Raw genomic sequence first — 72,089 nt, 5'->3', positions numbered from 1 at the left:
AGGGACAGGTCTGGTGTAATATAAACAGGGACAGGGTCTGGTGTAATATAAACAGGGACAGGGTCTGGTGTAATATAAACAGGGACAGGGTCCAGTGCAATATCAACAGAGACAAGGTCGAGTGTAATATAAACAGAGACAGGCTCCAGTGGAATATAAACAGGTTCAGGGTCTCGTGTAATTTAAACTGAGGCAGGGTCCAGTGTAATATAAACAGGGTCTGGTGTAATATAAACAGAGATAGGGTCCGCTGCAATATCAACAGAGACAAGGTCTAGTGTAATATAAACAGGGACAGGGTCTAGTGTAATATATACAGAGACAGTGTCGAGTGTAATATAAACAGAAACAGAGACCAGGTCTTGTGTAATATAAACAGAGACAGATTCTAGTATTAAATAAACAGCGACAGGGTCTAGTGTAATATAAACAGAGACAGGGACCGAATATAAACAGAGACAAGGCCTACTGTAATATAAACAGAGACAGGGTCTCGTTTAATATAAACAAAGAAAGGTTCCCGTGTAATATGAACAGAGACAGTGTCCAGGGTAATATGAACAGAGACAGGGCCTAGTGTAATATAAACAGATAAAGGGTCTCGTGTAATATAAAAAGAGACAGTGCACACTGTAATATAAACAGAGACAGTGTCGAGCGTAATATAAACAGAGAATGGTTCTCGTATAATATAAACAGAGAAAGGTTCTAGTGTAATATAAACAGAGACAGGGTACAGTGCAACATAAACAGAGACAGGTCTGGTGTAATATAAACAGAGACAGGGACCAGGTCTTGTGCAATATAAACAGAGACAGGGTCCAGTGTAATGTGAACAGAGACAAGGTCGAGTGTAATATAAACAGGGACAGGGTCTACTGTAATATAAACAGAGACATGGCCAAGTGTAATATAAACAGAGACAGGGTCTCGTGTAATATAAACAGAGAAAGGGTCCAGTGTAATATAAACAGAGACAGGGTCCGCTGCAATATAAACATAGACAGGGTCCAGGACTTGTGTAATATAAACAGAGGCAGGGTCTAGTGTAATATAAACAGTGACAGGGTCTAGTGTAATATAAACAGAGTCAGGGACCGGGTCTTGTGTCATATAAACAGAGACAGGGTCTAGTGTAATATAAACAGGGACAGGGTCTTGTGCAATATAAACAGAGAAAGGGTCCAGTGTAATATAAACAGAGATAGGGTCCAGTGCAACATAAACAGAGACAGGGTCTGGTGTAATATAAACAGAGACAGGGACCGGGTCTTGTGTAATATAAACAGAGACAGGGTCTAGTGTAATATAAACAGGGACAGGGTCTCGTGTAATATAAACAGAGAAAGGGTCCAGTGTAATATAAACATAAACAGGGTCCAGTGTAATATGAACAGAGACAAGGTCGAGTGTAATATAAACAGGGACAGGGTCTAGTGTAATATAAACAGAGACATGGCCTAGTGTAATATAAACAGAGACAGGGTCTCGTGTAATATAAACAGAGAAAGGGTCCAGTGTAATATAAACAGAGACAGGGTCCAGTGTAATATGAACAGAGAAAAGGCCTAATGTAATATAAACAGAGACAGGGTCTCGTGTAATATAAACAGAGAAAGGGTCCAGTGTAATATAAACAGAGACAGGGTCCAGTGTAATATAAACAGAGACAGGGTCGAGTGTAATTTCAACAGAGAAAGGTTCTAGTCTAATATAAACAGAGAAAGTTTCTAGTGTAATATAAACAGAGACAGGGGCCAGGTCTTGTGTAATATAAACAGAGACAGGGTCTGGTGTAATATAAACAGAGACAGCGTCTGGTGTAATATAAACAGAGACAGGGTCGAGTGTAATATAAACAGAGACAGGGTCTTGTGTAATATAAACAGGGACAGGGTCTAGTGTAATATAAACAGAGACAGGGTCGAGTGTAATATCAACAGTGACAAGGTCTAGTGTAATATAAACAGAGACAGGGTCTAGTGTAATATAAATAGAGACAGGGTCCAGTGTAATATAAACAGAGACAGGGACGAGTGTAATATAAACAGAGACAGGGTCGAGTGTAATATAAACAGTGACAACGTCTAGTGTAATATAAACAGAGACAGGGTCTAGTGTAATATAAACAGAGAGAGGGTTAAGTGTCATATAAACAGGAACAGGGTCTAGTGTAATATAAACAGAGACAGGGACCGGGTCTTTTGTAATATAAACAGAGACAGGGTCGAGTGTAATATAAACAGAGACAGGGTCTAGTGTGATATAAACAGGAACAGGGTCTGGTGTAATATAAACAGAGATAGGTTCTTGGGTAATATAAACAGAGAGAGGGTCTGGTGCAACATAAACAGGGACTGGGTCCAGTGTAATATAAACAGAGACAGGGACGAGTGTAATATAAACAGGGATAGGGTCTGGTGTAATATAAGCAGGGACTGTGTCCAGTGTAATATAAACAAAGACAGGGTCCAGTGCAATATAAACAGAGACAGCGTCTAGTGTAATATAAACAGAGACAGAGTCTAGTGTAATATAAACAGAGACAGGGTCCAGTGTAATATAAACAGAGACAGGGTCTAGTGTAATATAAAGAGAGACAGGGTTTTGTGTAATATAAACAGGGACAGGGTCTAGTGTAATATAAACAGAGACAGGGTCTGGTGTAATATAAACAGGAACTGGGTCTAGTGTAATATAAACAGAGACAGGGTCGAGTGTATTATAAACAGGGACAGGATCTAGTGTAACATAAACAGAGACAGGGACCGGGTCTTGTGTCATATAAACAGAGACAGGGTCGAGTGTAATATAAACAGAGACAGGAACTGGGTCTTGTGTAATCAAATAGAGACAGGGTCAAGTTTAATATAAACAGGAACAGGGTCTAGTGTAATATAAACAGAGACAAGGCTGAGTGTAATATAAACAGAGACAGGGTCTAGTGTAATATAAACAGGGACAGGGTCTAGTGCAATATAAACAGAGAAAGGGTCCAGTGTAATATAAACAGAGACAAGGTCTAGTGTAATATAAACAGGGACAGGGTCTCGTGTAATATAAACAGAGAAAGGGTCCAGTGTAATATAAACATAAACAGGGTCCAGTGTAATATGAACAGAGACAAGGTCGAGTGTAATATAAACAGGGACAGGGTCTAGTGTAATATAAACAGAGACATGGCCTAGTGTAATATAAACAGAGACAGGGTCTCGTGTAATATAAACAGAGAAAGGGTCCAGTGTCATATAAACAGAGACAGGGTCCAGTGTAATATGAACAGAGAAAAGGCCTAATGTAATATAAACAGAGACAGGGTCTCGTGTAATATAAACAGAGAAAGGGTCCAGTGTAATATAAACAGAGACAGGGTCCAGTGTAATATAAACAGAGACAGGGTCGAGTGTAATTTCAACAGAGAAAGGTTCTAGTCTAATATAAACAGAGAAAGTTTCTAGTGTAAAAGAAACAGAGACAGGGGCCAGATCTTGTGTAATATAAACAGAGACAGGGTCTGGTGTAATATAAACAGAGACAGCGTCTGGTGTAATATAAAGAGAGACAGGGTCGAGTGTAATATAAACAGAGACAGGGTCTTGTGTAATATAAACAGGGACAGGGTCTAGTGTAATATAAACAGAGACAGGGTCGAGTGTAATATCAACAGTGACAAGGTCTAGTGTAATATAAACAGAGACAGGGTCTAGTGTAATATAAATAGAGACAGGGTCCAGTGTAATATAAACAGAGACAGGGACGAGTGTAATATAAACAGAGACAGGGTCGAGTGTAATATAAACAGTGACAACGTCTAGTGTAATATAAACAGAGACAGGGTCTAGTGTAATATAAACAGAGAGAGGGTTAAGTGTCATATAAACAGGAACAGGGTCTAGTGTAATATAAACAGAGACAGGGACCGGGTCTTTTGTAATATAAACAGAGACAGGGTCTAGTGTAATATAAACAGAGACAGGGTCTAGTGTGATATAAACAGGAACAGGGTCTGGTGTAATATAAACAGAGATAGGTTCTTGGGTAATATAAACAGAGAGAGGGTCTGGTGCAACATAAACAGGGACTGGGTCCAGTATAATATAAACAGAGACAGGGACGAGTGTAATATAAACAGGGATAGGGTCTGGTGTAATATAAGCAGGGACTGTGTCCAGTGTAATATAAACAGAGACAGGGTCTAGTGTAATATAAAGAGAGACAGGGTTTTGTGTAATATAAACAGGGACAGGGTCTAGTGTAATATAAACAGAGACAGGGTCTGGTGTAATATAAACAGGAACTGGGTCTAGTGTAATATAAACAGAGACAGGGTCGAGTGTATTATAAACAGGGACAGGATCTAGTGTAACATAAACAGAGACAGGGACCGGGTCTTGTGTCATATAAACAGAGACAGGGTCGAGTGTAATATAAACAGAGACAGGAACTGGGTCTTGTGTAATCAAATAGAGACAGGGTCAAGTTTAATATAAACAGGAACAGGGTCTAGTGTAATATAAACAGAGACAAGGCTGAGTGTAATATAAACAGAGACAGGGTCTTGTGTAATATAAACAGAGAAAGGGTCCAGTGAAATATAAACAGCGACAGGGTCGAGTGTAATTTCAACAGAGAAAGGTTCTAGTCTAATATAAACAGAGAAAGTTTCTAGTGTAATATAAACAGAGACAGGGGCCAGGTCTTGTGTAATATAAACAGAGACAGGGTCTGGTGTAATATAAACAGAGACAGCGTCTGGTGTAATATAAACAGAGACAGGGTCGAGTGTAATATAAACAGAGACAGGATCTTGTGTAATATAAACAGGGACAGGGTCTAGTGTAATATAAACAGAGACAGGGTCGAGTGTAATATCAACAGTGACAAGGTCTAGTGTAATATAAACAGAGACAGGGTCTAGTGTAATATAAATAGAGACAGGGTCCAGTGTAATATAAACAGAGACAGGGACGAGTGTAATATAAACAGAGACAGGGTCGAGTGTAATATAAACAGTGACAACGTCTAGTGTAATATAAACAGAGACAGGGTCTAGTGTAATATAAACAGAGAGAGGGTTAAGTGTCATATAAACAGGAACAGGGTCTAGTGTAATATAAACAGAGACAGGGACCGGGTCTTTTGTAATATAAACAGAGACAGGGTCTAGTGTGATATAAACAGGAACAGGGTCTGGTGTAATATAAACAGAGATAGGTTCTTGGGTAATATAAACAGAGAGAGGGTCTGGTGCAACATAAACAGGGACTGGGTCCAGTGTAATATAAACAGAGACAGGGACGAGTGTAATATAAACAGGGATAGGGTCTGGTGTAATATAAGCAGGGACTGTGTCCAGTGTAATATAAACAAAGACAGGGTCCAGTGCAATATAAACAGAGACAGCGTCTAGTGTAATATAAACAGAGACAGAGTCTAGTGTAATATAAACAGAGACAGGGTCCAGTGTAATATAAACAGAGACAGGGTCTAGTGTAATATAAAGAGAGACAGGGTTTTGTGTAATATAAACAGGGACAGGGTCTAGTGTAATATAAACAGAGACAGGGTCTGGTGTAATATAAACAGGAACTGGGTCTAGTGTAATATAAACAGAGACAGGGTCGAGTGTATTATAAACAGGGACAGGATCTAGTGTAACATAAACAGAGACAGGGACCGGGTCTTGTGTCATATAAACAGAGACAGGGTTGAGTGTAATATAAACAGAGACAGGAACTGGGTCTTGTGTAATCAAATAGAGACAGGGTCAAGTTTAATATAAACAGGAACAGGGTCTAGTGTAATATAAACAGAGACAAGGCTGAGTGTAATATAAACAGAGACAGGGTCTTGTGTAATATAAACAGAGAAAGGGTCCAGTGAAATATAAACAGCGACAGGATCCAGTGTAATATAAATAGAGACAGGGTCTAGTGTAATATAAACTGAGACAGGGTCCAGTGTAATATAAACAGAGACAGGGTCCGGTGCAACATAAACAGAGACAGGGTCCAGTGTAACATAAACAGAGACAGGGTCTAGTGTAATATAAACAGAGACAGGATCTAGTGTAATATAAACAGAGACAAGGTCGAGTGTAATAGAAACAGGGACAGGGTCTAGTGTAATATAAACAGGGACAGGGTCTAGTGTAATATAAACAGAGAAAGGGTCAAGTGTAATATAAACAGAGATACGGTCTGGTGTAACATAAACAGAGACAGGGTCTGGTGTAATATAAACAGAGACAAGGTCTAGTGTAATATAAACAGAGACAGGGTCCAGTGGAATATAAACAGGGTCTGGTGTAATATAAACAGAGATAGGGTCTGGTGTAACATAAACAGAGACAGGGTCTGGTGTAATATAAACAGGGTCAGGGTATGGTGTAATGCAAACAGAGACTGGGTCTAGTGTAATATAAACAGAGACAGGGTCCAGTGTAATATAAACAGGGACAGGGTCTCGTGTAATATAAAGAGAGGCAGGGTCCAGTGTAATATAAACAGGGTCTGGTGTAATATAAACAGCAACAGAATCGAGTGTAATATAAACAGTGACAGGATCTAGTGTAATATAAACAGAGACAGTGTCTAGTGTAATATAAACTGGGACAGGATCTAGTGTAATATAAACAGAGACAGCGTCTTGTGCAATATAAACAGCAACAGAATCGAGTGTAATATAAACAGTGACAGGATCTAGTGTAATATAAACAGAGACAGTGTCTAGTGTAATATAAACTGGGACAGGATCTAGTGTAATATAAACAGAGACAGGGTCCGCTGTAATATAAACATAGACAGGGTCCAGTGTAATATAAACAGAGACAGGGTCCAGTGTAATATAAACAGGGACAGGGTCTAGTGTAATATATATGGAGACAGTGTCTAGTGTAATATAAACAGAAACAGGGACCAGGTCTTGTGTAATATAAACAGAGACAGATTCTAGTGTAATATCAACAGTGACAAGGTCTAGTGTAATATAAACAGAGACAGGGTCTAGTGTAATATAAATAGAGACAGGGTCCAGTGTAATATAAACAGAGACAGGGACGAGTGTAATATAAACAGAGACAGGGTCGAGTGTAATATAAACAGTGACAACGTCTAGTGTAATATAAACAGAGACAGGGTCTAGTGTAATATAAACAGAGAGAGGGTTAAGTGTCATATAAACAGGAACAGGGTCTAGTGTAATATAAACAGAGACAGGGACCGGGTCTTTTGTAATATAAACAGAGACAGGGTCTAGTGTAATATAAACAGAGACAGGGTCCAGTGTGATATAAACAGGAACAGGGTCTGGTGTAATATAAACAGAGATAGGTTCTTGGGTAATATCAACAGAGAGAGGGTCTGGTGCAACATAAACAGGGACTGGGTCCAGTATAATATAAACAGAGACAGGGACGAGTGTAATATAAACAGGGATAGGGTCTGGTGTAATATAAGCAGGGACTGTGTCCAGTGTAATATAAACAGAGACAGGGTCTAGTGTAATATAAAGAGAGACAGGGTTTTGTGTAATATAAACAGGGACAGGGTCTAGTGTAATATAAACAGAGACAGGGTCTGGTGTAATATAAACAGGAACTGGGTCTAGTGTAATATAAACAGAGACAGGGTCGAGTGTATTATAAACAGGGACAGGATCTAGTGTAACATAAACAGAGACAGGGACCGGGTCTTGTGTCATATAAACAGAGACAGGGTCGAGTGTAATATAAACAGAGACAGGAACTGGGTCTTGTGTAATCAAATAGAGACAGGGTCTAGTTTAATATAAACAGGAACAGGTTCTAGTGTAATATAAACAGAGACAAGGCTGAGTGTAATATAAACAGAGACAGGTTCTTGTGTAATATAAACAGAGAAAGGGTCCAGTGAAATATAAACAGCGACAGGGTCGAGTGTAATTTCAACAGAGAAAGGTTCTAGTCTAATATAAACAGAGAAAGTTTCTAGTGTAATATAAACAGAGACAGGGGCCAGGTCTTGTGTAATATAAACAGAGACAGGGTCTGGTGTAATATAAACAGAGACAGCGTCTGGTGTAATATAAACAGAGACAGGGTCGAGTGTAATATAAACAGAGACAGGATCTTGTGTAATATAAACAGGGACAGGGTCTAGTGTAATATAAACAGAGACAGGGTCGAGTGTAATATCAACAGTGACAAGGTCTAGTGTAATATAAACAGAGACAGGGTCTAGTGTAATATAAATAGAGACAGGGTCCAGTGTAATATAAACAGAGACAGGGACGAGTGTAATATAAACAGAGACAGGGTCGAGTGTAATATAAACAGTGACAACGTCTAGTGTAATATAAACAGAGACAGGGTCTAGTGTAATATAAACAGGAACTGGGTCTAGTGTAATATAAACAGGAACAGGGTCTAGTGTAATATAAACAGAGACAGGGACCGGGTCTTTTGTAATATAAACAGAGACAGGGTCGAGTGTAATATAAACAGAGACAGGGTCTAGTGTGATATAAACAGGAACAGGGTCTGGTGTAATATAAACAGAGATAGGTTCTTGAGTAATATAAACAGAGAGAGGGTCTGGTGCAACATAAACAGGGACTGGGTCCAGTGTAATATAAACAGAGACAGGGACGAGTGTAATATAAACAGGGATAGGGTCTGGTGTAATATAAGCAGGGACTGTGTCCAGTGTAATATAAACAAAGACAGGGTCCAGTGCAATATAAACAGAGACAGCGTCTAGTGTAATATAAACAGAGACAGAGTCTAGTGTAATATAAACAGAGACAGGGTCCAGTGTAATATAAACAGAGACAGGGTCTAGTGTAATATAAAGAGAGACAGGGTTTTGTGTAATATAAACAGGGACAGGGTCTAGTGTAATATAAACAGAGACAGGGTCTGGTGTAATATAAACAGGAACTGGGTCTAGTGTAATATAAACAGAGACAGGGTCGAGTGTATTATAAACAGGGACAGGATCTAGTGTAACATAAACAGAGACAGGGACCGGGTCTTGTGTCATATAAACAGAGACAGGGTCGAGTGTAATATAAACAGAGACAGGAACTGGGTCTTGTGTAATCAAATAGAGACAGGGTCAAGTTTAATATAAACAGGAACAGGGTCTAGTGTAATATAAACAGAGACAAGGCTGAGTGTAATATAAACAGAGACAGGGTCTTGTGTAATATAAACAGAGAAAGGGTCCAGTGAAATATAAACAGCGACAGGATCCAGTGTAATATAAATAGAGACAGGGTCTAGTGTAATATAAACTGAGACAGGGTCCAGTGTAATATAAACAGAGACAGGGTCCGGTGCAACATAAACAGAGACAGGGTCCAGTGTAACATAAACAGAGACAGGGTCTAGTGTAATATAAACAGAGACAGGATCTAGTGTAATATAAACAGAGACAAGGTCGAGTGTAATAGAAACAGGGACAGGGTCTAGTGTAATATAAACAGGGACAGGGTCTAGTGTAATATAAACAGAGAAAGGGTCAAGTGTAATATAAACAGAGATAGGGTCTGGTGTAACATAAACAGAGACAGGGTCTGGTGTAATATAAACAGAGACAAGGTCTAGTGTAATATAAACAGAGACAGGGTCCAGTGGAATATAAACAGGGTCTGGTGTAATATAAACAGAGATAGGGTCTGGTGTAACATAAACAGAGACAGGGTCTGGTGTAATATAAACAGGGTCAGGGTATGGTGTAATGCAAACAGAGACTGGGTCTAGTGTAATATAAACAGAGACAGGGTCCAGTGTAATATAAACAGGGACAGGGTCTCGTGTAATATAAAGAGAGGCAGGGTCCAGTGTAATATAAACAGGGTCTGGTGTAATATAAACAGCAACAGAATCGAGTGTAATATAAACAGTGACAGGATCTAGTGTAATATAAACAGAGACAGTGTCTAGTGTAATATAAACTGGGACAGGATCTAGTGTAATATAAACAGAGACAGCGTCTTGTGCAATATAAACAGCAACAGAATCGAGTGTAATATAAACAGTGACAGGATCTAGTGTAATATAAACAGAGACAGTGTCTAGTGTAATATAAACTGGGACAGGATCTAGTGTAATATAAACAGAGACAGGGTCCGCTGTAATATATACATAGACAGGGTCCAGTGTAATATAAACAGAGACAGGGTCCAGTGTAATATAAACAGGGACAGGGTCTAGTGTAATATATATGGAGACAGTGTCTAGTGTAATATAAACAGAAACAGGGACCAGGTCTTGTGTAATATAAACAGAGACAGATTCTAGTGTAATATCAACAGTGACAAGGTCTAGTGTAATATAAACAGAGACAGGGTCTAGTGTAATATAAATAGAGACAGGGTCCAGTGTAATATAAACAGAGACAGGGACGAGTGTAATATAAACAGAGACAGGGTCGAGTGTAATATAAACAGTGACAACGTCTAGTGTAATATAAACAGAGACAGGGTCTAGTGTAATATAAACAGAGAGAGGGTTAAGTGTCATATAAACAGGAACAGGGTCTAGTGTAATATAAACAGAGACAGGGACCGGGTCTTTTGTAATATAAACAGAGACAGGGTCTAGTGTAATATAAACAGAGACAGGGTCTAGTGTGATATAAACAGGAACAGGGTCTGGTGTAATATAAACAGAGATAGGTTCTTGGGTAATATCAACAGAGAGAGGGTCTGGTGCAACATAAACAGGGACTGGGTCCAGTATAATATAAACAGAGACAGGGACGAGTGTAATATAAACAGGGATAGGGTCTGGTGTAATATAAGCAGGGACTGTGTCCAGTGTAATATAAACAGAGACAGGGTCTAGTGTAATATAAAGAGAGACAGGGTTTTGTGTAATATAAACAGGGACAGGGTCTAGTGTAATATAAACAGAGACAGGGTCTGGTGTAATATAAACAGGAACTGGGTCTAGTGTAATATAAACAGAGACAGGGTCGAGTGTATTATAAACAGGGACAGGATCTAGTGTAACATAAACAGAGACAGGGACCGGGTCTTGTGTCATATAAACAGAGACAGGGTCGAGTGTAATATAAACAGAGACAGGAACTGGGTCTTGTGTAATCAAATAGAGACAGGGTCTAGTTTAATATAAACAGGAACAGGGTCTAGTGTAATATAAACAGAGACAAGGCTGAGTGTAATATAAACAGAGACAGGTTCTTGTGTAATATAAACAGAGAAAGGGTCCAGTGAAATATAAACAGCGACAGGGTCGAGTGTAATTTCAACAGAGAAAGGTTCTAGTCTAATATAAACAGAGAAAGTTTCTAGTGTAATATAAACAGAGACAGGGGCCAGGTCTTGTGTAATATAAACAGAGACAGGGTCTGGTGTAATATAAACAGAGACAGCGTCTGGTGTAATATAAACAGAGACAGGGTCGAGTGTAATATAAACAGAGACAGGATCTTGTGTAATATAAACAGGGACAGGGTCTAGTGTAATATAAACAGAGACAGGGTCGAGTGTAATATCAACAGTGACAAGGTCTAGTGTAATATAAACAGAGACAGGGTCTAGTGTAATATAAATAGAGACAGGGTCCAGTGTAATATAAACAGAGACAGGGACGAGTGTAATATAAACAGAGACAGGGTCGAGTGTAATATAAACAGTGACAACGTCTAGTGTAATATAAACAGAGACAGGGTCTAGTGTAATATAAACAGGAACTGGGTCTAGTGTAATATAAACAGGAACAGGGTCTAGTGTAATATAAACAGAGACAGGGACCGGGTCTTTTGTAATATAAACAGAGACAGGGTCGAGTGTAATATAAACAGAGACAGGGTCTAGTGTGATATAAACAGGAACAGGGTCTGGTGTAATATAAACAGAGATAGGTTCTTGAGTAATATAAACAGAGAGAGGGTCTGGTGCAACATAAACAGGGACTGGGTCCAGTGTAATATAAACAGAGACAGGGACGAGTGTAATATAAATAGGGATAGGGTCTGGTGTAATATAAGCAGGGACTGTGTCCAGTGTAATATAAACAAAGACAGGGTCCAGTGCAATATAAACAGAGACAGCGTCTAGTGTAATATAAACAGAGACAGAGTCTAGTGTAATATAAACAGAGACAGGGTCCAGTGTAATATAAACAGAGACAGGGTCTAGTGTAATATAAAGAGAGACAGGGTTTTGTGTAATATAAACAGGGACAGAGTCTAGTGTAATATAAACAGAGACAGGGTCTGGTGTAATATAAACAGGAACTGGGTCTAGTGTAATATAAACAGAGACAGGGTCGAGTGTATTATAAACAGGGACAGGATCTCGTGTAACATAAACAGAGACAGGGACCGGGTCTTGTGTCATATAAACAGAGACAGGGTCGAGTGTAATATAAACAGAGACAGGAACTGGGTCTTGTGTAATCAAATAGAGACAGGGTCAAGTTTAATATAAACAGGAACAGGGTCTAGTGTAATATAAACAGAGACAAGGCTGAGTGTAATATAAACAGAGACAGGGTCTTGTGTAATATAAACAGAGAAAGGGTCCAGTGAAATATAAACAGCGACAGGATCCAGTGTAATATAAATAGAGACAGGGTCTAGTGTAATATAAACTGAGACAGGGTCCAGTGTAATATAAACAGAGACAGGGTCCGGTGCAACATAAACAGAGACAGGGTCCAGTGTAACATAAACAGAGACAGGGTCTAGTGTAATATAAACAGAGACAGGATCTAGTGTAATATAAACAGAGACAAGGTCGAGTGTAATAGAAACAGGGACAGGGTCTAGTGTAATATAAACAGGGACAGGGTCTAGTGTAATATAAACAGAGAAAGGGTCAAGTGTAATATAAACAGAGATAGGGTCTGGTGTAACATAAACAGAGACAGGGTCTGGTGTAATATAAACAGAGACAAGGTCTAGTGTAATATAAACAGAGACAGGGTCCAGTGGAATATAAACAGGGTCTGGTGTAATATAAACAGAGATAGGGTCTGGTGTAACATAAACAGAGACAGGGTCTGGTGTAATATAAACAGGGTCAGGGTATGGTGTAATGCAAACAGAGACTGGGTCTAGTGTAATATAAACAGAGACAGGGTCCAGTGTAATATAAACAGGGACAGGGTCTCGTGTAATATAAAGAGAGGCAGGGTCCAGTGTAATATAAACAGGGTCTGGTGTAATATAAACAGCAACAGAATCGAGTGTAATATAAACAGTGACAGGATCTAGTGTAATATAAACAGAGACAGTGTCTAGTGTAATATAAACTGGGACAGGATCTAGTGTAATATAAACAGAGACAGCGTCTTGTGCAATATAAACAGCAACAGAATCGAGTGTAATATAAACAGTGACAGGATCTAGTGTAATATAAACAGAGACAGTGTCTAGTGTAATATAAACTGGGACAGGATCTAGTGTAATATAAACAGAGACAGGGTCCGCTGTAATATAAACATAGACAGGGTCCAGTGTAATATAAACAGAGACAGGGTCCAGTGTAATATAAACAGGGACAGGGTCTAGTGTAATATATATGGAGACAGTGTCTAGTGTAATATAAACAGAAACAGGGACCAGGTCTTGTGTAATATAAACAGAGACAGATTCTAGTGTAATATAAACAGTGACAGGGTCTAGTGTAATATAAACAGAGACAGCGACCGGGTCTAATGTAATATAAACAGAGACAAGGCCTACTGTAATATAAACAGAGACAGGGTCTCATTTAATATAAACAAAGAAAGGTTCCCGTGTAATATAAACAGAGACAGGGTCCAGGGTAATATGAATAGAGAAATGGTCCAGTGTAATATAAACAGAGAAAGAGTCTAGTGTAATATAAACAGAGAAAGGGTCTAGTGTAATAAAAACAGAGACAGGGTCTCGTATAATATAAACAGAGAAAGGTTCTAGTGTAATATAAACAGAGACAGGGTCTGGTGTAATATAAACAGGGACAGGCTCTCGTGTAACATAAACAGTGACAGGATCTAGTGTATTATAAACAGAGACAGGGTCTAGTGTAATATAAACAGAGACAGGATCCAGTGTAATATAAACTGGGACAGGATCGAGTATAATATAAACAGAGACAGGGTCCGCTGTAATATAAACATAGACAGGGTCCAGGTCTTGTGTAATATAAACAGAGGCAGGGTCTAGTGTAATAAAAACAGTGACAGGGTCTAGAGTAATATAAACAGAGAAAGGGACCGGGTCTTGTGTCATATAAACAGAGACAGGGTCTAGTGTAATATAAACAGGGACAGGGTCTTGTGCAATATAAACAGAGAAAGGGTCCAGTGTAATATAAACAGAGACAGGGTCCAGTGTAATATGAACAGAGACAAGGTCTCGTGTAATATAAACAGGGACAGTGTCTCGTGTAATCTAAACAGAGAAAGGGTCCTGTGTAATATAAACAGAAACAGGGTCCGGTGCAACATAAACAGAGACAGGGTCTGGTGTAATATAAACAGAGACAGGGACCGGGTCTTGTGTAATATAAACAGAGACAGGGTCTAGTGTAATATAAACAGAGATAGGGTCTAGTGTAATATAAATTGGGACAGGATCGAGTGTAATATAAACAGAGACAGGGTCCGCTGTAATATAAACAAAGACATGGTCCAGGTCTTGTGTCATATAAACAGAGACAGGGTCTAGTGTAATATAAACAGGGACAGGGTCTAGTGCAATATAAACAGAGAAAGGGTCCAGTGTAATATAAACAGAGACAGGATCCAGTGTAATATGAACAGAGAAAAGGCCTAATGTAATATAAACAGAGACAGGGTCTCATGTAATATAAACAGAGAGAGGGTCCAGTGTAATATAAACGGAGACAGGGTCGAGTGTAATTTCAACAGAGTAAGTTTCTAGTATAATATAAACAGAGAAAGTTTCTCGTGTAATATAAACAGAGAGAGGGACCAGGTCTTGTGTAATATAAACAGAGACAGGGTCTGGTGTAATATAAACAGAGACAGGGTCTGGTATAATATAAACAGAGACAGGGTCGAATGTAATATAAACTGGGACAGGATCTAGTATAATATAAACAGAGACAGGGTCCGGTGTCATATAAACATAGACAGGGTCCAGTGCAATATAAACAGAGACAGGGTCCAGTGTAATATCAACAGGGACAGCTTTTAGTGTAATATAAACAGAGACAGTGTCTCGTGCAATATAAACAGAGACAGGGTCCAGTGTAAAATAAACAGAGACAAGGCCTAATGTAATATAAACAGAGACAGGGTCTCGTGTAATATAAACAGAGAAAGGGTCCAGTGTAATATAAACAGAGACAGGGTGCAGTGTAATATAAAAAGAGACAGTGCACACTGTAATATAAACAGAGACAGGGTCGAGTGTAATATAAACAGAGAATGGTTCGAGTATAATATTAACAGAGAAAGGTTCTCGTGTAATATAAACAGAGACAGGGTCCAGTGTAATATAAACAGGGTCTGGTGTAATATAAACAGGGACAGCGTCCGGTGTAATATAAACAGGGACAGGGTCTGGTGTAATATAAACAGGGACAGGGTCTGGTGTAATATAAAGAGGGACAGGGTCTGGTGTAATATAAACAGGGACAGGGTCTGGTGTAATATAAAGAGGGACAGGGTCTGGTGTAATATAAACAGGGACAGGGTCCAGTGCAATATCAACAGAGACAAGGTCGAGTGTAATATAAACAGAGACAGGCTCCAGTGGAATATAAACAGGTTCAGGGTCTCGTGTAATATAAACTGAGGCAGGGTCCAGTGTAATATAAACAGGGTCTGGTGTAATATAAACAGAGACAGGGTCCAGTGTAATATGAACAGAGAAAAGGCCTAATGTAATATAAACAGAGACAGGGTCTCGTGTAATATAAACAGAGAAAGGGTCCAGTGTAATATAAACAGAGACAGGGTCGAGTGTAATTTCAACAGAGAAAGGTTCTAGTATAATATAAACAGAGAAAGTTTCTAGTGTAATATAAACAGAGAGAGGGACCAGGTCTTGTGTAATATAAACAGAGACAGGGTCTGGTGTCATATAAACAGAGACAGGGTCCGGTGTCATATAAACAGAGACAGTGTCTCGTGCAATATAAACAGAGACAGGGTCCAGTGTAATATAAACAGAGACAAGGCCTAATGTAATATAAACAGAGACAGGGTCTCGTGTAATATAAACAGAGAAAGGGTCCAGTGTTATATAAACAGAGACAGGGTGCAGTGTAATATAAAAAGAGACAGTGCACACTGTAATATAAACAGAGACAGGGTCGAGTGTAATATAAACAGAGAATGGTTCGAGTATAATATTAACAGAGAAAGGTTCTCGTGTAATATAAACAGAGACAGGGTCCAGTGTAATATAAACAGGGTCTGGTGTAATATAAACAGGGACAGCGTCCGGTGTAATATAAACAGGGACAGGGTCTGGTGTAATATAAACAGGGACAGGGTCTGGTGTAATATAAACAGAGACAGGGTCTCGTGTAATATAAACAGAGAAAGGGTCCAGTGTAATATGAACAGAGACAAGGTCTAGTGTAATATAAACAGGGACAGGGTCTAGTGTAATGTAAACTGGGACAGGATCAAGTGTAATATAAACAGAGACAGGGTCCGCTGTAATATAAATATAGACAGGGTCCAGGTCTTGTGTAATATAAACAGAGGCAGGGTCTAGTGTAATATAAACAGTGACAGGGTCAAGAGTAATATAAGCAGAGAAAGGGACCGGGTCTTGTGTCATATAAACAGAGGCAGGGTCTTTTGCAATATAAACAGAGAAAGGGTCCAGTGTAATATAAACAGAGACAGAGTCCAGTGTAATATGTACAGAGACAAGGTCTCGTGTAATATAAACAGGGACAGGGTCTAGTGTAATATAAACAGAGACATGGCCTAGTGCAACATAAACACAGACAGGGTCTCGTGTAATATAAACAGAGTAAGTGTCCAGTGTAATATAAACAGAGACAGGGTCCAGTGTAATATGAACAGAGACAAGGTCTAGTGTAATATAAACAGGGACAGGGTCGAGTGTAATATAAACAGGGACAGGGTCGAGTGTAATATAAACAGAGAAAGGGTCTTGTGTAATATAAACAGAGACAGGGTCCGGTGTAACATAAACAAGGACAGGGTCCAGTGTAATATAAACAGGGTCTGTTGTAATATAAACAGAGACAGGGTCCAGTGTAATATAAACAGAGACAGGGTCTCGTGTAATATAAACATAGACAGGGTCCAGTGTAATATAAACAGAGACAGGGTCCAGTGTAATATCAACAGGGACAGCTTCTAGTGTAATATAAACAGAGACAGTGTCTAGTGCAATGTAAACAGAGACAGGGTCTAGTGTAATATAAACAGAGACAAGGCCTAATGTAATATAAACAGAAACAGGGTCTCGTATAATATATACAGAGAGAGGGTCCAGTGTAATATAAACAGAGACAGGGTCCAGTGTAATATAAACAGGGACAGGGTCGAGTGTAATATAAACAGAGAAATGTTCCAGTATAATTTAAACAGAGAAAGGTTCTAGTGTGATATAAACAGAGACAGGGTCTAGTGTAATATAAACAGAGACAGGGTCGAGTGTAATATAAACAGAGACAAGGTCTAGTGTAATATAAACAGGGATAGGGTGTAGTGTAATATAAACAGAGACAGGGTCTCGTGTAATATAAACAGAGAAAAGTTCTAGTTTATTATAAACAGATACAGGGTCCGGTGTAACATAACCAGTGACAGGGTCTGGTGTAATATAAACAGGGACAGGGTCTGGTGTAATATAAACAGGGACAGGGTCCAGTGCAATATCAACAGAGACAAGGTCTAGTGTAATATAAACAGAGAGAGGGTCTGGTGTAACATAAACAGAGACAGGGTCTGGTGCAATATAAACAGAGACAGGGTCTGGTGTCATTTAAACAGGGTCAGGGTATGGTGTAATGCAAACAGAGACAGGGTCTTGTGTAATATAAACAGAGACAGGGTCGAGTGTAATATAAAGAGGGACAGGGTCTAGTGTAATATAAACAGAGACAAGGCCTAGTGTAATATAAAGAGAGACAGGGTCTCGTGTTATATAAACAGAGAAAGGGTCCAGTGTAATATAAACAGAGACATGGTCTAGTGTAATGTAAACAGAGACAAGGTCTAGTGTAATATAAACAGGGACAGGGTCTAGTGTAAAATAAACAGGGACAGGGTCTAGTGTAATATAAACAGGGACAGGGTCTAGTGTAATATAAACAGGGTCTGGTGTAATATAAACAGAGACAGGGTCCAGTGTAATATAAACAGGGACAGGGTCTAGTGTAATATAAACAGAGAGAGGGTCTAGTGCAATATAAACAGGGACAGGGTCTAGTGTAATATAAACAGAGACAGGGTCTAGTGTAATATAAACAGGGACAGGGTCTAGTGTAATATAAACAGGGAATGGGCCTACTGTGATATTAATAGAGACAGGGTCTAATGTAATAAAAAGAGGGACAGGGTCAAGTGTAATATAAACAGTGACAGGATCGAGTGTAATATAAACAGGGTCAGGGTATGGTGTAATGCAAACAGAGACAGTGTCTAGTGTAATATAAACAGAGACAGGGTCTCGTGTAACATAAATAGAGACAGGGTCTAGTGTAACATAAACAGAGACAGGGACCGGGTCTTGTGCAATATAAACAGCAACAGGGTCTAGTGTAATATAAACAGGGATAGGGCCTAGTGTAATATAAAGAGAGACAGGGTCTAGTGTAATATAAACAGAGACAGGGTCTAGTGTAATATAAACAGAGGGACAGGGTCTAGTGTAATATAAACAGAGACCAGGTCTAGTGTAATATAACCAGAGACAGGGTCTAGTGTAATATAAACAGAGAAAGGGTCCAGTGTAATATAAACAGAGACATGGTCTAGTGTAATGTAAACAGAGACAAGGTCGAGTGTAATATAAACAGGGACAGGGTCTAGTGTAAAATAAACAGGGACAGGGTCTAGTGTAATATAAACAGGGACAGGGTCTAGTGTAATATAAACAGGGTCTGGTGTAATATAAACAGGGACAGGGTCTAGTGTAATATAAACAGGGAATGGGCCTACTGTGATATTAATAGAGACAGGGTCTAATGTAATAAAAAGAGGGACAGGGTCAAGTGTAATATAAACAGTGACAGGATCGAGTGTAATATAAACAGGGTCAGGGTATGGTGTAATGCAAACAGAGACAGGGTCTAGTGTAATATAAACAGAGACAAGGCTGAGTGTAATATAAACAGAGACAGGGTCTAGTGTAATATAAACAGGGACAGGGTCTAGTGCAATATAAACAGAGAAAGGGTCGAGTGTAATATAAACAGAGACAAGGTCTAGTGTAATATAAACAGGGATAGGGTGTAGTGTAATATAAACAGAGACAGGGTCTCGTGTAATATAAACAGAGAAATGTTCTAGTTTATTATAAACAGATACAGGGTCCGGTGTAACATAACCAGTGACAGGGTCTGGTGTAATATAAACAGGGACAGGGTCTGGTGTAATATAAACAGGGACAGGGTCCAGTGCAATATCAACAGAGACAAGGTCTAGTGTAATATAAACAGAGATAGGGTCTGGTGTAACATAAACAGAGACAGGGTCTGGTGCAATATAAACAGAGACAGGGTTTGGTGTCATTTAAACAGGGTCAGGGTATGGTGTAATGCAAACAGAGACAGGGTCTTGTGTAATATAAACAGAGACAGGGTCGAGTGTAATATAAAGAGGGACAGGGTCTAGTGTAATATAAACAGAGAGAGGGTCTAGTGCAATATAAACAGGGACAGGGTCTAGTGTAATATAAACAGAGACAGGGTCTAGTGTAATATAAACAGGGACAGGGTCTAGTGTAATATAAACAGGGAATGGGCCTACTGTGATATTAATAGAGACAGGGTCTAATGTAATAAAAAGAGGGACAGGGTCAAGTGTAATATAAACAGTGACAGGATCGAGTGTAATATAAACAGGGTCAGGGTATGGTGTAATGCAAACAGAGACAGTGTCTAGTGTAATATAAACAGAGACAGGGTCTCGTGTAACATAAATAGAGACAGGGTCTAGTGTAACATAAACAGAGACAGGGACCGGGTCTTGTGCAATATAAACAGCAACAGGGTCTAGAGTAATATAAACAGGGATAGGGCCTAGTGTAATATAAAGAGAGACAGGGTCTAGTGTAATATAAACAGAGACAGGGTCTAGTGTAATATAAACAGAGACAGGGTCGAGTGTAATATAAACAGAGACAAGGTCTAGTGTAATATAAACAGGGATAGGGTGTAGTGTAATATAAACAGAGACAGGGTCTCGTGTAATATAAACAGAGAAAAGTTCTAGTTTATTATAAACAGATACAGGGTCCGGTGTAACATAACCAGTGACAGGGTCTGGTGTAATATAAACAGGGACAGGGTCTGGTGTAATATAAACAGGGACAGGGTCCAGTGCAATATCAACAGAGACAAGGTCTAGTGTAATATAAACAGAGATAGGGTCTGGTGTAACATAAACAGAGACAGGGTCTGGTGCAATATAAACAGAGACAGGGTCTGGTGTCATTTAAACAGGGTCAGGGTATGGTGTAATGCAAACAGAGACAGGGTCTTGTGTAATATAAACAGAGACAGGGTCGAGTGTAATATAAAGAGGGACAGGGTCTAGTGTAATATAAACAGAGACAAGGCCTAGTGTAATATAAAGAGAGACAGGGTCTCGTGTTATATAAACAGAGAAAGAGTCCAGTGTAATATAAACAGAGACATGGTCTAGTGTAATGTAAACAGAGACAAGGTCTAGTGTAATATAAACAGGGACAGGGTCTAGTGTAAAATAAACAGGGACAGGGTCTAGTGTAATATAAACAGGGACAGGGTCTAGTGTAATATAAACAGGGTCTGGTGTAATATAAACAGAGACAGGGTCCAGTGTAATATAAACAGGGACAGGGTCTAGTGTAATATAAACAGAGAGAGGGTCTAGTGCAATATAAACAGGGACAGGGTCTAGTGTAATATAAACAGAGACAGGGTCTAGTGTAATATAAACAGGGACAGGGTCTAGTGTAATATAAACAGGGAATGGGCCTACTGTGATATTAATAGAGACAGGGTCTAGTGTAATATAAACAGAGAAAGGGTCCAGTGTAATATAAACAGAGACATGGTCTAGTGTAATGTAAACAGAGACAAGGTCTAGTGTAATATAAACAGGGACAGGGTCTAGTGTAAAATAAACAGGGACAGGGTCTAGTGTAATATAAACAGGGACAGGGTCTAGTGTAATATAAACAGGGTCTGGTGTAATATAAAGAGAGACAGGGTCTAGTGTAATATAAACAGAGACAGGGTCTAGTGTAATATAAACAGAGGGACAGGGTCTAGTGCAATATAAACAGAGACAGGGTCTAGTGTAATATAAACAGAGACAGGGTCTAGTGTAATATAAACAGAGACATGGTCTAGTGTAATATAAACAGAGACCAGGTCTAGTGTAATATAACCAGAGACAGGGTCTAGTGTAATATAAACAGAGAAAGGGTCCAGTGTAATATAAACAGAGACATGGTCTAGTGTAATGTAAACAGAGACAAGGTCTAGTGTAATATAAACAGGGACAGGGTCTAGTGTAAAATAAGCAGGGACAGGGTCTAGTGTAATATAAACAGGGACAGGGTCTGGTGTAATATAAACAGAGACAGGGTCCAGTGTAATATAAACAGGGACAGGGTCTAGTGTAATATAAACAGAGAGAGGGTCTAGTGCAATATAAACAGGGACAGGGTCTAGTGTAATATAAACAGAGACAGGGTCTAGTGTAATATAAACAGGGACAGGGTCTAGTGTAATATAAACAGGGAATGGGCCTACTGTGATATTAATAGAGACAGGGTCTAATGTAATAAAAAGAGGGACAGGGTCAAGTGTAATATAAACAGTGACAGGATCGAGTGTAATATAAACAGGGTCAGGGTATGGTGTAATGCAAACAGAGACAGTGTCTAGTGTAATATAAACAGAGACTGGGTCTCGTGTAACATAAATAGAGACAGGGTCTAGTGTAACATAAACAGAGACAGGGACCGGGTCTTGTGCAATATAAACAGCAACAGGGTCTAGTGTAATATAAACAGGGATAGGGCCTAGTGTAATATAAAGAGAGACAGGGTCTAGTGTAATATAAACAGAGACAGGGTCTAGTGTAATATAAACAGAGGGACAGGGTCTAGTGTAATATAAACAGAGACAGGGTCTAGTGTAATATAAACAGAGACAGCGTCTAGTGTAATATAAACAGAGACATGGTCTAGTGTAATATAAACAGAGACCAGGTCTAGTGTAATATAACCAGAGACAGGGTCTAGTGTAATATAAACAGAGACAGGGTCCGGTGTAATATGAACAGAGACAAGGTCTAGTGTAATATAAACAGGGACAGGGTCTGGTGTAATATAAACAGGGACAGGGTCTAGTGTAATATAAACAGGGACAGGGTCTCGTGTAATATAAACAGAGACAAGGCCGAGTGTAATGTTAACAGAGACGGGGTCTCGTGCAAATAAACAGAGAAAGGGTCCAGTGTAATATAAACAGAGACAGGGTCCAGTGTAATATAACCAGAGACAGGGTCCGGTGCAACATAAACAGAGACAGGGTCGAGTGTAATATAAACAGAGACAGGGTCGAGTGTAATATAAACAGAGACAAGGTCTAGTGTAATATAAACAGAGACAATGTCGAGTGCAATATAAACAGGGACAGGGTCTAGTTTAATATAAAAACGGACAGGGTCTAGTGTAATATAAACAGAGACAGGGTCTGGTGTAATATAAACAGGGTCAGGGTATGGTGTAATATAAACAGGGACAGGGTCCAGTACACTATCAACAATGACAAAGTCGAGTGTAATATAAACAGAGATATGGTTCTGGTGGAACATAAACAGAGACAGAATCTGGTGTAATATAAACAGAGACAGGATCTGGTGTAATATAAACAGGGTCAGGGTATGGTTTAATGCAAACAGAGACAGGGTCTAGTGTAATGTAAACAGAGACAGTTTCTAGTGTAATATAAACAGAGACAGGAACCAGGTCTTGTGTAATATAAACAGAGACAGGTTCTAGTGTAATATAAACAGTGACAGGGTCTAGTGTAATATAAACAGAGACAGGGACCAGGTCTTGTGTACTATAAACAGAGACAAGGCCTAGTGTAATATAAAGAGAGACAGGGTCTCGTGTTATATAAACAGAGAAAGGGTCCAGTGTAATATAAACAGAGACATGGTCTAGTGTAATGTAAACAGAGACAAGGTCTAGTGTAATATAAACAGGGACAGGGTCTAGTGTAAAATAAACAAGGACAGGGTCTAGTGTAATATAAACACGGTCTGGTGTAATATAAACAGAGACAGGGTCTAGTGTAATATAAACAGGGTCAGGGTATGGTTTAATGCAAACAGAGACAGGGTCTAGTGTAATGTAAACAGAGACAGTTTCTAGTGTAATATAAACAGAGACAGGGACCAGGTCTTGTGTAATATAAACAGAGACAGGTTCTAGTGTAATATAAACAGTGACAGGGTCTAGTGTAATATAAACAGAGACAGGGACCAGGTCTTGTGTACTATAAACAGAGACAGGGTCTAGTGTAATATAAACAGGGACAGGGTCTAGTGTAATATAAACAGAGACAAGGCCTAGTGTAATATAAACAGAGACAGGGTCTCGTGTAATGTAAACGGAGAAAGGGTCCAGTGCAATATAAACAGAGACAGGGTCCAGGGTAATATAAACAGTGACAGGGTCTGGTGCAACATAAACAGAGACAGGGTCCAGTGCAATATCAACAGAGACAAGGTCTGGTGTAATATAAACAGAGACAGTGTCTGGTGTAATATAAACAGGGTCAGGGTATGGTGCAATGCAAACAAAGACAGGGTCCAGTGTAATATAAACAGGGACAGGGTCTAGTGTAATATTAACAGAGGCAGTGTCCAGTGTAATATAAACAGGGTCTGGTGTAATATAAACAGAAACAGAGTCTAGTGTAATATGAACAGGGACAGGGTCTAGTGTAATATAAACAGTGACAGGGTCTTGCGTAATATAAACAGGGCCAGAGTATGGTGTAATGCAAACAGAGACAGGGTCTAGTGTAACATAAACATAGACAGGGTCCAGTGTAATATAAACAGGGACAGGGTCTAGTGTAATATAAACAGAGATAGGGTCTAGTGTAACATAAACAGACACAGGGACCGGGTCTTGTGCAATATAAACAGCAACAGGGTCTAGTATAATATAAACAGGGATAGGGCCTCGTGTAATATAAAGAGAGACAGGGTCTAGTGTAATATAAACAGAGACAGGGTCTAGTGTAATATAAACAGAGACAGGGTCGAGTGTAATATAAACAGAGACAAGGTCTAGTGTAATATAAACAGGGATAGGGTGTAGTGTAATATAAACAGAGACAGGGTCCAGTGTAATATAAACAGGGACAGGGTCGAGTGTAATATAAACAGAGAAATGTTCCAGTATAATTTAAACAGAGAAAGGTTCTCGTGTGATATAAACAGAGACAGGGTCTAGTGTAATATAAACAGGGACAGGGTGTAGTGTAATATAAACAGAGACAGGGTCTCGTGTAATATAAACAGAGAAAAGTTCTAGTTTATTATAAACAGATACAGGGTCCGGTGTAACATAACCAGTGACAGGGTCTGGTGTAATATAAACAGGGACAGGGTCTGGTGTAATATAAACAGGGACAGGGTCCAGTGCAATATCAACAGAGACAAGGTCTAGTGTAATATAAACAGAGAGAGGGTCTGGTGTAACATAAACAGAGACAGGGTCTGGTGCAATATAAACAGAGACAGGGTCTGGTGTCATTTAAACAGGGTCAGGGTATGGTGTAATGCAAACAGAGACAGGGTCTTGTGTAATATAAACAGAGACAGGGTCGAGTGTAATATAAAGAGGGACAGGGTCTAGTGTAATATAAACAGAGACAAGGCCTAGTGTAATATAAAGAGAGACAGGGTCTCGTGTTATATAAACAGAGAAAGGGTCCAGTGTAATATAAACAGAGACATGGTCTAGTGTAATGTAAACAGAGACAAGGTCTAGTGTAATATAAACAGGGACAGGGTCTAGTGTAAAATAAACAGGGACAGGGTCTAGTGTAATATAAACAGGGACAGGGTCTAGTGTAATATAAACAGGGTCTGGTGTAATATAAACAGAGACAGGGTCCAGTGTAATATAAACAGGGACAGGGTCTAGTGTAATATAAACAGATAATGGGCCTACTGTGATATTAATAGAGACAGGGTCTAATGTAATAAAAAGAGGGACAGGGTCAAGTGTAATATAAACAGTGACAGGATCGAGTGTAATATAAACAGGGTCAGGGTATGGTGTAATGCAAACAGAGACAGTGTCTAGTGTAATATAAACAGAGACAGGGTCTCGTGTAACATAAACAGAGACAGGGTCTAGTGTAACATAAACAGAGACAGGGACCGGGTCTTGTGCAATATAAACAGCAACAGGGTCTAGTGTAATATAAACAGGGATAGGGCCTAGTGTGATATAAAGAGAGACAGGGTCTAGTGTAATATAAACAGAGAAAGGGTCCAGTGTAATATAAACAGAGACATGGTCTAGTGTAATGTAAACAGAGACAAGGTCTAGTGTAATATAAACAGGGACAGGGTCTAGTGTAAAATAAACAGGGACAGGGTCTAGTGTAATATAAACAGGGACAGGGTCTAGTGTAATATAAACAGGGTCTGGTGTAATATAAACAGAGACAGGGTCCAGTGTAATATAAACAGGGACAGGGTCTAGTGTAATATAAACAGATAATGGGCCTACTGTGATATTAATAGAGACAGGGTCTAATGTAATAAAAAGAGGGACAGGGTCAAGTGTAATATAAACAGTGACAGGATCGAGTGTAATATAAACAGGGTCAGGGTATGGTGTAATGCAAACAGAGACAGTGTCTAGTGTAATATAAACAGAGACAGGGTCTCGTGTAACATAAACAGAGACAGGGTCTAGTGTAACATAAACAGAGACAGGGACCGGGTCTTGTGCAATATAAACAGCAACAGGGTCTAGTGTAATATAAACAGGGATAGGGCCTAGTGTGATATAAAGAGAGACAGGGTCTAGTGTAATATAAACAGAGAAAGGGTCCAGTGTAATATAAACAGAGACATGGTCTAGTGTAATGTAAACAGAGACAAGGTCTAGTGTAATATAAACAGGGACAGGGTCTAGTGTAAAATAAACAGGGCCAGGGTCTAGTGTAATATAAACTGGGACAGGGTCTAGTGTAATATAAACAGGGTCTAGTGTAATATGAACAGTGACAGGGTCTAGTGTAATATAAACAGAGACAGGGTCTAGTGTAATATAAACTGGGACAGGAACTAGTGTAATATAAACAGGGACAGGGTCTGGTGTAATATAAACAGGGACAGGGTCTAGTGTAATATAAACAGGGACAGGGTCTAGTGTAATATAAACAGAGACAAGGCCTAGTGTAATGTTAACAGAGACAGGGTCTCGTGCAAATAAACAGAGACAGGGTCCAGTGTAATATAAACAGAGACAGGGTCCAGTGTAATATAACCAGAGACAGGGTCCGGTGCAACATAAACAGAGACAGGGTCGAGTGTAATATAAACAGAGACAGGGTCGAGTGTAATATAAACAGAGAGAAGGTCTAGTGTAATATAAACAGAGACAAGGTCTAGTGTAATATAAACAGGGACAGGGTCTAGTTTAATATAAAAACGGACAGGGTCTAGTGTAATATAAACAGAGAGAGGGTCTGGTGTAATATAAACAGGGTCAGGGTATGGTGTCATATAAACAGGGACAGGGTCCAGTACAATATCAACAATGACAAAGTCTAGTGTAATATAAACAGAGATAGGGTCTGGCGGAACATAAACAGAGACAGAATCTGGTGTAATATAAACAGAGACAGGGTCTGGTGTAATATAAACAGTGTCAGGGTATGGTTTAATGCAAACAGAGACAGGGTCTAGTGTAATGTAAACAGTGACAGGGACCAGATCTTGTGTAATATAAACAGAGACAGGTTCTAGTGTAATATAAACAGTGACAGGGTCTAGTGTAATATAAACAGAGACAGGGACCAGGTCTTGTGTACTATAAACAGAGACAGGGTCTAGTGTAATATAAACAGGGACAGGGTCTAGTGTAATATAAACAGAGACAGGGACCAGGTCTTGTGTACTATAAACAGAGACAGGGTCTAGTGTAATATAAACAGGGACAGGGTCTAGTGTAATATAAACAGAGACAAGGCCTAGTGTAATATAAACAGAGACAGGGTCTCGTGTAATGTGAACAGAGAAAGGGTCCAGTGCAATATAAACAGAGACAGGGTCCAGGGTAATATAAACAGTGGCAGGGTCTGGTGCAACATAAACAGAGACAGGGTCCAGTGCAATATCAACAGAGACAAGGTCTGGTGTAATATAAACAGAGGGACAGGGTCTAGTGTAATATAAACAGAGACAGCGTCTAGTGTAATATAAACAGAGACATGGTCTAGTGTAATATAAACAGAGACCAGGTCTAGTGTAATATAACCAGAGACAGGGTCTAGTGTAATATAAACAGAGACAGGGTCCAGTGTAATATGAACAGAGACAAGGTCTAGTGGAATATAAACAGGGACAGGGTCTGGTGTAATATAAACAGGGACAGTGTCTAGTGTAATATAAACAGGGACAGGGTCTAGTGTAATATAAACAGAGACAAGGCCGAGTGTAATGTTAACAGAGACGGGGTCTCGTGCAAATAAACAGAGAAAGGGTCTAGTGTAATATAAACAGAGACAGGGTCCAGTGTAATATAAACAGAGACAGGGTCTGGGGCAACATAAACAGAGACAGGGTCGAGTGTAATATAAACAGAGACAGGGTCGAGTGTAATATAAACAGAGACAAGGTCTAGTGTAATATAAACAGGGACAGGGTCTAGTTTAATATGAAAAGGGACAGGGTCTAGTGTAATATAAACAGAGACAGGGTCTGGTGTAATATAAACAGGGTCAGGATATGGTGTAATATAAACAGGGACAAGGTCCAGTACAATATCAACAATGACAAAGTCTAGTGTAATATAAACAGAGATAGGGTCTGGTGGAACATAAACAGAGACAGAGTCTGGTGTAATATAAACAGAGACAGGGTCTGGTGTAATATAAACAGGGACAGGGTCTAGTGTAATATAAACAGAGACAAGGCCTAGTGTAATGTTAACAGAGACAGGGTCTCGTGCAAATAAACAGAGACAGGGTCCAGTGTAATATAAACAGAGACAGGGTCCAGTGTAATATAACCAGAGACAGGGTCCGGTGCAACATAAACAGAGACAGGGTCGAGTGTAATATAAACAGAGACAGGGTCGAGTGTAATATAAACAGAGACAAGGTCTAGTGTAATATAAACAGAGACAAGGTCTAGTGTAATATAAACAGGGACAGGGTCTAGTTTAATATAAAAACGGACAGGGTCTAGTGTAATATAAACAGAGACAGGGTCGAGTGTAATATAAACAGAGACAAGGTCTAGTGTAATATAAACAGGGATAGGGTGTAGTGTAATATAAACAGAGACAGGGTCCAGTGTAATATAAACAGGGACAGGGTCGAGTGTAATATAAACAGAGAAATGTTCCAGTATAATTTAAACAGAGAAAGGTTCTCGTGTGATATAAACAGAGACAGGGTCTAGTGTAATATAAACAGGGACAGGGTGTAGTGTAATATAAACAGAGACAGGGTCTCGTGTAATATAAACAGAGAAAAGTTCTAGTTTATTATAAACAGATACAGGGTCCGGTGTAACATAACCAGTGACAGGGTCTGGTGTAATATAAACAGGGACAGGGTCTGGTGTAATATAAACAGGGACAGGGTCCAGTGCAATATCAACAGAGACAAGGTCTAGTGTAATATAAACAGAGAGAGGGTCTGGTGTAACATAAACAGAGACAGGGTCTGGTGCAATATAAACAGAGACAGGGTCTGGTGTCATTTAAACAGGGTCAGGGTATGGTGTAATGCAAACAGAGACAGGGTCTTGTGTAATATAAACAGAGACAGGGTCGAGTGTAATATAAAGAGGGACAGGGTCTAGTGTAATATAAACAGAGACAAGGCCTAGTGTAATATAAAGAGAGACAGGGTCTCGTGTTATATAAACAGAGAAAGGGTCCAGTGTAATATAAACAGAGACATGGTCTAGTGTAATGTAAACAGAGACAAGGTCTAGTGTAATATAAACAGGGACAGGGTCTAGTGTAAAATAAACAGGGACAGGGTCTAGTGTAATATAAACAGGGACAGGGTCTAGTGTAATATAAACAGGGTCTGGTGTAATATAAACAGAGACAGGGTCCAGTGTAATATAAACAGGGACAGGGTCTAGTGTAATATAAACAGATAATGGGCCTACTGTGATATTAATAGAGACAGGGTCTAATGTAATAAAAAGAGGGACAGGGTCAAGTGTAATATAAACAGTGACAGGATCGAGTGTAATATAAACAGGGTCAGGGTATGGTGTAATGCAAACAGAGACAGTGTCTAGTGTAATATAAACAGAGACAGGGTCTCGTGTAACATAAACAGAGACAGGGTCTAGTGTAACATAAACAGAGACAGGGACCGGGTCTTGTGCAATATAAACAGCAACAGGGTCTAGTGTAATATAAACAGGGATAGGGCCTAGTGTGATATAAAGAGAGACAGGGTCTAGTGTAATATAAACAGAGAAAGGGTCCAGTGTAATATAAACAGAGACATGGTCTAGTGTAATGTAAACAGAGACAAGGTCTAGTGTAATATAAACAGGGACAGGGTCTAGTGTAAAATAAACAGGGACAGGGTCTAGTGTAATATAAACAGGGACAGGGTCTAGTGTAATATAAACAGGGTCTGGTGTAATATAAACAGAGACAGGGTCCAGTGTAATATAAACAGGGACAGGGTCTAGTGTAATATAAACAGATAATGGGCCTACTGTGATATTAATAGAGACAGGGTCTAATGTAATAAAAAGAGGGACAGGGTCAAGTGTAATATAAACAGTGACAGGATCGAGTGTAATATAAACAGGGTCAGGGTATGGTGTAATGCAAACAGAGACAGTGTCTAGTGTAATATAAACAGAGACAGGGTCTCGTGTAACATAAACAGAGACAGGGTCTAGTGTAACATAAACAGAGACAGGGACCGGGTCTTGTGCAATATAAACAGCAACAGGGTCTAGTGTAATATAAACAGGGATAGGGCCTAGTGTGATATAAAGAGAGACAGGGTCTAGTGTAATATAAACAGAGAAAGGGTCCAGTGTAATATAAACAGAGACATGGTCTAGTGTAATGTAAACAGAGACAAGGTCTAGTGTAATATAAACAGGGACAGGGTCTAGTGTAAAATAAACAGGGCCAGGGTCTAGTGTAATATAAACTGGGACAGGGTCTAGTGTAATATAAACAGGGTCTAGTGTAATATGAACAGTGACAGGGTCTAGTGTAATATAAACAGAGACAGGGTCTAGTGTAATATAAACTGGGACAGGAACTAGTGTAATATAAACAGGGACAGGGTCTGGTGTAATATAAACAGGGACAGGGTCTAGTGTAATATAAACAGGGACAGGGTCTAGTGTAATATAAACAGAGACAAGGCCTAGTGTAATGTTAACAGAGACAGGGTCTCGTGCAAATAAACAGAGACAGGGTCCAGTGTAATATAAACAGAGACAGGGTCCAGTGTAATATAACCAGAGACAGGGTCCGGTGCAACATAAACAGAGACAGGGTCGAGTGTAATATAAACAGAGACAGGGTCGAGTGTAATATAAACAGAGAGAAGGTCTAGTGTAATATAAACAGAGACAAGGTCTAGTGTAATATAAACAGGGACAGGGTCTAGTTTAATATAAAAACGGACAGGGTCTAGTGTAATATAAACAGAGAGAGGGTCTGGTGTAATATAAACAGGGTCAGGGTATGGTGTCATATAAACAGGGACAGGGTCCAGTACAATATCAACAATGACAAAGTCTAGTGTAATATAAACAGAGATAGGGTCTGGCGGAACATAAACAGAGACAGAATCTGGTGTAATATAAACAGAGACAGGGTCTGGTGTAATATAAACAGTGTCAGGGTATGGTTTAATGCAAACAGAGACAGGGTCTAGTGTAATGTAAACAGTGACAGGGACCAGATCTTGTGTAATATAAACAGAGACAGGTTCTAGTGTAATATAAACAGTGACAGGGTCTAGTGTAATATAAACAGAGACAGGGACCAGGTCTTGTGTACTATAAACAGAGACAGGGTCTAGTGTAATATAAACAGGGACAGGGTCTAGTGTAATATAAACAGAGACAGGGACCAGGTCTTGTGTACTATAAACAGAGACAGGGTCTAGTGTAATATAAACAGGGACAGGGTCTAGTGTAATATAAACAGAGACAAGGCCTAGTGTAATATAAACAGAGACAGGGTCTCGTGTAATGTGAACAGAGAAAGGGTCCAGTGCAATATAAACAGAGACAGGGTCCAGGGTAATATAAACAGTGGCAGGGTCTGGTGCAACATAAACAGAGACAGGGTCCAGTGCAATATCAACAGAGACAAGGTCTGGTGTAATATAAACAGAGGGACAGGGTCTAGTGTAATATAAACAGAGACAGCGTCTAGTGTAATATAAACAGAGACATGGTCTAGTGTAATATAAACAGAGACCAGGTCTAGTGTAATATAACCAGAGACAGGGTCTAGTGTAATATAAACAGAGACAGGGTCCAGTGTAATATGAACAGAGACAAGGTCTAGTGGAATATAAACAGGGACAGGGTCTGGTGTAATATAAACAGGGACAGTGTCTAGTGTAATATAAACAGGGACAGGGTCTAGTGTAATATAAACAGAGACAAGGCCGAGTGTAATGTTAACAGAGACGGGGTCTCGTGCAAATAAACAGAGAAAGGGTCTAGTGTAATATAAACAGAGACAGGGTCCAGTGTAATATAAACAGAGACAGGGTCTGGGGCAACATAAACAGAGACAGGGTCGAGTGTAATATAAACAGAGACAGGGTCGAGTGTAATATAAACAGAGACAAGGTCTAGTGTAATATAAACAGGGACAGGGTCTAGTTTAATATGAAAAGGGACAGGGTCTAGTGTAATATAAACAGAGACAGGGTCTGGTGTAATATAAACAGGGTCAGGATATGGTGTAATATAAACAGGGACAAGGTCCAGTACAATATCAACAATGACAAAGTCTAGTGTAATATAAACAGAGATAGGGTCTGGTGGAACATAAACAGAGACAGAGTCTGGTGTAATATAAACAGAGACAGGGTCTGGTGTAATATAAACAGGGACAGGGTCTAGTGTAATATAAACAGAGACAAGGCCTAGTGTAATGTTAACAGAGACAGGGTCTCGTGCAAATAAACAGAGACAGGGTCCAGTGTAATATAAACAGAGACAGGGTCCAGTGTAATATAACCAGAGACAGGGTCCGGTGCAACATAAACAGAGACAGGGTCGAGTGTAATATAAACAGAGACAGGGTCGAGTGTAATATAAACAGAGACAAGGTCTAGTGTAATATAAACAGAGACAAGGTCTAGTGTAATATAAACAGGGACAGGGTCTAGTTTAATATAAAAACGGACAGGGTCTAGTGTAATATAAACAGAGAGAGGGTCTGGTGTAATATAAACAGGGTCAGGGTATGGTGTCATATAAACAGGGACAGGGTCCAGTACAATATCAACAATGACAAAGTCTAGTGTAATATAAACAGAGATAGGGTCTGGTGGAACATAAACAGAGACAGAATCTGGTGTAATATAAACAGAGACAGGGTCTGGTGTAATATAAACAGGGTCAGGGTATGGTTTAATGCAAACAGAGACAGGGTCTAGTGTAATGTAAACAGTGACAGGGACCAGGTCTTGTGTAATATAAACAGAGACAGGTTCTAGTGTAATATAAACAGTGACAGGGTCTAGTGTAATATAAACAGAGACAGGGACCAGGTCTTGTGTACTATAAACAGAGACAGGGTCTAGTGTAATATAAACAGGGACAGGGTCTAGTGTAATATAAACAGAGACAAGGCCTAGTGTAATATAAACAGAGACAGGGTCTCGTGTAATATAAACAGAGAAAGGGTCCAGTGCAATATAAACAGAGACAGGGTCCAGGGTAATATAAACAGAGACAGGGTCTGGTGCAACATAAACAGAGACAGGGTCCAGTGCAATATCAACAGAGACAAGGTCTGGTGTAATATAAACAGAGACAGGGTCTGGTGTAATATAAACAGGGTCAGGGTATGGTGCAATGCAAACAAAGACAGGGTCTAGTGTAATATAAACAGAGACAGGGTCCAGTGTAATATAAACAGGGACAGGGTCTAGTGTAATATAAACAGAGGCAGCGTCCAGTGTAATATAAACAGGGTCTGGTGTAATATAAACAGAAACAGAGTCTAGTGTAATATGAACAGTGACAGGGTCTAGTGTAATATAAACAGTGACAGGGTCTTGTGTAATATAAACAGAGCCAGAGTATGGTGTAATGCAAACAGAGACAGGGTCTTGTGTAATATAAACAGAGACAGGGTCCAGTGTAATATAAACAGGGACAGGGTCTAGTGGAATATAAACAGAGATAGGGTCTAGTGTAACATAAACAGACACAGGGACCGGGTCTTATGCAATATACACAGCAACAGGGTCTGTGTAATATAAACAGGGATAGGGCCTGGTGTGATATAAAGAGAGACAGGGTCTAGTGTAATATAAACAGAGACAGGGTCTAGTGTAATATAAACTGGGACAGGATCTAGTGTAATATAAACAGAGACAGGGTCCGCTGTAATATAAACATAGACAGGGTCCAGTGTAATATAAACAGAGACAGGGTCCAGTGTAATATAACCAGAGACAGGGTCCAGTGCAACATAAACAGAGACAGGGTCGAGTGTAATATAAACAGAGACAGGGTCGAGTGTAATATAAACAGAGACAGGGTCGAGTGTAATATAAACAGAGACAAGGTCTAGTGTAATATAAACAGAGACAAGGTCTAGTGTAATATAAACAGGGACAGGGTCTAGTTTAATATAAAAAGGGACAGGGTCTAGTGTAATATAAACAGGGTTAGGGTATGGTGTAATATAAGCAGGGACAGGGTCCAGTACAATATCAACAAAGACAAAGTCTAGTGTAATATAAACAGAGATAGGGTCTGGTGAAACATAAACAGAGACAGGGTCTGGTGTAATATAAACAGGGTCAGGGTATGGTGCAATGCAAACAGAGACAGGTTATTGTGTAATATAAACAGAGCCAGGGGCTAGTGTAATCTAAACAGAGACAGAGACCAGGTATTGTGTAATATAAACAGGAACAGGGTCCAGTGTAATATAAACAGAGACAGGGTCAAATGTAATATAAACAGGGTCAGGTGTAATATAAACAGAGACAGGGCCTAGTTTAATCTCAACAGGGACAGGGCCGAGTTTAATCTCAACAGGGACAGGGTCTAATGTCATATGAACAGGAACAGGGTCTAGTGTAATATAAACAGGGACCTTGTCTAGTGTAATATAAACAGAGACAGGTTCTAGTGTAATATAAACAGAGACAGGGACCGGGTCTTGTGTACTATAAACAGAGACAGGGTCTAGTGTAATATAAACAGGGACAGGGTCTAGTGTAATATAAACAGAGACAAGGCCTAGTGTAATATAAACAGAGACAGGGTCTCGTGTAATATAAACAGAGAAAGGGTGCAGTGCAATATAAACAGAGACAGGGTCCAGGATAATATAAACAGGGTCAGGGTATGGTGCAATGCAAACAGAGACAGGGTCTTGTGTAATATAAACAGAGACAGAGACCGGGTATTGTGTAATATAAACAGGGACAGGGTCCAGTGTAATATAAACAGAGACAGGGTGTCGTGTAATATAAACAGAGACAGGGTCAAATGTAATATAAACAGGGTCTGGTGTAATATAAACAGAGACAGGGCCTAGTTTAATCTCAACAGGGACAGGGCCGAGTTTAATCTCAACAGGGACAGGGTCTAATGTCATATGAACAGAGACAGAGTCTCGTGCAAATAAACAGAGACAGGGTCCAGTGTAATATAAACAGAGACAGGGTCGAGTGTAATATAAACAGAGACAAGGTCTAGTGTAATATAAACAGAGACAAGGTCTAGTGTAATATAAACAGGGACAGGGTCTAGTTTAATATAAAAAGGGACAGGGTCTAGTGTAATATAAACAGAGACAGGGTCTGGTGTAATATAAACAGGGTCAGGGTATGGTGTAATATAAGCAGGGACAGGGTCCAGTACAATATCAACAAAGACAAAGTCTAGTGTAATATAAACAGAGATAGGGTCTGGTGGAACATAAACAGAGACAGGGTCTGGTGTAATATAAACAGAGACAGGGTCTGGTGTAATATAAACAGGGTCAGAGTATGGTTTAATGCAAACAGAGACAGGGTCTAGTGTAATGTAAACAGAGACAGTTTCTAGTGTAATATAAACAGTGACAGGGTCTAGTGTAATATAAACAGAGACAGGGACCGGGTCTTGTGTACTATAAACAGAGACAGGGTCTAGTGTAATATAAACAGGGACAGGGTCTAGTGTAATATAAACAGGGACAGGGTCTAGTGTAATATAAACAGAGACAAGGCCTAGTGTAATATAAACAGAGACAGGGTCTCGTGTAATATAAACAGAGAAAGGGTCCAGTGCAATATAAACAGAGACAGGGTCCAGGATAATATAAACAGGGTCAGGGTATGGTGCAATGCAAACAGAGACAGGGTCTTGTGTAATATAAACAGAGCCAGGGGCTAGTGTAATCTAAACATAGACAGAGACCGGGTATTGTGTAATATAAACAGGGACAGGGTCCAGTGTAATATAAACAGAGACAGGGTGTCGTGTAATATAAACAGAGACAGGGTCAAATGTAATATAAACAGGGTCTGGTGTAATATAAACTGAGACAGGGCCTAGTTTAATCTCAACAGGGACAGGGCCGAGTTTAATCTCAACAGGGACAGGGTCTAATGTCATATGAACAGGAACAGGGTCTAGTGTAATATAAACAGGGACCTTGTCTAGTGTAATACAAACAGAGACAGGGTCTTGTGTAATATAAACAGGGACAGGGCCTAGTTTAATATAAACAGAGACATGGTCTGGTGTAATATAAACAGGGACCTTGTCTAGTGTAATACAAACAGAGACAGGTTCTTGTGTAATATAAACAGGGACAGGGTCTAGTGTAATATAAACAGGGACAGGTCTATTGAGATGTTTTTAGTGTCTTCTACCTTGAAGACCAATACAAAATATTTGTTCAATGTTTCTGCCATTTCCCTGTTCTCCATTATTGATTCCCCAGTCTCATCCTCCAGGGGACCAACATTTACTTTTGCCACTCTTTTCCTTTTTATCTACCTGTAGAAACTCTTACTATCTGTTTTTATATTTCATGCTAGTTTACTTTCATAATCTGTCTTCCCTCTCAATCAATTTTTTAGTTGTTCTCTGCTGGCTTTTCAAAATTTCCCAATCCTCTGACCTCCCACTCGTCTTGGCCACATTGAATGCCTTTATTTTCAATTTGATACCCTCCCTTATTTCCTTGGTTAGCCATGGATGGTTATCGCTTCTCTTGCAGTCTTTCCGTCTCATTGCAATATATTTTTGTTGCGAGTTATGAAATATCTCCTTAAATGTATGCCAATCCATACTTTAGTCTATTTTCCCAGTCCACTTTCACCAATTCTGTCCTCATACCTTTGTAGTCTCCTTTATTTAAGCTTAGGACCCTGGTTTGAGAACAAACTTTCTCTCCCTCGAACTGAATTTCAAATTGAACCATATTATGGTCACTCATTCCTCGAGGATCTTTTCCTAATCCTGCCTCATTACACAGGACTAGATCTAAGATATCCTGCTCCCTGGTTGGTTCCACAGCGTACTGTTGAAGGAAACTATCCCGGATACACTCTATGGACTCTTCCTCAAGGCTACCCTGGCCAATTTGCTTTGTCCAATCAATATGAAGATTAAAATCACCCATGGTTATCCTTTTTTTACAAGCCTCCATTATTTCTTGATTTATATTCCGTCCAACAGTGTAGCTACTGTTAGGAGGTCTATAGACTACGCCCATCAGTGACTTTTTCCCTTTATTATTCCTTATCTACACCCAAACTGATTCAACATCTTTATCCTCTGAACCAATAATGTTTCTTATTAACGCACTAATCCCATCCTTTATTAACAGAGCTACCCCACCTCCTTTTCCTTTCTCTCTGTCCTTCCGAATTGTCAAATACCCCTGAATATTTAGTTCCCAGTCCTGGTCACCTTGCAACCACATCTCTATAATCGCTATCAGATCATACCCATTTGTATCTTTGCTGTCAACTCATCTATTTTGTTACGAATACTGCGTAGATTTAGACAAAGAGCTTTTAAATTTGTTTTTTTTACCCTTTTTTCCTACTTGGTTCCTTTGTCCCTCAAACTCACTTTCTAAATTTTTGCCTTCTAATTCCAGCTTTACTTCCCTACTGAATCTATTCTCAGGTTCCCATCCCCCTGCCAAGCTAGTTTAAACCCTTCCCAACAGCACTAGCAAACCCCTCTGTGAGGAGATTGGTGTCGGCTCTGTGGAGGTGGAACCCCTCCAGCTTGTCCAGGTCCCACCTACCTTGGAAGTGGTCCCAATGCCTCAGGAATCTAAAGCCCTCCCTCCTACTCTATCTCTCCAACCACGCATTCATCTGCTCTATCCTCCTATTTCTGTACTCACTAGCTCGTGGCACCGGGAGTAATCCGGAGATTATTACCTTTGAGGTCCGGTTTTTCAATCTCTCTCCTAGATCCCTAAACACGGCCTGCAGGACCTCAGATAATTAACCTCACAAGAACACAAATTGTCTCCCCACCTTTATTGGCCCTGAAATTCCGACAATGCACAGGTGCCGAAAAATGGCTTTTCCGCTCTGTCAAGATATCTCTTGACAGATCCTCTGCATCCCCAGGAGAAGGACATCCACACGGGAGAGATTGGGCTATTTGCCCATCTCTTGCCCAGTGAATGTGCTTCAGACTTTTATGCCTGGTAAAAGCAGGCACATAGCTTACTTTTACTAGTGTAAGAGTTTTAAAACATATAAAAATAAAATTTAAATACACATTCGTGTAGTAAAAACCCTGTCCACTAAAGTAAGTTTATTTTAAACCCTATTAAAACACATTTAAAAAAAAACATCCAAATATTTTTTTTCTAAAACATTTAATTAACTTTAATTTCAATTAATTTTAAATACGTGTGGTGTTTTTTTTAATTTATTATATTGTGTTTGGGTGTTTTAGGGGGTTATTCTCATTGATAGTAATGGGAACTCATAAAATCAGAGATCCCATTACCATCAATGAGAATACTACACCGTGATTGGTTGTCCAGGCCCACATGACTCCAGCTTCTCCGTCCGTATCTAGAAGACGGGGGCGCGCTGCTAAGTGCCTCGAGAGAAGGCCTTCCACCGGGATCACCAGGTACATTCGTAGAGAAATTTCAGGTCGGGGGCGTTCGTCCGAAGGAAGCCTCCAACCAGAATTTCAGGACCATTAAGAGTGCTCATCTGTGACCGGACGATTACCACAAGCCTATGGTTATCACACCTATACAGTCCGTAGACTCACACCCAGACATTGGGCCTTTACTTATCCAGCACGTCAGCCCATAACGCGGGTACAGAGGCTCAGTAATGTTGCATTCCTCAGAACAAGTAAAGTACAACATCATACTGGCCAGCTTAACAGAATCTCATCATATTTATGGTGCCATGAATATAATGTAGTCATTAATAAATCCAGTAGGGAATTCAGGAGAAACTCCTTTACTCAGAACATAAGAACATGAGAAATATGAGCAGGAGCAGGGGAAGCTTATGTTAAATACTGCAGAAAGCCAGTGAGAGTACAGAAAATGCAGGGGTGAAACTAAAATACGTGGCATGATTAAGAAGTTTGTAGATGATACAAAAATTTGCTGTGGGTTGGTAGTGAGGAAGAAAGCTGTAGACTGCAGGAAGATAGCCTAGTCAGCTGGGCAGAAAAATGGCAAATTAAATTTAATCTGGAGAATTGTGAGGTAATGCAAGGGATACACAATTAATGGTAGGATACTGTGAAGTTTAGAGGAACAGAGGGAACTTATCCATGAAGATAGCAGGACATAAGAAATTAAGAACATAAGAAATAGGAGCAGGAGTCGGCCATTTGGCCCCTCGAGCCTGCTCCACCATTTAATAAGATTATGGCTGATCTGATCTTGGCCTCAACTCCACTTCCCTGCCCGCTCCCCTTGACCTTTGACTCCCTTATCATTAAAAAATCTATCTCTACCTTAAATATATTCAATGACCCAGTCTCCACAGCTCTCTGCGGCAAAGAATTCCACAGATTCACAACCCTCTGAGTGAAGAAATTCCTCCTCATCTCAGTTTTATTGGGCAACCCCTTTATTCTGAACTATGCCCCCACGAGGGGAAACATCCTCTCTCCATTTACCTTGTCAAGCCCCCTCAGCATCTTACACGTTTCAATAAAATCACCTCTCATTCTTCTAAACTCCAATGAGTATAGGCCCAACCTGCTCAACCCTTCTTCATAAGACAACCCCTTCATCTCAGGAAACAACTTTGTGAACCTTCTCTGAACAGCCTCCAATGCAAGTATAAAACCTCCTTAAATAAGGAGACCAAAACTGTATGCAGTACTCCAGGTGTGGCCTCACCAATACCCTGTACAGTTGTAGCAGGACTTCTCTGCTTTTATACTTCATCCTCTTGCAATAAAGGCCAGCATTCCATTTGCCATCCTAATTACTTGCTGTACCTGCATACTAACTTTTTGAGTTTCATGTAGAAGGACCCCCCGATCCCTCTGTACCGCAGCATTTTGTAATCTCTCCTCATTTAAATAATAATTAACTTTTTTATTTTTCCTGCCAAAGTGGATAAGCTCACATTTTCCCACATTATACTTCAACTGCCAAATTTTTGCCCACTCACTTAGGCTATCTATATTCCTTTTCAGATTCTTTGCATCTTCCTCACAACTTGCGTTCCCGCCTTTCTTTGTTTCATCAGAAAATTTGGCCACATTACACTCAGTCCCATCATCCAAGTCATTAATATAGATTGTAAGTACTGATCCCTGTGGCACCCCACTAGTCACTGTTTGCCAACCTGAAAATTACCCATTTATCCCGACTCTCTGTTTTCTGTTAGTTAGCCAATCCTCTATCCATGCTAATATATTACCCCCAACCCCATGAGCTTTTATCTTGTGCAGTAACCTTTTATGTGGCACCTTATTGAATGCCTTCTGGAAATCCAAATACACCACATCCACTGGTTCCCCCTTTATCCACCCTGCCCGTTACATCCTCAAAGAACTCCAGCAAATTTTTCAAACATGATTTCCCTTTCATAAAACCATGCTGACTCTGCTTGATTGAATTATGCTTTTTCAAATGTCCTGCTACTGCTTCCTTAATAATGGACTCCAGCATTTTCCCAATGACAGATGTTAGGCTAACTGGTCTATAGTTTCCTGCTTTTTGTCTGTCTCCTTTTTTAAATAGGGATGTTACATTTGCGGTTTTCCAGTCTGCTGGGACCTCTCCAGAATCCAGGCTATTTTGGTAGATTACAACCAATGCATCTCTGCAGCCACTTCTTTTAAGACCCTCAGATGCAGGCCATCAGGTCCAGGGGACTTGTCCACCTTTAGAGAGTGGTGAGAATGTGGAAGTTGTTACCACAAAGAGTAGTTGAGGCGAATAGCATAGATGCATTTAAGGGAAAGCTAGATAAGCACATGCGTGAGAAAGGAATAGGAGGATATGTTGATAGGGTGGGTGTGGTGCAGAAACACTGATGGACCACTTGGCTCAAATGACCTGTTTCTGTGCTATACATTCTATGTAACACCATCAACTGTCAAAAAAAGTTAATCATCAGCACAACAGTTTGGAAGATTAAACAGCATTACAAGAATTTATAAAACATTTATCCATTCAACGTTCATGTCACTACCAGCTTTCTACAGGGCCCTGTGCTACAGAACGGTGTGAACTCCCTTCAGATTCCTGATGCTCAGACACCAGCGCATTCACTGATGAGAGACCGTTCTTTCCTTCACGTGCAGTTTTCTCTGTCCTACTGCTCGTCTGGGTTCGGTTCTGCACCCACTGGTGAAGGGATACAGATATTCCAGTGATTTTGCGGACCTGGACATTCGACAGTCAAAGAAAGACTCCCTGTTCTGGACTTTAGTTCATCAAAGTTATGGTTACTGATTTAACAGTTCACACAGACATCAATCAGTAGATAAAGGTGAAGACCAAGGATTTGAGCGTTAAGGCGGGAGAGCGATCAGCTCTTGTCGCACTTGAGGTTCTTCTTCTGTTTGGATGCCGTCTTCCAGGCGAAGCTTCTTCTGCCGTCGTCAACTAGTAATGGAGAAATAGGCGGCCTTCAAAGAGGAGATGGTTCGGGGACAGGTTTGGTACAAGGAGGAAAGGGTGGCCGACTAAAGCCAGAGCTCCCTGAATGACGAAAGAGTTAGAGACTGGGATGAAGCAGAGAAAGGGGCAAATTACAGATGTCAGCTCCATAATACAAGGGGAAAATCAGGCTGAATATAGAAAGTACAGAGGGCAAGTGGAAAAGAAAATAAAAGTGGCAAAGTGACAGTTTGAGAATCGAATGGCAGCTAACATGAAAGGGAATCCAAAGGGCTTCTCGGCATATTAACAGTAAAAGGCTTGTCAGAGGAATGGTGGGGCCGATTAGGGACCAACATGGAGATGTATTGGTGGAGGCAGAAGGCATGGCTGAGGTACTAACTGAGCACTTTGCATCGGTGTTGACCAAGGAAGAGGACTTTGCCAAAGCTACGGTAAACGAGGAGCTTCTGGGATACAGGATTCTAAACCTTTAGATATAAAGGCCAGCATTTCATTGACCGTTCTGATTATTTTTTGAACCTGTTCATAACATTTTAATGATCTATATACATAGACCCCCAAGTCCCTTTGGACCATTACTGTTTCTAGCTTATCACCAGTTAGAAAATACTCTGTTCTCTCCTTTTTTGGTCCAAAGTGGATGACCCCACATTTGCCCACACTGAAATTCATTTGCCACAGTTTTGCCTATTTGTATAATCTATCAATATATCTTTGTAAGTTTATGCTCCCATCCCCACTGCTTACGCTGCCGCCTGTCTTTGTGTCATCTCAAACTTGGATATGTGGCTTTCTATCCCATCATCTAAGTCATTAGTACATACGGTAAATAGTTGAGACCACAACAGATCCTTGTTGGACAGCATGAGTCACATCGTTCCAATTAGACTTCCTGCCCAATATTCCCACTCTCTGTCTCCCGCCACTCAGCCAACTTCCTAACCAGCTCAATCGTTTGCCTTCAAATCCGTGGGTTTCAACTTCAGCTGACAGACTCTTATGAGGGACTTTATCAAAGGCCTCCTGGAAGTCCATAAATAACATCCATAGACATTCCCCTGTCCACTACTTTAGTCACCTCCTCAAAAAATTCAATCAGGTTTGTTAGGTATGACCTGCCTTTCACATATCCATGCTAGCTGTCTGATCAGCTGAAAATGTTCACTATGTTCAGTCACCCTATCCTTAATTATAGACTCTAGTAATTTCCCGATGTGAAGCTAACTGCTCTCCAATTCCCTGGTTTTCCCCTCTCACCTTTCTGAAATAGTGGAGTGACATAAGCAATTTTCCAATCTGAAGAAATGGTTAGCGAACCGAGAGAATTTTGGGAGATTATAGTTCTCACCTACTTCCTTTAATCCCTGGCTTGGAAACCAGCTGGCCCTGGGGATTTGTTACTCTTCAGTCCCATTATTTTCTTCATTACTGTTATTTTAGCGAGACCCTGTCCCTGATTCAATATTAGTTTCCTTGGGCTGACCCGCGTGCTATCCTCTTCCTCTACTGCAAATATGACGCAAAGTAATGATTCACTTTGTGCGCCTTTCCCTTATTTTCATTCACAATTTCACCATTAGCTGTTTTCAAGAGGCTCACATGGCTCCCGACTGCTGTCTTTTTCCTATAATTGTAAAAAAGATTGTGTTGATTTTGATAAGGTATTTTCATAATCCTTTTTGTAACTCTTCCTATCTGTTTTGTCACCTGTTGTTGTTCTTTGTATCTCTCCTAATCACCAGGATCTGTGTTATTTGTTGCATTTCTGTATGCTTTTTATTTTAGCTTTATGTTGTCCCTTACCTCTTTAGCCGTCCAGGGCTGTTTTTTTCACCAGTAGAGCTCTTGCCGCTCACGGGTATCTTCTTAGGCAGTCCCTCAGAGTCGAGGATGACTTGCTGCCACACTAAAAATAAGTCCCCAGGTGACTGAAGAGTCCAATGCCGGACCTACAGCCTCTATCACGGGTGGGGCAGGCGGTGCTTGGAGGAACAGGAGGTTGGGGTGCATAGGTTGCCGCACACTCTTTCCGCTGTCAACGCTTGGCTTCAGCTTGCTCTAAGATAAACTTTGAAAGTAGAGGAAGAGAGAGATTTTGGAGTGCAAGACTCTAGCTAACATCTTGTCCTATTAATGAGCAGGTTTAAGAGTCCACTTTCAGCAAATTTAATGCTGATAGAATATAAACCACCTTTGGGTGAAATGTTGTGATCATTGAGGTGAGCAGCACATGTCGCATCAAACTATGTCCAGTTAGATACAGAGTAAAGCTCCATCTACACTGTCCCATCAAACACTCCCAGGGCAGGTACAGCACGGAATAGATACAGAGTAAAGCTCCATCTACACTGTCCCATCAAACACTCCCAGGACAGGTACAGCACAGGTTAGATACAGAGTAAAGCTCCCTCTACACTGACCCATCAAACACTCCCAGGGCAGGTACAGGGGGTTAGATACAGAGTAAAGCTCCATCTACACTGTCCCATCAAACACTCCCAGGGCAGGTACAGGGGGTTAGATACAGAGTAAAGCTCCATCTACACTGTCCCATCAAACACTCCCAGGGCAGGTACAGCACGGGGTTAGATACAGAGTAAAGCTCCCCCTACACTGACCCATCAAACACTCCCAGGGCAGGTACAGCATGGGGTTAGATACAGAGTAAAGCTCCATCTACACTGTCCCCATCAAATACTCCCAGGGCAGGTACAGCACAGGTTAGATACAGAGTAAAGCTCCATCTACACTGTCCCCATCAAACACTCCCAGGGCAGGTACAGCACAGGTTAGATACAGAGTAAAGCTCCCTCTACACTGTCCCATCAAACACTACCAGGGCAGGTACAGCACGGGTTAGATACAGAGTAAAGCTCCGTCTACATTTTCCCATCAAACACCCCCAGGGCAGGTACAGCACAGTTTAGAGGCCTCTGTGCATGATAAGGAGGCTGTGATTCCCATTACTCATATTCCCAACTACCCACAGAATTTTCAGAGCAAACCTTTCTGGAGACATCAGTCCATTTACACTAATCTCCTGTCTGATATAATCCCATCCCAGTCACTGACACCAATCTCCTCCTGTCTGATATAAACCCACCCACAGTCACTGACACCAATCTCCAGTGTATGTCAGACTGAAGTTGCTTACAATCCTTATGAGCTTTTACGCTATTCCTAGTCGAGTTTGAGATCTGCAATGAAACACTCCACACACCTCAGTCCGAGCAGAGGCTTTATTTTTAACATGCAGATTCCACAATAATACAACTCGTGTTAAATGAGTGTTAAATATTCATACGGGACATTCTACAAAGGAATACATTGTAATATTCATATCGTAAGACTCAATCTAACAAGCTGTATCCTTGACCTCAGACTTTGATAATTGCCAAGCCTGGGAGGCACGAAAGGAAGGTCGATTCTTTTAAAATGCCAATTAGAATGACATTATCATCACTCGATGTCAAACCGAGAGCCCCCGCTTTACAGGGGCACAATCAACACCAAATTAGAATGAAATCAAACCCGAATACTGTTGCTGGTGTGTGCGGTGCCCAGCGGTCAGGAAGGTCTGCAGCGTACGGGCAGCCTCCACCTGCTCCCTCTCCAGGGACAGCCCAAAGGATGTTCTACCCTGGCTGTAGCCGTCAGCTTTCTTCCCAGGGTGCTCTCTGACCCAAGCTGCAAACTGTTCTTGTATTTAAAGTCCAATAAGGTGCAGCCCATGTGACTCTGGTTACCTCGGCCAATCAAACCATTACGCTGAAAGACATTTATCAAACAAAACATTCCACTGGATTGCTGTTTAGGTTTCATCGAGTATCCTCTTCCTGTTTCGTTGGAGCTACAAGGAATCTGTGAGTCAGAACAATGTCAGAGTTTGCTTTTACTTGGGCATTTCAAAAAACAAATCGCCTTTGTGATTCCAGCCAGTCCCCAAACTGGCAGAGTTCTCAGCTCTGCCCGTTCTGTTCACACCAGGTCTGTTTCATCTTAAAAGGGATAATTAGTGCCTGTTCTGTCTGAGGTGATTACAAGCTAATAGTTTACTAGACACGGGTCTTTAATACACAGTTCACTAATATTAAACATACATCTATATAAAACAAAGCAAGACTTTACTTTAATCATTACATATTAAATCTGATCTACTAAAACCCAGTTTTCTTACAGTCCACTCCTGAGCCTATAACCTTCAGCGGGGTCAGTGGTGGAGTTCTGCAGCGGGAGTGATCCCAGAGTAACTGCCGGGATCGCACTCCGTGTATTCTTAGTTATCCTGGTATTTAACACACACATCAATAAAACAGGGAATTCCTGGGAACACGCTGCAGGTGCTTCTTTATCTGGAGTTTGAATGTCTGTTGTATAATTGTAGCAGCAGTTAACGGGCTCCTGTGAACTATATTTGCTATTTTCATGCAGACTTTAAGCTATTTATTTTAAACGGGTTTATTTTAAATGGGTTAACAAACACCTGCATTAAAATAGTGGGCTCAGGACTGTCCCACAAATACGTTAAATGATTGACAGTCATTTTTAGACTGGAAACTTCAACCAGGCATTGCACTGTCAGGAACAGATCGCAGTTTTACACCAATCTCGGATTTGACAGCACCTTCCCAGCATTCACCGTTGTTCTTCCTGATTCTAAACACTGCTGTAAAGGAGCCTTCTGTTCCGTGCCTTGGAGCTCAGAACCATGGAAGATACCGAGGTGGGAAAGACAAAAATCTATATCCAGAATATTAAACTCCAGCCCAGTTACAGGGGTTACTAACAGCAGCAGAAACAAACTGACAGAATGAACATGATTCAGTCCTGGATGTGATTAACAGCAGAATCCAACCCCTGCCATCACATGTGAACTTGCTGGTGTGTCAGCAGGCTGGATAACTGAATGTATCCATTCCCACACTCAGAGCAGGTGAACAGCCTCTCCCCTGTGTGAGTGCGCTGGTGTGTCAGCAGATCCTTTGTGCTTTTAAAGCACTTCTCACAGTCAGAACATTTAAAAGGTCTCTTATCGGTGTGAACAAGCTGATGTTCAGTGAGGTGCGATGACCGAGTGAATCCCTTCCCACACTCAGAGCAGATGAACGGTCTCTCCCCAGTGTGAACTCGCTGGTGTGTCAGAACATCAGATGAATTAGTGAATCCCTTCCCACACACACAACAGGTGAATGGTCTCTCCCCAGTGTGAATGCGTTGGTGTGTCAGAAGTTTGGATGCTCGATTAAATCCCTTCCCGCACGTGGAGCAGGTGAACGCACTCTCTCTCGTGTGAATGCGCTGGTGTCTCAGAAGCTCGGCTGAACGAGTGAATCCCTTTACACACATGGAGCAGGTAAACGGCCTCTCTCTAGTGTGAACCCGCTGGTGTTTAACAAGCTCGGATGAACGAGTGAATCTCTTCCCACACATGGAGCAGGTGAACGGCCTCTCCCCAGTGTGAACTCGCTGGTGTATCAGCAGGCTGGATCTCTGAGTGAATCCCTTCCCACAAACGGAGCAGGTGAACGGCCTCTCCCCAGTGTGAATTTGCTGGTGTCTCAGAAGGTTGGATGAATGAGTGAATCCCTTCCCACACTCGGAGCAGATGAACGGCCTCTCCCCGGTGTGACTGCGCCGATGAGTTTCCAGCTTCGATGGGGAACTGTATCCCTTCCCACAGTCCCCACATTTCCACGGTTTCTCCGTGGTGCGGGTATCCTTGTGTCTCTCCAGGTTGGACGATCAGTTGAAGCCTCGTCCACACACACAACACGTGTACGGTTTCTCCCCGCTGTGAATGGTGATGTTTTCAGGCTGTGTAACTGGTTAAAGCTCTTTCCACAGTCAGTGCACTGGAACACTCTCACTCGGGTGTGTGTGTCTCGGGCCTTCTCCAGTCACACTGATGTTTGAAATCTTTCCCCACAGACAGAACAGACAAACATTTCTCCTTCCACATTGAAAGGTCGATGATATTCAGGTCCTGGTGAATGGAGTGACTCTGTCAGATCTTGAAGTGATGTTTGGTTTGAATTTCCCGCCTGCACATTCTCCCCTTCAAATAACCTGTAAAAGGAGTTTACAAAAGTCATCACTGTAAATGCAGGATAGAAATTTGCATTTTTCTCCCTTTCTCTCCTGAGGGTGCTGTGTGATGGTGGGGTTCGGCCCCAGTCCTGTACCTTACCCAGTGGTAATTCTCAGCCTGTGAGCCTAGACAGCAAGCTGCCAGCAATTCGACCATGGGGAGCAGCACAGCCGCTGTCCCTGGCTGATTCTGTCTCCCAGAGCCGAGGCCAAGGGTAGCACACCAACAACAACTTGCATTTACATAGCCCCTTTAACGTAGTAAAATGTCCCAAGGGGCTTCACAAGAGCGTAATCAGAATTGATCTTATGGCAAAGGCAGCTGAAGGCACAGCCGCCAATGGTGGAGCGAAGGAAGTGGCTGCAGGCAGGTTTTAGGGAGTTAGGGAAGATGTTAAGAAGTAGGACCTCAAAGGTAGTAATCTCCAGATTACTCTCAGTGACACGCGTCAGTGAGTACAAAAATAGGAGGATGGAGGAGACGAATGCGTGGCTGGAGAGATGGTGCAGGAGGGAGGGCGTCAGATTCCTGGGGAATTGGGACTGGTTCTGGGGGAGGTGGGACCTGACCATAGAATCCCCTATAACCATTGCTCTGTTGACCTTTCTCCTGTACACCCATGGTGCTACGGGCTGGGATCTGGCTGCACTATCCTGGAGAACCATGATGAGCATGCCAGGAGCAGCACCAGGCATACCTGAAAATGAGGTGCCAACCTGGGGGAACTGCAACACAGGACTACATACATGGTAAAAAGTGGAAGCAACACACTATCGACAGGGCTAAGCGATCCAACAATCTACAGATCAGATTAAAGCTCTTTATTCCACCATCAATCTGAGGGTGAACAAGACTGTTCGCAACCTGGGTGTCATATCTGACCCTGAAATGGGTTTCCAGACACATATCCGCGGCATAACTAAAACCACCTTTTTCCACCTCCGTAACATTGCCCGTCTCCACCCCTACCTCCGCTCTTCTGTTACTGAAACCCTCATTCATGCCTTTGTTACCTCTAGACTTGACAGCTCCAACTCACTCCTGGCCGGCCTCCCACATTCCACACCACGTAGACTTGGGGTCATCCAAAACTCAGTAGCCCATGTACTAACCTGCACCAAGTCACGATGACCCATCACCCCTGTGCTTTCTGATCTACATTGGTTCCTGGATAAACAATGCCTCCATTTCAAAATTCTCATCCTTGTTTACAAATCACTCCATGGCCTTGCCCCTCCCTATCTCTGTAATCTTTTTCAGCCTCACAACCACACAAGATGTCTGGCTCCTCAAATTCTGGCCTCTTGAACATCCCTCATTATAACTGCTCAACGTGCCTTCAGCTGCCTGGGCCCTAAGCTCTGGAACTCCCTCCCTAAACATTCCCGCCTCTCTACCTCTCGTTCCTCCTTTAATTCGCTCGTTAAAACCTACCTCTTTAAATAAGCTTTTGATCATCTGCCGTAATTTCTTCTGTGGCTCAGTGTCAAATTTATCTGTTTGTCTGTAACACCTTGGGACATTTTACTACGTTAAAGGCGCTCTATAAATAAAAGTTATTATATCCAGTCGTGAATGGTGTTGGACCATTAAACAACTAACGGGAGGAGGAGGCTCCATGAATATCCCCATCCTCAATGATGGCAGATCCCAGCACATGAGTGCAAAAGACAAGGCTGAAGTGTCTGCAACCATCTTCAGCCAGAAGTGTCGAGTGGATGATCCATATCGGCCTCCTCCTGAGGTCCCCACCATCACAGAAGCCAGTCTTCAGCCAATTAGATTCACTCCACGTGATATCAAGAAGTGGCTGAGTGCACTGGAAACAGCAAAGGCTATGAGCCCCGACAACATCCCGGCTGTTGTGCTGAAGACTTGTGCTCCAGAACTAGCCGTGCCTCTAGCCAAGCTGTTCCAGTACAGCCACAACACTGGCTCCTCCTGGGCTCCTAAGATGGCGGCCATGAAAACCACTGGTCCTACCCCCTCTCTGGTCCCCTGGATTATTCTCACCATTTCCTCTCCCGCCAGTTGCAAAACATCTCGATTCTCGCCGCCCACGATTCCCCCGGCCCCTGATGCCGTTCCTTTACTGGTGTACTCGCCGCTCGATGCCATCGGATTAGGAAACGGAGCCAAATCGCCGAGTTGGAGAGGCCAGCAGTGAGGTCAGGGCCCAGGAAAGGTTCCCCACGGGTCAGCAACAAGGTCAGGGCCCAGGAAAGGTTCCCCACGGGTCAGCAACAAGGTCAGGGCCCAGGAAAGGTTCCCCACGGGTCAGCAACAAGGTCAGGGCCCAGGAAAGGTTCCCCATGGGTCAGCAACAAGGTCAGGGCCCAGGAAAGGTTCCCCACGGGTCAGCAAAAGGTCAGGGCCCAGGAAAGGTTCCCCATGGGTCAGCAACAAGGTCAGGGCCCAGGAAAGGTTCCCCATGGGTCAGCAACAAGGTCAGGGCCCAGGAAAGGTTCCCCATGGGTCAGCAACAAGGTCAGGGCCCAGGAAAGGTTCCCCATGGGTCAGCAACAAGGTCAGGGCCCAGGAAAGGTTCCCACGAGGCCAGAATAGGCGTGGTAACCAACGGCCAAAGCGTGAGCGGCTGGAGAGAGAGTGGTGTGCTGGAGGTACAATGTCAGTATTCTATGGAAAAATAAGCAAGCTCCAAGATTACTGCGCTCACCTAAACTGCGATCTCTGAAAAGAGAGGACGTGCGTGTGCGTGTGCATCTTCCATGCAGCAGAGCCTGGTCTCCAATTGTCTTGGATCCCCTTGCCATTGGACCACCACCTTGCTCTGTGAAGTCTGTGTGGTGGCACACCCCACATTAAAAGAATTCACGCACAGGCATCTTCCACCCTGGCCCACATTGGTTTCATCAGTCATCTTAGAACTTAATTTGGTGTGGAAGCAAGTCATCCTCCACTCCGAGGGACTGCCTGAGAAGAAGGGGATCACCATTGACCAGAAAGTTAACTGGACCAGCCAGATAAATACCGTGGCAACAAGAGCAGGTCAGAGGCTGGGTATTCTGTGGCGAGTGTCACACCTCCTGACTCCCCAAAGCCTTTCCACCATCTACATGTCAGGAGTGTGATGGAATACTCCCCACTTGCCTGGATGAGTGCAGCTCCAACAACACTCGAGAAACTCGACACCATCCAGCCCGCTTGATCAGCACCCCATCCCCCACCTTCAACATTCAGTCCCTCCACCACCGGCGCTCCGTGGCTGCAGTGTGTACCATCTACAAGATGCACTGCAGCAACTCGCCAAGGCTTCTTCGGCAGCACCTCCCAAACCCGCGACCTCTGCTACCGAGAAGGACAAGGGCAGCAGGCGCATGGGAACACCACCACCTCCACGTTCCCCTCCAAGTCACACACCGTCCTGGCTTGGAAATATATCGGCCGTTCCTTCATCGTCACTGGGTCACAATCCTGGAACTCCCTCCCTAACAGCACTGTGGGAGCACCTTCACCACACGGATGCAGCGGTTCAAGGCGGCGGCTCACCACCACCTTCTCGAGGGGCAATTAGGGATGGGCAATAAATGCCGGCCTTGTCAACGATGCCCACATTCGATGAAAGAATACAAAAATTTAAAAAACAGGGCCGGGATCAATATCTTCACGAGCGACTTTGCTAATGCTGTTGAGGAGGGTATAAACTAGTGTGGCAGCAGGATGGGAATCTGAGCATAGAGTAAGATGGGAGAAAAGTCAAGCTCGAGGTGGAAGTTAGAAGTAAGAGTGTTTGGAAGGCAGAGGAAAGGCTGGAAAATAGGCAACAAGGGAATTTGGCTGTGCTTAATGGTATATACCCAAATGCAAGGAGTCTAGGGAATAAGGCAGATAAGCTGAGGGCACAGATAGACACTTGGGAGTACGATATCTTAGCGATTACTGAAACATGGCTTAAAGAGGGGCAGGAATGGCAGGGTTTACAGACGGGATAGAGAGGGGGATTGAACTAAAGAACAAAAATTGGCGATCACACTGCTGGGAGTGTACTATAGACTCCCAAACAGTCAGAGGGAGATAGAAAGCAAATATGTAGGCAAATTTCTGACAAGTGTAAAAACAATAGGGCAGCAATAGTGGGGGATGTGAATAACCCTAATATTAACTGGGATACAATGAGTGTAAAAGGTAGAGATGGCACAGAATTCCTAAATTGCATTCAGGAGAACTTTTTTCACCAGTACGTAGTAAGTCCAACAAGAGAAGGGGGCAGTTCTGGACTTAGTGTTAGGGAATGAAGCTGGGCAGGTGGAAGGAGTATCAGTGAGAGAGCATTGTTGTGGTAGTGATCATAACTCAGTTAGTTTTAGCATAATTATGGATAAGGACAAAGAAAATACAGGAGTTAGGTTGTAAATTGGGGGAAGGACAATTTTACTCGAAGTGATTCAGCAAAAGTGGACTAGAATTAGTCACTTGAAGGTAAATCAGTGGCAGAGCAGTGGGAGGCATTCAAGAGTGAGGTTCATGGAGTTCAGGATAAACATGTTCCCACAAAGACAAAGGACTGCCAAATTTAGAACTCACTGGTGCCGACAGGGTTAGATATGGCAAAAAAGGGAAGCTTATACATCAGACATCGAGAGCTCAATACTGCAGAAAGCCGAGAAGAGTACAGAAAGTGTAGGAGTGAAATTAAATAGGAAATTAGGAAAGCAAAGAGAGGGCATGAAAAAATACTGGCAAGTAGAATCAAAGAAAACCCAAAGATGTTTTATAATTACATAAAGAGCAAGAGGATAATTACAGAAAGTGTAGGGCATATCAGGGACCAAAATGGTGATCTATGTGTGGAGGCGGAGGATGTGGGCAAGGTGATTAATGAATACTTTGCGGCTGTTTTCATAAAAGAGGGGGATAATGCTGACATTGAAGTTAAGGAGGAAGAGAGTGAAATATTGGACGGGATAAACATAGGGAGAGAGGAAGTATTAGCATCTTTGAAAGTAAATAAATCGTCAGGATGAAATATATCCGAGGCTATTAAAAACAAGGGAGGAAATCGCAGAGGCTCTGACCATCATTTTCCAATCCTCTGTGGTTATAGGAATGGTGCCAGAGGACTGGAGAACTGCTAATGTTGTACCATTGTTTACAAAAGGGAGGAAGGGATAAACCGAGTAATTACAAGCCAGTTAGTTTAACCTCGGTGGTGGGCAAATTATTGGAATCAATTCTGAGGGTCAGTATTAACCTTCATTTAGACAGACACAGGTTAATCAAGGACAGTCAGCACGGATTTGTTAAGGGAACTAACTTGATTAAAGTTTTTGAGGAGGTAACAAGGAGGATTGATGAGGGCAGTATGTTTGATATATTGTACACGGATTTTAGCAAGGCTTTTGACAAGGTCACACATGGCAGGCTGATCAAAAAAGCAAAAAAGCCCATGGGATCCAGGGGAGAGTGGCAAATTTGCTCAGTGGCCGGAAGCAAAGGGTAATGGTTGACGGGTGTTTGTGACTGGAAGGCTGTTTCCAGTGGGGTTCCACAGGGCTCAGTGCTCAGTCCCTTGCTTTTTGTAGTATATATTAATGATTTAGACTTAAATGTAGGGGGCTTAATAATGAAGTTTGCAGATGATACTAAAATTGGCCATGTGATTGACAGTAAGGAGGAAAGATTTAGACTGCAGGAAGAGACCAATGGACTGGTCAGTTGGGTATAAAAGTGGCAAATGGAATTCAACCCGGAGAAGTGTGAGGTAATGCATTTGAGGAGGTGCAACAAGGCAAGGGAATACACAATAAATGGGAGGATACTGAGAGGTATGGAGGAACAGAGGGACCTTGGAGTATATGTCCACAGATCCTTAAAGGTAGCAGGACAGATAGATAGGGTAGTTAAAAAAGCATATGGAATACTTTCCTTTATTAGCCGAGGCATAGAATACAAGACCAGGGAGGTTATGCTTCAACTGTATACAGCACTAGTTAGGCCACAGCTTGAGTACTGCGTACAGTTCTGGTCATAGAAACATAAGAAATAGGAACAGGAGTCGGCCATTCAGCCCCTCGAGCCTGCTCTGCCATTCAATAAGATCATGGCTGATCTGATCTTGGCCTCAACTCCACTTCCCTGTCCACTCCCCATAACCCTTGATACCCTTATCAGTTAAACATTTGTCTCTCTCGACCTTAAATATATTCAATGACCCAGCCTCCACAGCTCTCCAAAGATTCACAGCCCTCTGAGAAGAAATTCCTCCTCATTTCCATTTAAAATGGGCGACCCCTTATTTTGAAACTATGCCCCCTAGTTCTAGATTCCCCCACGAGGGGAAACATCTTCTCTGCATCTACCCTGCCGAGCCCCCTCAGAAACTTATACGTTTCAAAAGATCACCTCACATTCTTCTAAACTCCAATGAGTATAAACCAACCTGCTCAACCTTTCTTCATAAGACAACCCCTCATCTCAGGAATCCACCTAGTGAACCTTCTCTGAACAGCCTCCAATGCAAGTATATCTTTCCTTAAATACGGAGACCAAACTGTACACAGTACTCCAGGTGTGGCCTCACCAATACCCTGTACAGTTGTAGCAGGACTTCTCTGCTTTTATACTCTATCCCCCTTGCAATAAAGGTCAACATTCCATTTGCCTTCCTGATTGCTTGCTGTACCTGCATACTAACTTTTTGCGTTTCATGTACAAGGACTCCCAGATCCCTCTGTACTGCAGCATTTTGTATCTCTCATTTAAATAATTTGCTTTTTTATTTTTCCTACAAAACTGGATAACCTCACATTTTCACACGTTATACTCCATCTGCCAAATTTTTGCCCACTGACTTAGTCTGTCTATATCCCTTTGCAGATTCTTTGCGTCTTCCTCACAACTTGCTTTCCCATCGATCTTTGTATCATCAGCAAGTTTGGCCACATTATACTTGGTCCCTTCATCCAAGTCATTAATATAGTAAATAGTTGAGACCCCAGCACTGATCCCTGTGTCACCTCATTAGTTACAGTTTGCCAACCTGAAAATGACCCATTTATCCCGTCTCTCTCTATTTTTTGTTAGTTAGCCAATCCTCTATCCATGCTAATATATTACCCCCAACCCCGTGAGCTTTTATCTTGTGCAGTAACCTTTTATGTGGCACCTTATCGAATGCCTTCTGGAAATCCAAATACATGACATCCACTGGTTCCCCTTATCCACCTTGCTCATTACATCCTCAAAGAGCTCCAGCAAATTTGTCAAACATGATTTCCCTTTTAAAAAAAACCATGCTGACTCTGCTTGACTGTATTATGATTTTCTAAATGTCCTGCTACTGCTTCCTTAATAATGGACCCAATGACAGATGTTCGGCTAACTGGTCTATAGTTTCCTGCTTTCTGTCTGCCTTCTTTCTTAAATAGAGGTGTTAAATTTGCAGTTTTCCAGTCCGCTGGAACCTCCAGAATCCAGGGAATTTTGGTAGAGTACAACCAATGTATCCACTATCTCGGCAACCACTTCTTTTAAGACCCTAGGATGCAGGCCATCAGGTCCAGGGGACTTGTCCACCTTTAGTCCTAATAGTTTGCCTGGTACTTTTTCTCCAATGATAGTTTTAAATTCCCTCTCCCAATAAGCTCCTTGATTATCAATTATTGGAATGTTTTTAGTGTCCTCTACCGTGAAGACCGATACAAAATATTTGTTCAGTCTCTACCATTTCCCTGTTTCCCATTATTAATTCTCCAGTCTCATCCTCTAAGGGACCAACGTTTACTTTAGCCACTCTTTTCCTTTTATATACCGTATATACTCGCGTATCCTACGATCTCACGTATCATGCGACCCCTAAATTTTCGTCCCCAAAACATGATTTTATCATATATCTCATGTATCATGCGAGTCACTTTTTTGAGATACCAGATGCCACTTGGCTAGGCTTTCAAACAAGTTTAACAAGTACCCAACACGTAACAAGTATCTAACACATAACAACGATCGAATACAGACCTTAACAACCGAATCATGAAACATCGAGTGGATTCTGTTGTGAAAGCTGTTCGCGAATCGAACACCGATACAGCAATCATTCCAGCTGGCTTGACTAGCGTCGTTCAGCCACTTGACGTATCCATTAATAAGCCATTTAAAGACAATATAAGAAAGAAATGGAATGACTGGATGATGGAAGGAGAGAAATCATTTACGAAGGGAGGGAATATGAAGGCTCCGGATTTGCCTCTACTGTGTTTGCGGGTAAAAGAAGCATGGGCTGAGATAGATGGAGATTTGATTGTTAAAGCCTCTAATAATGCAGCAAACTTCAGAGGGAGTTGTGGGTGGCGATCTCTAGACCACAGCAAAGATACAGTACAAGTGACAATAGAGGCTACAATCCAGCCCAGGAGATACCTGCCGAGATTCAGCTTGGATACGGTCTGCTTAACAGCTTAACAGCCTAATCTTGGCCAGCACTTCACACCCGCAAATTTTGTATCGCGCGTATCATGCTACCCCCCCAAATTTAGGTTACAATTTAGGTCTTCAAAAGTCGCATGATACGCGAGTATATACGGTACCTGTAGAAATTCTTACTGTCTGTTTTTATATTTCTTGCTAGTTTACTCTCAAACTATCATCTCTCTATATTATTTTTTTGTCGTCCTTTGCTGGTTTCTAAAAATGTCCCCAATCCTCTGGCCTTCCGCTGTCCTTCACAACATTGTATGCCTTTACTTTTAACGTGATACCATCCTTTCAATAGTCAGGGAACAGACAGGTGTTTCTGCGGCCGCAGACATGACTCCAGGATGGTATGTTGCCTCCCTGGTGCCAGGGGCAAGGATGTCACCAAGCGGCTGCAGGGCATTCTGGGGGAGAGCGTGAACAGCCAGAGGATGTGGTCCACATCGGGACCAATGACATAGGTAGGAAGAGGGATGAGGTCCTGCAGGCAGAGTTTAGGGAGCTAGGAGAGAGTTTAAAAAGCAGGACCTCAAAAGGTAGTAATCTCTGGATTGCTCCCAGTGCCACGAGCTAGTCAGTACAGAAATAGGAGGATAGAGCAGATGAATGTGTGGCTGGAGAGATGGTGCAGGAGGGAGGGCTTTAGTTTCCTGAGGCATTGGGACCGCTTCTGGGGGAAGGTGGGACCTGTACAAGCCAGACGGGTTGCACCTCAACGGAGCAGGGACCAATATCCTCGCGGGGGGGGGCGGGGGGGGGGGGCGGGGTTGCTAGTGCTGTTGGGAAGGGTTTAAACTAGCTTGGCAGGGGGATGGGAACCTGAAAATAGATTCAGTAGGGAGGGGAGTAAAGCTAGAATTAAAAAGCAAAAACGTAGAAAGTGAGTTTAAAGGACAGGAACAAGCAGGAAAAAAGGATAAAAAAAACAAATGTAAAAGCTCTTTATCTAAATGCACATGGCATTTGAAATAAAACAGATGAGTTGACGGCACAAATAGATACAAATGGGTATGATCCGATAGGCATTACAGAGACGTGGTTGGAAGGTGACCAGGACTGGGAACTAAATATTCAGGGGTATCTGACAATTTGGAAGGACAGACAGAAAGGAAAAGGAAATGGGATAAAGGATGGGATCAGTGCATTAGTGAGAAACGATATTGGCTCAGAGGATCAAGATGTTGAATCAGTTTGGGTGGAGATAAGGAATAATAAGGGGAAAAAGTCACTGGTGGGCGTAGTCTATAGGCCCCCTAATAGTAGCTACACTGTTGGATGGAGTATAAATCAAGAAATAGTGGAGGCTTGTAATAAAGGAATGGCAATAACCATGGGCGATTTTAGCCTTCATATTGATTGGACAAAGAAAATTGGCCAGGGTAGCCTTGAGGAGTTCATAGAGTGTATCCGGGATAGTTTCCTTCAACAGGACGTTGGGGAACCAACCAGGGAGCAAGCTTTCTTAGATCTAGTCCTGTGTAATGAGACAGGATTAATAAATGATCTCCCAGTAAAGGATCCTCGAGGAATGAATGACCATAATATGGTTGAATTTCAAATTCATTTGGAGGGTGAGAAAGTAGGTTCTCAAACCAGTGTCCTAAGCTTAAATAAAGGAGACTACAAAGGTATGAAGGCAGAGTTGGCTAAAGTGGACTGGGAAAATAGATTAAAGTGTGGGACGGTTGATGAGCAGTGGCAGACATTTAAGGAGATATTTCATAACTCGCAACAAAATATATATACCAATGAGAAGGAAAGACTGTAAGAGAAGGGATAACCATCCGTGATTAACTAAAGAAATAAGGAATGGTATCAAATTGAAAACAAGGGCATACAATGTGGCCAAGACTAGTGGGAGGCCAGAGGATTGGGAAACTTTTAAAAGCCAGCAGAGAACTACTAAAAAAAATGATTAAGAGAGGGAAGATAGATTATGAAAGTAAACTAGCACAAAATATAAAAACAGATAGTAAGAGTTTCTACAGGTACATAAAAAGGAAAAGAGTGGCTAAAGTAAATGTTGGTCCCCTGAAGGATGAGACTGGGGAATTAATGGAGAACAGGGAAATGGCAGAGACGTTGAACAAATATTTTGTATCGGTCTTCGTGGTACAAGACACTAAAAACATCCCAATAGTGGATCATCAAGGGGCTATAGGGAGGGAGGAACTTAATACAATCACTATCACTAATGAAGTAGTACTCGGTAAAATAAAGGGACTAAATTGGACAAGTCTCCTGGACCTGATGGCTTACATCCTAAGGTCTTAAGAGAAGTGGCTGAGATGAGGAGAAATTCCTTCTCTCAGAGGGTAGTAAATTTATGGAATTTTCTGCCTCAGAGAGCTGTGGAGGCTGGGTCATTGTCTATCTCCACCTTAAATATATTCAGATTTTTGAGCGATGAGGGAGTAAAGGGTTATGGGGAGCAGGTAGGGAAATGGAGCTGAGTCCATGATCAGATCAGCCATGATCTTATTGAATGGCGGAGCAGGCTCGAGGAGCCAAATGGCCGACTCCTGCTCCTATTATGTGCTTTACTTCCTTAATTAGCCACGGATGGTTAATCCTTCTCTTCGAGCCTTTCTTTCTCACTGGAATGTATCTTTGCTGAGAGTTATGAAATATCTCCTTAAATGTTTGCCACAGCTCATCTACCGTCTTACCCTTTAATCTATTTTCTCAGTCCACTTTAGACAACTCTTCATACCTGTGTAATTTCCTTCATTTAAGTTCAGGACACTAGTTTGAGACCTAGCTTTCTCAGCCTCAAACTGAATATGAAATTCAGCCATGCTATGATCACTCTTCCCAAGAGGATCCTTCCCAAGAGGATCATTAATGAATCCTGTCTCATTACACATTACCAGATGTACAATAGTCTGCTCCCTAGTTGGTTCCACAATGTACTGTTCCAAGAAACCATCCCAAATACACTCTATGAACTTTTCCTCAAGGCTATCTTTGCCAATTTGATTTGTCCAATGATCATGGAAATTCAAATTACCCATGATTATTGCCTTCCCATTCTTACAAGCCTCCATTATTTCTTGATTTATACTCTGTGCTACAGTGTTGCTACTGTTAGGGGGGGGGCAATTACTTTTTTCCCTTATTATTTCTTATTTCCACCCAAACTGATTCTACACCTTGAGCTTCTGAGCCAATATCATTTCTCACTACTGCATTGATCTCATCCTTTATTAACAGAGCTACCCCACCTCCTTTTCTTTTCTGCCTATCTTTCTAAAATGGCAAATACCCCTCAATATTCAGTTCTCAGCCTTGGTCACCTTGCAACCACATCTCTGTAATTGCTATCAGATCATACCCATTTATTTCTATTTGTGCCGTCAACTCATCTATCTTGTTACAAATGATGAAGATCTTTCAATTTTGTATTTTTACCATTTTTCCCTACTCTGATCCAACTTCCTAATGTACTCTTATGTGTATACTCTCTGTCCCTTCCTGTCACACTCTGGTTATCATTACCCTCATCACTATCCTGCACTATTGCCTTCTCCTTTCTCTTTGATTTTGTAAATTTTCGCTCACCTGATCCCTCCCCCGACACTATTTGGTTTTTAAGCTCTATCTACAGCCCTAGTTATTCGATTCGCCAGGACACTGGCCCCAGCCTGGTTCAAGTGAAGCCTGTCCTGGCGGAACAGCTCCCTCTTACCCCAGTACTGGTGCCAGTGTCCCATGAATCGAAATCCATTCCTCCCACACCAATCTTAGAGCCACGCGTTCATCTCTCTGATCTTATTTACCCTATGCAAATTTGCTCGTGGCTCAGGTAGTAATCCAGAGAGTATTACATTTTAATTTAGCCCCTAGCTGCTCATAATCCCTCAGCAGGACCTCTTTCTTTGTCTTATGTCGTTGGTACCCACGTGGACCACGACAACTGGATCTCTCTCCTCCCACTCCAAGTTCCTCTCTAGCCCAGAGGCGATGTCCTTAACCCTGGCACTGCATTACAAGAAAGACGTGATTGCATTAGAGAGGGTACAGAGGAGATTTACGAGGATGTAGTTGGGCTGGAGAATTTTAGCTATGAGGAAAGATTGGATAGGGTGGGGTTGTTTTCTTTGGAACAGAGGAGACTGAGGGGAGATTTAATTGAGGTGTATAAACTTATGAGGGGCCTAGATAGAGTAGATAGGAAGGACCCGTTTCCCTTAGCATACAGATCAATAACCAGGGGGCATAAATTTAAAGTAGTTGGTACAAGGAATGGAGAGGATTTGAGGAAAAAGAATTTCACCCAGAGGGTGGTGGAGGGCTGGAACTCAGTGCCTGAAAGGGTGATCAAGGTCAAAACCTTCATCACGGTTAGAAAGTACTTAGATGTGCACTTAAAGTGGCATAACCTACTGGGCCACGGACCAAGAGCTGGAAAGTGGGATGAGTTTGGGTAACTCTTTTTTGACCGGCACGGACACGATGGGCCTAATGGCTTCCTTCTGAGTCGTAATTTTTCAATAATTCTAAATATTTATCCAATTCCCTTGGAAAGTTAATATTGAATCTGCTTCCACCACTTCAGGCAGTGCCTTCCAGGTCATAACAACTTACGGCGTAAATATTTTTTCCCTCATGTCGCCTCTGGCTCTTTGGAAAAGTACCTTTAATCTGAGTCCTCTGGTTACCGACCCTTCTGACACTGGAACCAGTTTCTCCTCATTGAGAGTCCACTTGGCACTGAAGTCTCAAACTCATAACAGGAACTTACATAGAAACATAGAAAATAGGTGCAGGAGTAGGCCATTCGGTCCTTCGAGCCTGCACCACCATTCAATAAGATCATGGCTGAACATTCATTTCAGTACCCCATTCCTGATTTCTCTCCATACCCCTTGATCCTTTTAGCCATGAGGGCCACATCTAACTCCCTTTTGAACATATTTAACGAACTGGCCTCAACAACTTTCTGTGGTAGAGAATTCTACGTGCCCACAATTTTCTGGGTGAAGAAGTTTCTCCTTATCTCGGGCCTAAATGGCCTACCCCTTATCCTTAGTCTGTGTCCCCTGGTTCTGGACTTCCCCAACATCCTGCATCTAAGCTGTCCAGTCCCGTCAGAATGTTATATGTTTCTATGAAATCCCCTCATCCTTCTAAATTCCATTGAATACAGGCCCAGTCGATCCAGTCTTTCTCCATATGTCAGTCCTGTCATCCCGGGAATCAGTCTGGTGAACCTTCGCTGCACTCTCTCAATAGCAATAATGTCCTTCCTTAGATCAGGAGACCAAAATTGTACACAATATTCAAGGTGTGGCCTCACAACTGCAATAAGACCTCCATGCTCCTGTACTCAAAACCCCTAGCTATGAAGGCCAACATACCATTTGCCTTCTTCACTGCCTGCTGTACCTGCATGCCAACCTTCAATGACTGATGTACCATGACACCCAGGTGTCGTTGCACCTCCCCCTTTATTATCTGAATGGTGACAGATTGGCAATCAGCCCTCCTGTTTTTATCACCTCACATTTATCCACATTATACTGCATCTGCCATGTGTTTGCCCACTCACCTAACCTGTCCAAGTCACACTGCAGCCTGTTAGCGTCCTCCTCACAGCTCACACCGCCACCCAGCTTAGTTCATCTGCAAACTTGGGAGATATTACACTCAATTCCTTCATCTAAATCATTAATGTATATTGTGAAGAGCTGGGGTCCCAGCAAACCCGACTAGTCACTGCCTGCCATTCTGAAAAGGACCCGTTTATTCCTACTCTCTGCTTCCTGTCTGCCAACCAGCTCTCTATCCACATAAATACATTACCCCCAATATTATGTGCTTTAATTTTGCAAACTAATCTCTTATGTGGGACCTTGTCAAAAGCCTTTTGAAATTCTAAATACACCACATCCACTGGCTCTCCCTTGCCCATCCTACTAGTTACATCCTCAAAAAATTCTAGAAGATTTGTCAAGCATAATTTCCCTTTCATAAATCCATGCTGACTTGGACCGATCCGGTCACTGCTTTCCAAATGCACTGCTATTACATCTTTAATAATTGATCCCACCACCGATGTCAGGCTACCTGGTCAATAATTCCCTGTTTTCACTCTCCCTCCTTTTTTAAAAAGTGGGGTTACATTAGCTACCCTCCAGTCCACAGGAACTGATCCAGAGTCGATAGAATGTTGGAAAATGACCACCAATGCATCCACTATTTCTAGGGCCACTTCCTTAAGTACTCTGGGATGCAGACTATCAGGCCCTGGGGATTTATCAGCCTTCAATCCCATCAATTTCCCGAACACAATTTGCTGACTAATAAGGATTTCCTTTAGATCCTCCTTCTCGCTAGACCCTCGGTCCCCTAGTATTTCCGGCAGGTTATTTGTGTCTTCCTTAGTGAAGACAGAACCAATGTATTTGATCAATTGGACTGCCATTTCTTTGTTCCCCGTTATGACTTCACCTGACTCCTGTTCCCTGCAAGCTTCCTCTCATACTCTATTTTTCCCCCTCCTAATTAAACCCTTTGTCGTCCTCTGCTGAATTCTAAATTTCTCCCAGTCCTCAGGTTTGCTGCTTTTTTTGGCCAATTTATATGCCTCTTCCTTGGATTTAACACTATCCCTAATTTCCCCTGTAAGCCATGGTTGAGCCACCTTCCCGGTTTTATTTTTAACGCCAGACAGGGATGTACAATTGTTGAAGTTCATTCATGTGATCTTTACATGTCTGCCATTGCCTATCCACCGTCAACCCTTTACGTATCATTCGCCAGTCTATCCTAGCCAATTCACATCTCATACCGTCGAAGTTACCTTTGAAGTTCAGGACTCTAGTCTCTGTATTAACTGTGTCATTCTCCATCTTAATGAAGAATTCTACCATATTATGGTCATTCTTCCCCAAGGGGCCTTGCACAACAAGATTGCAAATGAATCCTCTCTCATTACACAACACCCAGTCTAGGATGGCCAGCTCGCTAGTTGGTTCCTCGACATATTGGTCTAGAAAACCATCCCTTATACACTCCAAGAAATCCTCCTCCACCGTATTGCTACCAGTTTGGTTAGCCCAATCTATATGTAGATTAAAGTCGCCCATGATAACTGCTGTACCTTTATTGCACAGGTCCCTAATTTCCTGTTTGATGCCATCCCCAACCTCACTACTACTGTTTGGTGGTCTGTACACAACTCCCACTAGCGTTTTCTGCCCCTTGATGTTTCGCAGCTTTACCCATACTGATTCCACATCATCCAGGCTAATGTCCTTCCTTACTATTGCGCTAATCTCCTCTTTAACCAGTAACGCTACCCCACCTCCTTTTCCTTTATGTCTATCTTTCATGAATATTGAATACCCTTGGATGTTGAGTTCCCAGCTTTGGTCACCCTGGAGCCATGTCTCCGTAATCCCAATTATATCATATCTGTTTGCCGCTATCTGCGCAATTAATTCATCCACCTGCAGGGAAACAGATTACTGACAAATGTTAAACTGTTTTGTTGATAAACAAAATCTCAATTTAACTTTTAAAAGTTACGTTGTTAAACAGAGGTTCACACTGACTCACCGACTGGCCAACTCAAGATCCACTCCTTTAGCGATTGGTTACAGTAAATGCTACTCCCTTGGTCCTCTGGCTTCGGCACTCTCTTGCTGTTTGTTGCCAGGGCAATCACTCACCACTCCCCCACATTATGCTGCCAGGTGAACGGTCTCTCCCCAGTGTGACTGCGTCGATGCGATTGCAGCTGGGATGGGAAATGTAATCCCTTCCCACAATCCCAACAAATACACGGTTTCTCCGTGGTACGGGTGTCCTTATGTCTCTCCAGGTTGGACGATCAGTCGAAGCCGCGTCCACACACACAACACGTGTACAGTTTCTCCCCGCTGTGGATGGTGATGTTTTCAGGCTGTGTAACTGGTTAAAGCTCTTTCCAGTCAGTGCACTGGATCACTCTCACTTGGGTGTGTGTGTCTCGGGCCTTCTCCAGTCACACTGATGTTTGAAATCTTTCCCCACAGACAGAACAGACAAACATTTCTCCTTCCACATTGAAAGGCCGCTGATATTGGGTCCCTGCTGAATGGAGTGTGTGTGATGTGGATGTGAAGGCTGTGAGTTTGCGGCCTGTAAATGCTGCCCCCCTTCTCTCAGCCTGGAAGAAGAGTTTACAAAAGCCCTGACTGTGAGCCCAGGATAGAAACTCACAACATTCTCTCCTCCTGGTTCCTGGCAAAGGCCGCGCATGCGCCCTGCTGCCCCAGCAAGATGGCGGCCGCTCCCCGGGCCTGTCACCGGGAGAAAGCCCCGCAGCTGCCCCTCCCCCGGGGGCCCCACTCGGGGCAAAGGCCAGAGGCCCACAGCGGGTATGTGTGAAGCGAATAATGCGGAATTTGCTGTGGGGCCTGGGCCGCATTCGGTGTGTGTGAAGCCCGCGTCCCCCCGGGATTTATTAACCCGCTCCCTCCGCCCATCCCTCACCCGCGGCCCCGCCCCACCGCGCATGCTCAGCTCACACTGCCCGGGTGACTGACGGCAGCTCCCGACCAATAGGGAGAGCAGGGGCAGGCTGGTCCTCCAACCAATGGGAGTGTGTGAGGGGCGGGGCTTGCGGCTCCCAGGGGGAAGTGGAGCTGTGGCTGTAAACAGCTGGAGCCCTACGGGGGCGGGGGGAGCAGCTGGGTTTGTGGACAGCCCCAGGGATAGCAGGTTGGGGAGCTGTGGCTGGAGGCTGAGAACTTAGTGGAGAGCATGTTTCAGGAGGTGGTCACCCCACAGCTGAGGGGTTTGCAGGCAGCGAGGGAGTGGGTGACCGACAGAGGGCCAGGCAGCTAGTGCCCTGACTGCATCTCTCACTAACTGGTTTTCAGTTCTGGTCACAGCTTAGGGCTATGGTTCCTCTGGGTACAGCCAGAGCCAGGTCCGCAGCACCATGGGTGGCTCAGCCATATGGGCAATGGGATGGAGGAGGATGGTCAGGGAAGCAATATTGAAAGGGGATTCGATAGTCAGGGGAGCAGACAGGTGTTTCTGCGGCTGCAGATAAGACTCCAGGATGGTATGTTGCCTCCCTGGTGCCAGGGTCAATGATGTCACTGAGCGGCTGCAGGGCATTCTGAAGGAGGAACAGCCAGAGGTGGTGGTCCATATCGGTACCAATGATATAGGTAGAAAGAGGGATGAGGTCCTGCAGGCAGAGTTTAGAGAGCTAGGAAAGATTAGAAAGCAGGACCTCAAAAGGTAGTAATCTCCAGATTACTCCCGGTGCCACAAGCTAGTGAGTACAGAAATAGGAGGATAGAGCAGATGCATGCGTGGCTGGCGAGATGGTGCAGGAGGGAGGGCGTCAGATTCCTGGGACACTGGGACCTCTGGGGGAGGTGGAATCTGTACAGGCCAGACGGGTTGCACCTCAACAGGCCCACAGACCAATATCCTCACTGGCATTTTCTGGTGCTGTTGGGGAGGGTTTAAACTAGATTGGTAGGGGGATGGGAACCTGAGAACAGATTCAGAAGGGAGGGGAGTAAAGCTGGAATTGGAAAGCAGAAAAGTAGAAAGTGAGTTTGGAAGGCAGAGGAAACAGGCTAGAAAATAGACAACAAGGGAACTTGGCCATGCTCAATGGTTATATATTTCAATGCAAGAAGTCTAGTGAATAAGGGAGATAAGCTGAGGTGTTATTGCAGCTGTGAGGAGGGATATGTTGGATGGATCATTAAATGAGGCCATGTGGGTTGAACTGAAGAACTAAAAATGGGCGATCACACTGCTGGGAGTGTACTATAGACCCCAAACAGTCAGAGGGAGATAGAAGAGCAAATATGTAGGAACATTTTTGAGAAATGCAAAAACAATAGTGCAGTAATAGTGGGGGATTTCAACTATCCTAAAATCATTGACTCTCAGAAATTTACGGCACAGAAGGATTTCATTCATGTCCATCGTGTCTGTGCCAGCCAACCAGTGAGGGACTGGAACTCACTGCCTGAAAAGGTGGTCGAGGAAGAAACCCTCAGCGCATTTAAAAGGTACTTAGCTGTGCCCTTGAAGTGCCGTAACCTACAGGGTTATGGACCAAGAGCTGGAAACTGGGATTAGGCTGGGTAGCTCTTTGTCGGCCGGCGTGGACACAATGGGCCGAATGGCCTCCTTCTGTGTCGTAAACTTCTATGATTCTACACCAATCCCCTCCTTTTTGATATAAACCCACCCACAGTCACTGACACCAATCTCCTCCTGTCTGATATAAACCCGCCACCTAGTCACTGACACCAATCCCCTCCTGTCTGATATAAACTCACCCACAGGCCCAGAAAGATTAACCTCAGCCGGTAACTGGGACTGGACTCGCCTCCATTCCTGTGCCGAGGGGATTGCTGTACCCGACGGGAGGGCCAACATTTGGGGACAGATTCCTCACCAATTCCCATTCCTCTTTCTAGGGGATAATGGAGGGGCCTCTGAGTGTAATGTGCAAATCAGTAAGAATTGTCAGCGAGGATCAATCAGCACTTTCTCATTGGAGATGTTAAAAATCAATGAAACCTTTCAGACACTGAATTGTGGATCTTGTACCAAAGATCAATTTAGGATTGAAGTAAAAGTTCATCATTTTATTGTAAAATAATTTCTGCTGAGAGTCGCTGAATTAAGGGGAAAGATCACAGACAGTGGTTCATAAAGGGACACTGTAGCCCCGACAACACAATGAGCTACATATCCAGAATATTAAACTGCAGCCCAGTTATAGGGTTATCATCAACAGAAACAAACCCGACTGTCAGAGTGAACAGAGTGTGATTAACAGCAGCAATAACAGCAGAATCCAACCCCTTCAATCACTTGTGAACTTGTTGGTGTCTCAGCAGGTTGGATGACCTAGCGAATCCCTTCCCACACTCTGAGCAGGTGAACGGCCTCTCCCCAGTGTGAACTCGCTGATGTGTCAGCAGGTTGGATGAGTGAGTGAATCCCTTCCCACACTCGGAGCAGGTGAACGGCCTCTCCCCGGTGTGAACTCGCTGGTGTCTGACCAGGGTGGATGATTGAGCAAATCCCTTCCCACACTCGGAGCAGGTGAAAGGTCTCTCCCCAGTGTGAACTCGCTGATGTTTCAGCAGCTGGGACGAATTAGTGAATCCATTTCCACACATGGAGCAGGTGAATGGCCTCTCCCCAGTGTGAACTCGCTGGTGTGTCAGCAGAGTGGTTGACTGACTGAATCCCTTCCCACATATGGAGCAGGTGAACGGCCTCTCCCCGGTGTGAACTCGCTGGTGTGCAATGAGGTTGGATGAACATCTGAATCTCTTGAAACACTCGGAACAACTGAACGGTCTCTCGTCAGTGTGAACTCGCTGGTGTGACTGGAGGCAGAATGACTGAGTGAATCCCTTTCCACACTCGGAGCAGGTGAACGGCCTCTCCCCAGTGTGACTGCGTCGATGATTTTCCAACTGGGACGGGTAATTGAATCCCTTCCCACAGTCCCCACATTCCCACAGTTTCTCCGTGGTGCGGGTGTCCTTGTGTCTCTCCAGGTTGGACGATCAGTCGAAGCCTCGTCCACACACACAACACGTGTACGGTTTCTCCCCGCTGTGAATGGTGATGTTTTCAGGCTGTGTAACTGGTTAAAGCTCTTTCCACAGTCAGTGCACTGGAACACTCTCACTCGGGTGTGTGTGTCTCGGGCCTTCTCCAGTCACACTGATGTTTGAAATCTTTCCCCACAGACAGAACAGACAAACATTTCTCCTTCCATATTGAAAGGCCGCTGATATTCCGGTCCTGGTGAATGGAGTGACTCTGTCAGATCTTGACGTGATGTTTGGTTTGAGTTTCCCGCCTGCAAATCCTCCCCTTCTAATATCTGTAAAAGGAATTTACAAAAGTCATCACTATGGAACATTCTTTCTTCTCTTGTTCCCCTAAAGTTGTAAATCCCCCCCCCCCCCCCCCACACACTCTCACTCCTCCCTGTGCCGAAATCCAAACCCATCGCACCATCTCCAACATTTTTCCTTTCAGTCATCTCCTCTCCCTCCCCTGAAGGCACTGACTCTGGCTGGGTTCAGTTCTACACTCACTGGTTCCCCTCCCCTGAAGGTACTGGCTCTGGCTGGGTTCAGTTCTACACTCACTGGTTCCCCTCCCCTGAAGGTGCTGACTCTGGCTGGGTTCAGTTTCTCTCCAATACATTACCCACGTGCCAAATCCCCATGTGTGAATTGCGATCGCGAGTGCGAGTGTGATAAAGGCACCACCCAGTGCGACTGAGTGAAAGGAACAGGATGGGCCCAGGTTTAATCCCGTCTGCACATCCTCCTCACCTTCTCATATCCTTCTAATACAGAATGTGACTCATTACTAACAGGAAGGATGTTACTTTAACTACTAATGCAGAACGGTGAGACATTGTCACTCTAAATGTCACAAATAGTTACATTATGAAGGGGAATTGAGCGTGATGTTGGCGAGTGGTGATTGATTGCCCTGGGATCCAACAGGAAGAGAGGTCAGAGGCTGAACAGAGACATGGAGCGAGGGAAATGAATGACCTTTAAACACCTGGTCCACTTGACACTGGAGTGTCTGAAACTCGGAACAGGAACTACAGGGAAACACAATAACAAAATACGGACGAATGTTAAACTGGAGTTCTCCCTGGTGTCCTGGCCAATATTTATCTCTCAATCAACAGAACAAAAAAAATTATAGAAACATAGAAATTTATAGCGCAGAAGGAGGCCATTTTGGCCCATCGTGTTTGCGCCGGCCGACAAAGAGCCATACGACCCTTGGTCAGCAGCCCTAAAGGTTACATATAAACCTATGAACAATAACGGAAAGGCAAAGAGCATCCAGCCCAACCAGTCCGCCTCACACAACTGTGACACCCCTTATACTGAAACATTCTACACTCCACCCCAACCGGAGCCAAGTGATCTCCTGGGAGAGGCAAAAACCAGATAAAAACCCAGGTCAATTGGGGAAAAGAAATCTGGGAAAATTCCTCTCCGACCCATCCAGGCGATCGAAACTAGTCCAGGAGATCACCCTGGCCATATTCGAGTCCCTGCAGTACTTACCATTATATCTGCTCCGTCCAACAAAAGGTCATCCAGTCTAATCCCAATTACCAGCTCTAGGTCTGACACCCTGCAGGTTACTGCACTTCAAGTGCCCATCCAACCATCTCTTAAAAGTGGTGAGGGTTTCTGCATCCACCACTCTTCCAGACAGCGAGTTCCAGATCCCCACAACCCTCTGCGTAAAGAAGCCCCCCTCAAATTCCCTCTAAACCTTCCACCAACCACCTTAAAACTATGCCCCCTCGTAATAGACACCTCCACCAATGGAAATAGACCCTTACTATCCACTATGTCCAGGACCCTCAATATTTTGTACACCTCGATGAGGTCTCCTCTCAACCTCCTCTGTTCCAAAGAGAACAAACCCAGCCTATCTAATCTATCCTCATAATTAAGATTCTCCATTCCAGGCAGCATCCTAGTAAATCTCCTCTGAACCCTCTCTAGTGGAGTCACGTCCTTCCTGTAATACGGTGACCAGAATTGCACGCAGTACTCCAGCTGTGGCCTAACCAAAGTATTATACAATTTAAGCATAACCTCCCTGCCTATATTTTATGCCTCAGCCAATAAAGGCCAGCACTCGTATGCCTTCTTAACCACCTTATCAACCTGGCCTGCTACTTTCAGGGATCTGAGGACAAGCATTCCAAGGTCCCTTTGATCATCTACACGATTAAGTGGCCTATCGCTTAATGTGTATACCCTTTCCTTATTAACCCTCCCAAAGTGCATCACCTCGCACTCCTCTGAATTAAATTCCACTTGCCACTGCTCTGCCCACCTGACCAGTAGATTGATATCCTCCTGCAGTCCATGACTTTCCTCTTCATTATCAAACACACAGCCAATTTTAGTGTCGTCTGCAAACTTCTTAATCATATTCCCTATATTCAAATCTAAATCGTTGATATATACCACAAAAAGCAAGGGTCCCAGTGCTGAGCCCTGCGGAACCCCACTGGAAATGTCCTTCCAGTCACAAAAACATTCATCAATCATTACCCTTTGCTTCCTACCTCCAAGCCAATTTTGGATCCAACTTGACACTTTGCCCTCGATCCCATGGGCTTTAACCTTCATGACCAGTCTACCATGCGGGACCTTATCAAAAGCTTTGCTAAAGTCCATATATACTACATCGTATGCACTACCCTCATCGACCCTCTTGGTTACCTCCTCAAAAAATTCAATCAGGTTAGTCAAACATGATCTTCCCTTAACAAATCCATGCTGATTGTCCCTAATTAATCCTTGCCTTTCCAAATGCAGATTTTTCATGACTTTCAGGATATTTTCCAATAATTTTCTCACCACTGAGGTTAGGCTGACAGGCCTGTAATTACTCGGCCTATCCCTTTCTCCCTTCTTAAACAAGGGTACTACATTAGCAGTCCTCCAGTCCTCCGGTATCATGCCCAAATCCAAAGAGGACTGGAAATGATGGTCAAGGCCTCTGCTATTTCCTCTTTTACTTCGCTCAACAGCCTGGGATGCATTTCATCCGGGCCTGGGGACTTAGCTACTTTCAAAGCTGCTAAACCCCTTAATACTTCCTCTCTCACTATATTTATTTCATCCAGAATATCACACTCCTCCTCGATAGCAGTATCTGCATTGCCCCTTTCCTTTATGAAAACAGACGCAACGTATTCTTTAAGAACCCGACCAACATCTTCTGTCTCCAAACAAAGATTACCCTCATGGTCTCTAATAGGCCCTACTCTTTCTTTAGTTACCCTCTTACTCTTAATATTTTTATAGAACATCTTAGGGCTTTCCTTAATTTTACTGGACAGGAATTTCTCGTGCTGTCTCTGAGCATTCCTAATATACTTTTTAATTTTACTTCTTAATCGTTCTATATTCCTCTAAAGATCCTATAGTATTTAACCACTGATATGTGACATGAGCGTCCCTTTTTTTCTTAATCCTCCCCTGTAAGCCTCTAGACATCCAGGGGGCTCTAGAATTATTTTTCTCAGCTTTTTTCTTTAAGGGCATTATCACATTACTGTTTGTGGCAGCTTGCTGAGCACAAATTGGCTGCTGCGTTTCCCACATTATAACAGTGACTACATCATTGCTGTGAAGTGCTTTCACACGTGAACGGTCATGAAAGGCACTGTACAAAGGCACTGTATAAAGGCGCTGTATACACTGTATAAAGGCACTGTATAAAGGCGCTGTATACATTGTATAAAGGCGCTGTATAAAGGCGCTGTATAAAAGCGCTGTATACACTGTATAAAGGCAAGTATAAAGGCACTGTATACACTGTATAAAGGCAACGTATAAAGGCGCTATATACACTGTATAAAGGCACTGCATAAAGGCACTGTATACGTTGTATAAAGGCGCTGTATACACTGTATAAAGGCGCTGTATAAAGGCACTGTATACACTGTATAAAGGTGCTGTATACACTGTATAAAGGCACATATAAAGGCACTGTATACACTGTATAAAGGCGCTGTATACACTGTATAAAGGCACGTATAAAGGCACTGTATACACTGTATAAAGGCACTGTATAAAGGCGCTGTAAATGCTGTATAAAGGCTCTGTATACGCTGTATAAAGGCTCTGTATACACTGTATAAAGGCACAGTATAAAGGTGCTGTATACACTGTATAAAGGCACTGTATACACTGTATAAAGGCTCTCTATACACCGTATAAAGGCACTGTATACAGGCTCTGTATAAAGGCACTGTATAGATGCTCTGTATA

At 42.4% G+C, this 72,089-nt stretch overlaps 2 pseudogenes; both read right to left on the bottom strand.

Annotated features, from left to right (window-relative positions):
* Window positions 1-44,963: 44,963 nt before the first annotated feature.
* Window positions 44,964-49,944, bottom strand: LOC139253248 (zinc finger protein 436-like; annotated as a pseudogene).
* A 16,916-nt stretch (window positions 49,945-66,860) lies between these two features.
* Window positions 66,861-67,862, bottom strand: LOC139253249 (zinc finger protein 154-like; annotated as a pseudogene).
* Window positions 67,863-72,089: the final 4,227 nt, after the last annotated feature.

Source organism: Pristiophorus japonicus, unplaced genomic scaffold (assembly GCF_044704955.1).
Source record: "Pristiophorus japonicus isolate sPriJap1 unplaced genomic scaffold, sPriJap1.hap1 HAP1_SCAFFOLD_481, whole genome shotgun sequence".
Classification (NCBI taxonomy): domain Eukaryota; kingdom Metazoa; phylum Chordata; class Chondrichthyes; family Pristiophoridae; genus Pristiophorus; species Pristiophorus japonicus.
This window is presented reverse-complemented; position numbering and strand designations above follow the sequence as displayed.